We start from the raw sequence: 72,089 nt of genomic DNA, 5'->3' as shown, positions 1-72,089 counted from the left end.
TTACCCTCTGATCCAGCAATTGCACTACTAGGTATTTATCCAAAGCATACAAAAATGGTGATTTGAAGGGTTGCATGCACCCCAATATTTATAGCAGCACTATCAACAATAGCCAAACTATGGAAAGAGTCCAAATGTCCATCAACTGATGAATGGATAAAGAAAATGTGGTATATAAAGGCACCTGGGTGTTTCAGTTGGTTGGGCAGCTACCTTCAGCTCAGGTCATGATCCCAGGGAACTGGAGTAGAGCCCTGGTATCAGGTTCCCTGCTCAGCAGAGAACCTGTTTCTCCCTCTCCCTCTGCCTGCTGCTCTGCCTGCTTGTGTTCTCTATGTGTACCTCTCTGTCAAATAAGTAAATAAGGCTAAGAAAGAAAGAAAGTGTATATATATGTATATAGATATATATACATGTATCTATACACACACACACACACACACCCCAAGGACTATTACTGAACCATCAAAAAGAATGAAACCTTGCCATTTGCAACAATGTGGATGGAGCTAGAGGGTATTATGCTAAGTGAAATAAGTCAGTCAGAGAAAGACAAATACCACATGATTTCACTTACGTGGGATTTAAGAAACAAAATAGAAGAACATAGGAGGAGGGAAGGAAAATAAAATATGATAAAAACAGAGAGGGAAGCAAACTAAGAGACTCTCAACTACAGAGCATAAACAGAGAGCTGCTGGAGGGGAGATGGACGGGCTAAGTGGGTGATGGACATCAAGGAGGGCACTTGTCGGGATGAGAATCGGGTGTTATAGGTAGGTGATGAATCACTAAATTCTACTCCTGAAATCAATACTACACGATATGTTAACTAACTTGAATTTGATAGATAGATAGATAGATAAATAAATAAAATTTAAAGCTCATCAGCTCAGCTCTAACTATAAAACGTATTTTATCTTATTTATTCTACTAAGGCAGAAATACACATAAGAAAATGACTTGAAATACTGAAAAATAATAGAACTTTGGTTTTTAAATCTGAAAATCTTTGATGCTTCATAACATCTGGCAAATATAACCAAATGAATGAACGATTAAGAGGCCAAACAACTTTGCATATTTCCTATGTATTTAAATCAGATTTATTCTTGACCATTACATTAATTTTTAATCAAGTATTGAAATACCACGGTACATTGGCACAAAAAAATTGTACAGGTCAGATAAAAGGCTGAAAGATAATGCTGAAGATTGGTAAACTATGGCGGAAAAGGGGAAAAGTTGTCTTCTAAAAACAGATCAAAGAATGGCCCCATGGCTGACAATGGAGGACATGAATTTGTATGGACCTCCAATTTGCATGATTGTGTTCATTTTCCCCAGTAGCATTCACACACCCAGGTGCAGTAGTGGGAAAAGCAGATTACCACCAAGTTGCAGGTTGTTTCCGTATCCATTGATACTAATTCACAACATCATGGTTTCCTAGACGTCACATATAAAGGAGTACTATTTTAGGCAGGCATAGTGTGCTAGGCATTCGATCTCTGAACCAGTTCAGCATCGCTGGTGAAAACTCTGAAGCCACAGGGTAAAATATTAGTAAGTGGAAGTGTTAAAAGGCAAAGCTCAATGAGTCAAGCAGTGGAATCCAGAGCAACAAAAAGCAGGAAATACATTACAGAAATACTGGAAGGATTATCCCTTGATTCTATTATTTCTTAACACAGTTTTCAAGGGAGTTTCAGTCATATCAGGAAATAACTATGTGGCTTTGAATGAGTCACTTAAGTTCTCTGGAACTGTGTTTCCCCGCTGATAGAACAGTTCACTGCTGCTATATGAAATAACACAAGCCGAGTGCTTAGCACAGCACCTAGGAAATGATGATTGCTCAGTAAATGATACTTGTAATTACTATTTATTATTCATAATAAAAGGAGTTGGGTTAGATCTCTAACCCCTTTTCTATTTTACAATTCTGTGAAAACATATATTTTTTTAAAGATTTTATTTGTTTATTTGACAGAAATCACAAGTAGGCAGAGAGACAGGCAGAGAGAAGGGGAAGCAAGCTCCCTGCTGAGCGGAGAGCCCGATGTGGGTTCGACCCCAGGACCCTGAGATCGTGACCTGAGCTGAAGGCAGATGCTTTAATCCACTGAGCCATCCAGGCACCCTGAAAACATTTTTTTAGATAAATATCCCAGCTACTTAAGGGTGTGCTAAGATGGGGGTAAGGGGTTAATAATAGCAAACATGATGAGAGAAGGAAGAGAAATAAACTTGTTGTAACAGATCCTGTGAGCATGAGCCAGGGGGAGAGATGCAGAGAATGCAGCATCCTCTGCATATGAATGCTACATCTGGAGAGACTGGGAGTAAGGAGATCCCAGACTTGGGGAAAAAGTTAGATCAAGGGTCCAGCAGTGAACAGAATCCACTGACCAAGAACGGCCTCACCTTAGACAAGAGTACTAAAATACTTCATGCATTTATGGGCTTAAAATTCATGTAGTCCCCCTCCTTGTATAGAGGAAGAAACTGAAAGGTGCAGAAACTGACCAAAGTCACACCTAAGTGGCTTAGACAGTGACTTCGGGGATGGTCAGGGAACCAATGCTCCCCAAAGATTCTTTCTCCGAGCTTATATAAATGATAGTCAAGGTTTTGTCCCTTCAGAATCCAGAGTCTTCTGATAAAGTGACAAGTTAACTTTATCACTCCTCTTTTTATGAGTTAATTTTCCAGGTTCTTTTCCTAAGAGACTGGATTAGGCGGGCAGTGAGAGAGAAGGGAGAAATTGGTGAAAAGAAGGGAGCCCCCAGTGGATACTAAGTAACCTCTCCCTTTGCAGATTCATTTTCTTCAGGAATTGCTTTCATAACTTCGCTTTCCTTTCCTCCTCCTAAATATGGTGTTTTGGGCTATCAAAAGTGCCAAATCTGTAAAGAAAAAGGGGAGGCCTGGAAAACAGAAAGCTTGAATTATCCAGTCCAACTGATTATCTGGAATACAACTGCCTATGTTATCTGCTCCCCAATAGCACCCAACCCATTTCTATCACATGCTTCCTGAGAAACTAAAGGATAAGGGAATTACATAAGGTGATCAATCATTCAAAAAACTGTTTACCTAGGTGTTCCCCACGTGCAAGGCATCTGGGCTGAGCACGTGAAATCTACCAAATTGTGTAAGATCCAGCTCTTGCTCTACGTGATCTGCAGAAAAGGAAATAATACACGTTTTCAAATAATTAGCTTATACAAGAGAAGACGAGAGAGGGAAAGCACCATGATATTGGTAAGCCAACGGTCAGGACATTCAAGGACTGACAGAATTTCAAAAAGGTGAAGTAGAAGGAAAAGCATGCATATAGAGACAGCAGTAGGAAGAAGACAGATTTGGGGAATTCCAAGTAGTCCAGTGTGGCTGGATCCCAGGGGAAGATAAGGACACGACCTTAATACTGGAGCATGACCAGAGAGGTCTGTAAATTCAAAGACAAATATTTGGAACTGGATCCAATAGATCAGAGTAACCCATGGAAGAGTGGAGCAAAGTGGAATGATCAAAGCAGTGTTGACATCACCACAATGCAACAAACATGCTCTTTATCCAGTTTAAATAAAAGGAAGATGGCTTTTGAGAACCTAATACCATAAGCTATGTTATTTTTATCACTGTTCAAATACATTTAGAAGTTTATTGTATCTTATTAAAATAATAATGGTATAAAATCTTAACTAAAATGTTCCCAAACTGTTTACTTTGAACTTGAAGTTTTGTTCCTCTTGCATATACGCATCTGGCCTTAGCGGCCACTGGTACATACAAGGTTAGTAAAAGACTTTCTAAGCATAAGTCTCCAAGTCATGTTGGGAGGACACACCACTATTTAAAGAACATGAGGCTTAAGAAATTTAAAGTCGTTGTTTAAAAAACACCCTAAAAAATCTCACTATTTTTTAAAAGTTTGCAAAGATTTATTTATTTTAGAGTGGGAGAGAGAGAGAGTGTGTGTGTGTGAGAGAGAAGCAGACTCCCCACAGAGCACAGAGCCCAACATGGGGCGTGATCGCATGACCCCAAGATTACGCCCTGAGCCGGAATGAAGAGCTGGACACTTAATTGACTGAGCCACTGAGATGCCCCATATGTCACTATTAAAAAAAATAAAGTAAATCAGTAACAATTTCATTTTGTCGGAAAATTTTTTTAAAATTTCCCAAATAAAGTTTTAAAATTTTGTTATTATGTATGTCACAGTAAATTTTAGTTAGGAAGGAAAGATTTTCTATTAATTAGTTTCTTCCCCCTAATTTTAATGAACTAACAAAACCACAGCTTGACCTCATTAAAATCAGAAACCATGTCTTACTTGCTGCATAAATCAGAAATCTGATTTTGAAAGAACCAACATAAAAATTTCAACTGAAAAATGGGAAAGAACACAGATATGCTCAAGGAAGAATATTTAAGATAAAGAGCCATTAAGAACCTCCAACAAAAGGCAAAAATCCTGGAAAAAAAGAAAAAACAAACAAAAACTCATGGTCACATTCATGTCAGGACATAAAATCAGAGTTCTGGACAAACTCTGGTCATAGTCAATTCCTAAACATTCTCAGGTGTGCAAACCATAGGCTCCCATGTTTCCCTTCCCTTAAAAGTTCCTGAGGTCAATCCCTGGTCAGATAATACAGAAAGAGGTCTACCAGAGTAGTGTGTCCTCTGCAGAAGCTCATATTTGATTACCTGCTTGCATTCTACCATAAAACGTTTTTATAATATAGAGAGGAAAGCAGACCCCACAAATCATAACAGAGAGGTTGTTTTCTGAAAATGAGTTTTCTAGAATTTGCTATTAAATGAGATGTCCTCCCAACATGACTTGGAGACTTATGCTTAGAAAGTCTTTTACTAACCTTGTATCCATCAGTGGCTGCTAAGGCCAGATGGGTATGTACAAGAGGAACAAAACTTTATGTTCCAAGTAAACAGTTGCTACAGTTGTTCTAGGTTACAGCCACCTTAGCCCTTGTCTTTTGACAATTAGATTAGTTGAATCTAATCATCTCTCCTTCCTGCATTTCTTTCCCCCATCCTGTCAACAAGAAACTGTACAACACTCCCTTCCTTAGCTGTTTCTTCCTCAAGGACACAATTTACCATTTCTTCTTATCTCAAAGGGGATGAGTCCTGATGGAATTATCTAAGTATTTGAATTAGCATCTAGAAACACATTAATAATCTTCTCAGTTTAGTTCCATTCAGTCCTTCCTTATCTCCCAAAATAACAGTCCTGAAATTAGCCAGGTGTAGGGGTCCCACACCTAATGACTAGTCATTTCCCCAGAAACATCAGATGAAAAATATATCCCTTTACATAGAGCTGGATAATGTAACAGGCAGGTGATGTTATACATTGTTATGTAAGTGTGGTAAAAGTGGTAAAAATGAAGGGTTACAATTTCTAACCCCAATCCTGAGCTTTAAAACTCAGAGATACAGTGAAAAGTAATACTTAGTGCACATCCAGAATTTTACTGTTTTTAGGTTTAATACTTTTCCACATAGGATTGTCTGAAAGCAAAGGATTGTGCTGGCTTTTTAATGCAGTGAAATACAAAATAGTGAACATTCTTGATACAATCATGACCTCTCTTTGCTGTAATCTTCAGGAAACTATAGGTCTCTCTGTTGTTGAAATGACATTCTCTTCACCACAAAACTGTCCCAACTATTTGAGCCCTTATTAACAACTCCCTGGCATAACCACACAGTTGAAGTCAACATTCTACCCATAGGCATATGATTATGCAAGATCTTATGCTGGTGTCTAACTGTTTTACCTTGTTAAACAAAGTCTAACTCTCTCAAAAGCAAGATAACCATACTTTTTCTTCTTCTACCACTTGCTACTCTGTAATGTTACACAAGCCTAAAGAAAACTTCTTCAAGAAGCCAAGTGTTAAATATACAGTTGACCTTCAAACAAGGCAGGGGTTAGAGGTGCTGACCCCCCTGCATAGTTGAAAATCCGCATATAATTTTTGACACCCGAAAAGCTTTACTAATAGCCTACTGTTGACCAGAAGAATCACTGAAAACAAAGTGGATTATCACAAATTTTGCATGTTATATATATATAATATACTGTATTATAGTAAAGTAAGCTAGAGAAAAGAAAATGTTTTTAGAAAATCAAGAGAAAAAGAAAATATGTTTATAATACTATACTGTATTTATTAAAAAAAAACAAACCCTCCACATCTAAGTGAACCCACACTGTTCAAACCCATGTTGTTCAAGATTGAATGTTTTCTTTCTCTTTTTTTGTTTAAAAGATTTATTTATTTATTTTGGAGAGAGAGAGAGCGCACGTACAACTGGGAGGGGCAGGGGGAGAGGAAGAGAGAATCTCAAGAAGACCCCAGGCTGCATGCAGAACCCAACTCGGGGCTCAATCTCCTGACTCTGAGATCACCACCCTGAGATCATGACCTGAGTCGAAACCAAGAGTCAGACACGTAACCGACTGTGGCACCCAGGTGCCCCAAATGTGTTTTATATCTAATGCTCTTTCTGAAGTGTTGTTTCAGGACTAAACAACCTAGTGAATCCTAGTGTTGACAAGCAGAATGACTCAAGTTTTGAAAAACCTAAGCAGAAACATCATCACATTAAAAAAAAATAATAAAGAAGTGGGACGCCTAGGTGGTTCAGTCGGTTAAGCGTCTGCCTTCAGCTCAGGTCATGATCCCAGGGTCCTAGGATGAAGTCCTGCATCAGGCTCCTTGCTTGGGAGGGAGCCTACTTCTCTCTCCACTTCTGTCTGCCATTCTGCCTGCTTGTGTGTTTTTTCTCTCTCTCTCTCTCTCTCTAACAAATAAATAAATAAAATAAATAAAAAAGAAAGAGGAGAGGGTGCCTGGGTGGCACAGTTGGTTGAGCATCTGACTCTTGGATTTGGATCGGGGCATGATCTCATGCCCCTTGATGTGCTGTGCACTCAGCGTGGAATCTGCTTGAGATTTTCTCTTCCTCTGCCCCTCCTGCTTTTTAGCTCACGTGCTCTCTTTCTCAAATAAATAATCTTTTTAAAAAGGGGAGGGGGTTAGATACTCATCTGGAAAATGGTTTCCTTCTGTAACAAGGGCTTGCCACTAACCACCTTCCCTCTTAATCACACACACAAAGTAAAGGGGATGATGCCTGGATAATTCATGAACAATTTGCAGGAGCTAATTTATCTATTCTTTGTCCAAGCCTTTCCCTTTTCAATACAAAAAGAAAAATATATAAGAAGGAAGGGAGATAATATTTTGAAGTCTACCACCTAACAAGTACATCACCAGCAGTTTTACATGTGCTATATGATATTCTATTATCCATATTTTGCCAATGAGACAGTTGAGGCTCGGTGAGTTTGAATAACTTCCGTAAGGCCACGGTCTTGTTTTCTTCCCCCAACTACACTCAGCTACAGTTTGCCCCACAGTTCAGTCAGTCATTGAGAAAATATTTATTGAGCACTTATTACAAGCTAGTCATCACTCTAAACATTAGGAATAGAAATGCAAATGAAGCAGACCAATCCTTCTCACGGAATTTACATTCCAGGGATGAAAGACAGAAAACAACCCAACAAAATAATTTCAGAGTTGTAATAGTTTGCCAATATGATTTACTTACAGTGACAGTCAAATCTTTTTAAATAGCTTTAATGAGATTAGTTACATGAACCAAAGGAGGAGGGGGTAAAACCCATGACAACTGTAAACTGCAGCCCTGTTGTCAATTACTGAGCCCTCAATACATCTTCTAATAAATCAGAGAGAAGGGGGAACCTTGGGGACCCCTGGGTGGCTCAGTTGGTTAAGCAGCTGCCTTTGGCTCAAGTCATGATCCCAGCGTCCTGGGATTGAGTCCCACATCGGGCTCCTTGCTCGTCAGGGAGCCTGCTTCTCCCTCTGCCTCTGCCTGCCATTCTGTCTGCCTGTGCTCGCTCTCTCTCTCTCTCTCTCTGATAAATAAATAAAATCTTTAAAAAAAAAAAAAAAGAAGAAGGGGGAACCTTGGTGGCTCAGTGGATTAAGCATCCGACTCTTAATTCTGGCTCAGGTCATGATCTCAGGGCTGTGAGACTGAGCCCTGTGTCTGGCTAGACACTAAGCATAGGTCTGCTTAGGATTCTCTTTCCCTCTCCCTCTACCCCTCCCCCAAAAGGGGGGAAAAAGTAGCACTTTAATGCTGCTCAGAATTTCTTTACAAAGTGACCATGTGAGAAATCAGAACAGACAGCTCCACCTATGTTGTCTGTCAAACCGAAAATTCCATATTTTATCCATTTTTTACTAAGGTAATGCTTTATTTGAAAAGCTGATTTGTAAAACTCAAGGGAGCATTGTAACTTGATATATGTCCTTATGAGGATCGCAGAGTGGTTTCAACATCCACATCATAAAGTTTCCCAGGTTGCGTATAGTATCCATTGGGCAATGGCACCCAGCTCTCACTGAACATCCTGCAAGACCACAGGGGTGGGGGCAGTCAGGAAGTGCCTGGCCCCCCAGTGTGGCCATTGCCATTATCCTCCACAGTCCAAAAATAAACTTCCCAAACTCTTAAACTTGAAACATGTGCAAAATTCTAACAGTTTTGTTTAAAGCAACAAACGGTGTAACTTACCCTTCCTTCCCTCAACTATTTATACAAGACTATTTATAAGTCGACTAAATTAACTGTTAGCTAGCTATTTCTATAACTGCCTCCCATGATAGGTATAATGTGATGTGCAGTGTGGGTTGGCCCATGTCACTAAGACTGAGAATTTGTGTTTGTAAATTACTTGGAAACTCTTAAGGAAGGTTGGGGAGTGAATCCTCGTGCGCATAAGGTGGAGGGCTGTCTAGAAACTAAGCGGTAAGAGCAACACTTCATTCACAGGGCTACACCTTTCTGCCAAAGCACTCTGCAAATCTATTTTTGCTCAGAGACGCTACTACGTGGAGAGGAGGCTGCTTTAAGTACATCGGTGTACACTTTCCATTTCCTCCTATAACTGTCACACTCCAGCACCCAAGGTTCTCAAAAGAGAGCCTCAGCACCGTTCTAGAATCTTTCCCTCCCTTACTTCAGAAGGGAGCAACAGTCCTTCTCATCAGAGGAGCGACACTCACAAGCCAAAAGTTTGTAGGAAACTTTCAATTAGCTACCGACGCTTGCCCAAAATGTATCTTAACCCCACCGCCCTCCAAAATATAAAGAGCTAAACTCTGCCTGAGAACGAGGCCACCTTCTGTTGGGGAGAAATTCTCAATCTTCCCCCCCAAGAATCCCGCCACCACCCACCCAACACGGGGGTCCTAGGGGACTCACGCGTGTCGGAAAGGGACCGGTCTCCCCTATGACCCTGAGGGCGGGGAAAGGGGGTCTCCCAGGAAGCACACACCTGAGATTGATCCTCTCGCGCGAGGGGAGAGCAGGAGCGCACAGTTCCTCCGGGTGGGGCGGAGTCTCTGCCTCCCCCCGAACCAGACCCTCGGCCCAGATCCTCGCGGCGAGGCGCGCGTGGCTGTCACTCCCGGGCAGCCCGAGCCAGTGTAACCCGACGCGCCCCGCGCCGCCGCACCCCCGCCTCTCCGGCGACTTCCTCCTCCCGCTCCTGCTCCTCCTCCCTCCCCAGGGGTTGGCCCGGGCGGCGCGACCGCTGCATCCAGCCCGGATTCCTCGGGCCCAGGCTTCTCCGGCCCAGCGGGGAGACGCGGAAGTGGAGGCGGGAGCCGGGGCCGGGGTAGGGGGTGAAGCGTCGCGAACCAGCGGGTGGCGAGCGACCGAGGTCTCCGCCGCCCAATGAACGTGACCGGACGGGGACACGCGGCCATGGGTCCCACCGGGTGGGGCGGCGGCGCGCCGTTGCGCGGGCCCTCGCCCCTGGCTGCGGTTCCTGCCCTGCGCCCCGCCTTGTCGGCCGCCTGGCAGACAAGAAAGCCTGGGCTCGGCTAGGCCTGGGGAATATGGGGGAGGTGTCCGATTGCCTCTGCCCTCCCCACGCGGGCCGCCCTCGCCACCTGTCCCGGAGAGAGGAGACTCTTGAACGCCTGCATACGGGCAGGCTGGCTTACCTGATTTCTCGCCGCCCGCCCCCGAATCTGGCTTCCCCTCCTCAGCAGAAAGGCTTCCCTGGGCCTAGAAACGCTTCTAGGAAACCGGTGGACCCCTGGGACCCGGCCGAGCCCAAAGCCCTCTCTCGGGCTCTCCCCGCGCGCTCCTGTAGGCGCGCTCGGCCTCCTGACCTGCCCGCTGAATGTCAGCGCGGGAACCCGCAGGGAAGCCCAAGCCCAAGCACCAGAAGGTGGGATGCCGAGCATTGACTCCTCAGGTCCAGCCTCGTACAGGTGGGGGGAGGCGGAGAGCCCCGCTGCAGAGCAGCAGGCTTCCCAGATGCACCCCCTAAAACCGACCCTGCCCACTGAGCATGCCCAGCTCACTTGGAACTGCAAGTGGCTAGACAAGCCCAGATGGACCCAGGGAGGACGCAGATGGGGTTCAAATGGACCCCATTTCTTTAAGACCTTTCCTCCCACAACCTCTGGAAGTTTTGCAAATAAGGTTTCTACCTTGGTGTTGAAAAATACCCAGGGGAGGGTTGGAAAGGCCTTCCAAAGGAAGGCAGCCAAATTACTTTGAACCCAAATCACAATGGTGGGGTTTTTTCAGCCAATTACTTATTAAGTCAATTTCCTTAAATGGCCGCAAAATTGTAACTGACATAAAGGAATGTGTACCTTCATTGGGTCCCAAACTCAGTAATTTCAGGAAACCAGTCTATCCAGGTTCCCAACTTTGGGTACATATTAGAATGGAAAGGCGGGTATAAAATGATCGACCCCAGGTTCACTCTGTAGAGTCTCTCTGTAGATTGAACCTGGAGAGTCTTACATTTTAAAACTGGCTTTCAAAGGATAGCCAAGGGAGCCAGCAGCCAGCAGCATCACCTAAGAATTTAGAAATACAAATTCTCTGCTTCACTCCCAACTGTGTGATTCCTAAAATCTGGAGCTGTTGCCTTTTTGATTTAACAAGCCCTTCCAGTGATTCTCTTACACACTAAAGCTTGTGAACAACTGTTCACAAGAAAACTTCCCCCAGGTGTTTCTAATGAGAACCCCTGTAATAAACCAATGTTTTCAGATTTTTTTCAAATCCCAAACATTTATCTAAAAGAGCAACATTTTACATAGAAAATGAATAATCTGGTTGAATTGAGGTGCTAGTCCTGTATTTCCTTCCTGCTAATTCTCCCAGAACAGATCAGTTCTTGGAAAATGGACCACCTATTTACTTTTGTACTCTGGTGCTAGCACAGTGCCTATAACATAATAAAGATTTAATAAGTGTTTATTGATTTGAAATGAAAATTTAAGTGAATGATTTGTTCCAGACTCTATTATGTCTACTGTTTATTTTCCCCACAAGTCCTGGTCACCTTGGTAGCTAACAAGCCATTAGGAATTCAGTTTTTTTTTTTTTTTAAGATTTATTTATTTGACAGACAGAGTTCACAAGTAGGCAGAGAGGGAGGCAGAGAGAGAGGGAGAAAGCAGGCTCCCCGCTGAGCAGAGAGACCAATGTGGGGCTCGATCCCAGGACCCTGAGATCATGACCTGAGCCGAAGGCAGAGGCTTTAACCCACTGAGCCACCCAGGCGCCCCAGGAATTCAGTTCTTAATAACCTGTGACTATCCATAAGGGTCTAAACCCAAGCCAGCACCTATGGAATAGAACATGGGAGAAAGTAGAGAATTTTGAGGAGTTGAGAAAAGTCAGAAGTATCAGACATGATTTCATTTGCCAAAACTGGGGCCCAAATTAACCAAAGGAAAGAAGAAAGACACTAGACATCTGGTGGAATTTAGGAAAGGCAATGAAGGAAAAGGTACGTATGGAAGGGCTTAGGGGAAGAGAGATAAGAAAGTTAACCATGACGAGCCGACAGTTTACTCTGGATCTTCTTTTTCTAAGCAACTTACCTCTGTTTCCACTTCGCCAGATCTCTATCTGTCAAATAAATAAAATTTAAAAAAAAAAAAAAGTATTCCTTTTAGCTTTACACGTAATGCTTTAAAACTTAAAATACTAGTTATGAGTACCTAAAGTAGCTCCCTGCCTATTTCTGTCCCTTTGTCTTGCTTCCTGTGACAAGAATTCCACTGAAAATTTGGTTGCTACTTAGGTTATCTAATAGGAGTGTAACTTCCCATATGCTTAAGCAATTTCTTTCTTTCTTTTTTTTTAAAGCCATTTCTTTTTACTATTAAGATAGTTTGGGGGGAAGAGGGGAATAATCATTAATTTAGGAATTACTTTTCAGATTAAATATTACGTTAGATCCACAAACAATACATATGTAAAAAAAAAAAAAACTTCTGCACACAGACACTTGCTACAGCTTCTTTTTGCTCATGGAATTAAAACAAAAACAAACAGTTTGAGAACTAAAAAGGGAAAAAACTTAGTGAGGGTGTAGGAGGGCTAGCACTTACCAGAAGCAATTTAAAAACATGAAGTAATTATTTTAGCAGAAAGCAATCTACTAAAGACCAGTATCTCAGGAAAGTTAGACTCTTAAGTGTTTCTTCTTGTCCTCATAAGCGTGACTCAGCATTTGGAATGGAATTATGTTTACCGTCTTTCAGATTGAGGGTATCAAATAACTTTGGTGCCACCTAATTCTTTTTCTTGTGTGCCTAAGAAAACTTCAGGACTGCCCTGGGTTTTCAATCTCAGATGGCTACCTAAATCTGAAAAGCTTTCCCTTCTTCAATCATTTCTGTCTTACCAAAGCCTGAGTTTGCTCATCATTCATTTATCTTGCATTTGTAGCATGATCAGATGAATTTAGATTATTTCCTGTGCACTAGAAAAACAAAATGAGCCAGTCCTTCCTTTCCCAAGCCTGGAGAGTAGCCAACCTGCTGCTAGGACATCTTAAACACTATTGCTGGGGGTGCATTTTCCCCAACCTGGGGAGAACCTGGCATTGGTGATACTATCATACACCTTTTATTACCATCTACCATATGCCAAAGGTCAACTGTTTTAGTCCCTGCCCATTTCTAGAGAAATAATTTTCCCCCAAGTGTTCATTGGTCACCAACGTTCATAATAATACTTATGGAATATAAGGATTGAAAGGGGCCATAAATGTTATTAACTCCCACACTTTTGTTTTACAAACATTGAAACCAAGGCCCCAAGGTATTAAGTAATTTACCTAAAGTTACAGGATTAGCTAAACATACAACCAAAATGAAAATGCGCAACTACTTGGTATACAGAACAGTGTATGGGCTTCAAGTGCATCCTCTTCCAAGTTCTTTAACCTAAGTTCTCTAGTCTCTGAGAACCTGTTTCCTTATCAGTGAGGGCATTAATAGTGAACAGTCACACAGTGTTTACTCTGTGACAGGGCCTTCGCTTAACAAGGTCCACATAATCTTTAAACTCAGAATAAACTCAGAATAACTCTAAGTTTTTGGCTTCCTGATTTCATTTTGTTTTACTTTTACAAAAAATGAGGAAACTGACGCACAAAGTTTTTAAGTAACGTGCCCAAGATAACACAGCTAGCAAATGGCCACACTGGGATTGAATGGGATAGTAGCTGTAAAAGGCCTGACATATAGGTTGTCAACAGAAGTATCACCAATTTCATTTCCCTTCCCTAAGGTATAAATCAGAGGCATTCTGACGTTTGGTCCAAAATTGGGCCAAGACATCTTTATTCTGAGCTCTGATTGCTGTGTATGCTCACATATTTCTTCAGTTATATTATTTTAGTACAGGTCTTCCTCCGCTTATGATGGGGTAATGTCACAATAAACTCAGCATAGGTGGAAAAATATCGTAAGTTGAAAATATATTTAATATACCCAACTGACAAAACATAGCTTAGCTTAATCTACCTTAAAGGTGCTCAGAACACATATATTAGCCTACAGTTGGGCAAAATCATCCAACTCAAAGCTTATTTTATAATAAAATATTGAAAATCTCATGTAATGTATGGAATACTGTACTGAAAATGAAAGACAGAATGGTTAAATGGGTCCAGAATGGTGGGTAAGTCCATCGGTGGTTCATCCTGGAGACTGCCGGGTTGAATGGGAGCTGCGGCTCACTGCCACTGCCCAGCATCAAGAAGGAGGACTTGTACGACATACCACTAGTCCAAGAAAAAGTCCAAATTCAAAATTCAAAGTTTGGTTTCTAATGAATGTTTACCACTTTTGCACGATGGTGAAGTTAAAAAAATCATTAAGTCAAGCCATCCTAAATTGGGGATTATCTGTCCTTTACATAATTTAGGAAGTACTATTTGCACCTATAATCCTATTTGTTGTTAAAATAGTTACAAACATTAAGAAGATAACCAGACATTAAACAAAGACTACAAGTTTACCACTTACAAAGGGGAAAAAAAAAAAAAAAAACTGACACAGAGTTTCTAAAAGATTAACAATGCTGTGCACAAAATCTTAAAACAAATCCTCAAATAGGACCAGACCAGTGAGGTTGGGGCCTTGCAATTAGAGCAGCTCATTTAGTAGATCTCTGCCTCTCTGCCTACTTGTTACTTGAATTTTTAAAATAAGAATTAGAGACATCTAAAAATAGCCGACAGAAAATCTTCCCATGTCAGTGATTCTCAGAGTTAGGATCAAGAATGAGGTGAATATATGATCCTTGAAAAGATGAAATAAAAATACTAAGTATACTTTTAAATGGGTACTTTAAGTTTTATTTCTGCTTTATAAGAATCTGGGAAAGTATTTTTAAAATAAATTTTTAAAGCATCAATATAAAGTGGCACCATGAAACTTACTTAGATTTAAAGGCCTTGAGGGTAAAGGAAATGTGAACTCCTTCCTTAGGCAAGCATCCACTGTGTTCCTAGGACAGAGCAGCCCTGAAAACAAGCTTTTTCAAATGTTGATGATGTAAATTGAATAATGTTGACTCTGGAACACAGCCTTCTATTTAACGGCAGCAGAAAGGTTGTGGGTAAACAGAAATGTCCCAAGAAACTCATGCAGAGAACATGAATAAGTATGAGGTTCTGATGTGGGAGCTGAACCAAAATGGAATATTGGGTTCTTCAGAGTAAATGGTGATGATTCAGTGACAGGAGGCTGAGCCAAGGGTAAGCAGCCTGAGAAACCAGAGATTTGCTCAGTTCCACATCTGAATACCTGTTACATAACCTGGAGATGGCCTGAAGCTCAGCAGTAACTGATTCAAATAAACTCGACCACGGTTGTAATGCTATAATGTGAATTTCAAAAAATGAATAAATCTAAACAGCAATAATAGAACAACAGTAACAGTAGTCAGGGCTTATGTTTGTGCATGATTAGCTTTAAAATGAGAATGTCGTGTATTAATTCTGCAGCCTGAAACACGTGGGCATTGACCTAATTTCTGCCAAGCCAAGAGGAAGGGACTTTACACACAAGGTTTCCAGCCAGAGAGTAACAGGTGCTGTTCCCTCAGCAAATACCTTGGCCTCAAAAGTGAATCTCCTTTCCTCCTCTATCGCCAAAAGCATCACACAAAGTTGAAAAGTGAGTATTAGGAAAATAGAGAATCTTTGCTCTGTTATCATTGGGTTGCATACTGAGGTTTATTTTTTAAAATAGCTCTTCCAGGAGGCATAAAACATGAAAGAATGTTTCAACATAACTTCCATCAAGGGGAAATTTGACTGTTTAATGGAAAGTCTATTATTTTAAAATTCTCTAGACCGCACTATAAATAGATAATCCCCTTCCCTTTCTGATGAACTTTTAACCCTGGTCAGGTTTCTAAGAACGGAGACAAACCTGACATGTGATAAGAAGCTAGATAGAAACTGTTGTGAGGATATGTCCATTTTTTCCCCTAGTAAATTTAGATTGCGTGTGTTCTCAAAATATCTTTCAACAGTCAAATGTGAAGGAAGACAATTTTTCCTGAGTATGTGTTCTTCACGGTCAACCCAGTAGTCTTGTGGCTTTGAGACAGAGCAAAAGTCCTGTTCTCGCAAGGATGGTCTTCCTCCAGTGAGCTCAAAGTACTCCAAGGTGAAACTCTAGCTTCTCCATCACTGTGCTTACCCCGAACACAATTTGTGTGTTTGCTCCTTAGCCAGATGAAAAGCAAGAGTTCCCAGGCTTACCGAGCTAAAGCAAACACATGAGAGCTATCCTCCGGTAGGCTGAATGGGGGCCTCCCTGGAACCTGCGAAAGGTACAGGGTGGGAGTGGGGGCTTGCAGATTAAATTAAGGATCTTGAGATGGAGACATTATTCTGAATTATCAGGGTGGATCCCACTCACAATTGGAAGTATCCTTGTAAGAGAGAAGTAATGGGGAGATTTTACACAGACAGAAGAGTAAAAGACATTGAGATCATGGATGCAGATTGGAGTAGAGCAGACCCAGCCAAGAAATGCCAATAGCCATCAGAAGCTGGAAGAAGCAAGGAATTCATTCTCCCTTAGATCCTTTGAAGAAAGTGAAGCCCTGCTGACCACTGATTTTAGTCCAGTAATATTGACTTTGAACTTCTGGCCTCCAGATCCCCGGGAGAACATATTCCTATTGTTTAAAGCAACAAGCCTATGGTAATTTCTTATAGTAGCCGTGGGAAACGAATACAGCGTCCTTCATTTATTTCCCTTCGGCACTAATGCCAGTCTCTCCTTGTGGAGCCAGCCCTTCAATACACCACTGATATTTACAAGGTATTTTTCATTCAAGATGCCAAAGCAATTGACAACCATGTAAATGGGCTCAATTTTCTACCCTGGGGTATATCCAACCAGGACCAGAGCCTTCTAAAATTTAAGAGATGCCTGGACCACTTTATTTTGTATTTTTTTTGAGCTGTCTAGTAAGTAAAGACACACCCAAACCAGTTTTTAAAAAATTAGAGTGTAATTTGAATGTTACAGTTAGCCAGCTAATGCTCAGCAGAAGGAATACTCAGTAATGGTCCATAGCGCTTCATTTAGAGATAAGAACAAAATTTTAAACGTGGGTGTCTGTGGTAGACAGTCTGCTGCAGCACCCAGATCTTCCTTCAAGCAGAGCTTAGTATGCCAGCTGCAGGAAGCATCTTTGGCCAGCTTCTTCAGAATTTGCCCCTGCTGCAAAGAACTTCCTCATTCAAGGTCATTCCTTTCCTGGGCCAGCGCTTACCCCGTGACTGAGTGAAGCAAGGATATCAAGACTCAGCTGGGTAACTAACTGATAACTCTGATGGGCTGCAGGCACCCCAGAATTTCCAAGGGGTCAGGGAGGGCCGGCTGGCTGGGGAAGGGGAGGGGGGGTGACTGAGGCTTTGTGGAGCTTGTATCGACAATGCTACTTCTCCCTCTGCCCAATCCCGCTTCTGCATTCTTCTTTTCACAAGTATCCCTAGTAGTGACCGAGGAGCCCCTGCAATCTGTGCTACCTATCTAAAGGCATAAGTCTTCTCTAAACCACGGGGAGTCCTGGAGCATGCATGGTGGAGTTCGTCCTTGCACCCTATTTCCTTTCAGTTTTGTTGGTTTTTTTGTATTGTTTTGTTTTTGTTTTTTTTTAGTTTTTGTAACTTTAGTCAATCGATGGATATTTGTTGAGCTCCTTGAGCAACCTGTTTGGCCCATATGCGGAGGTGTTAGACCTCGGCAAGCTTCCTGGATAACAGGCTGCTGCTGCTTGTCCAAGTGTACCACATTCTCTCCAGCCTTCTTGGCACCAGGCACCAGTCTACTGTTCCAGGGGAAGCAGAGCTGTGCTCTCCCTACAGCCCTGAATGTAGCAGGTGATACACTTCCGGTCGAGGTATACAGATGCCTCCCAGGCAAGATAAACTGAGTTTGGCCTAGATATAAGATGAATAAGGACTGGTGGAAGTCTTGGAGAGAGCGCACTACTTCCAAAGAGGTCAGCCCATTACCTTAACTTGAACTTCAGATTAAAGAGAGATACTAGGAAGAAAGATACTACATGCCTCAAGGTGTGATGCAATATGAAGACCACATCGTGACCTTTGAATTATTTTTGTCCCAAATGTTTTACTGGGATTAATCAAGTCTTTAGATAGGAGTTCCAGCCCATAAGACAACTGACCCCTTCAACAAGATGATGTCATCGAAGAAAAAAGAGGAGATGGGAGAGAGCCTGATCTAGTGTAAAAGTGACTATAATGTGACGCCACCAAATACAATGTATGTGTTTCAATTGAATCCTGGCATGAAAAGAAAATGAGTGTAAAAGACACTTTGGGAGTAGGAAAGAAATTTGAATATGGACTGAGTAAAAACTATATAAGAGAATTATGACTGAATATATATATATATAACTATATATATTTTAGTATTATTTAGTATTGTATATATATATTATAATATATAAATAAATAAACTATATATAAATATAAATAAAATGCTTATTTTATTTATATTTATATATAATAAATAAATAAGTTATGTATATAGTTTTAATATTTAGTATATAGTATATAGTATATAGAATACATATATAAATATATATATATACATAAAACTATAGAAGAGAATTATGACTGAATTTTTTTCCAGTATGATAATAATATTGGAGTTGTGGGACACCTGGGTGGGTCAGTCGGTTAAGCATCTGCTCAGGTCATGATCCCAGGTCTTGATCCTGGAGTCCCAGGATCAAGCCAGTCTTCTGTGTCAGGTTCCCTGCTCAGTAGGGAGTCTGCTTCTTCCTCTCCTTCTGTTCCTCCCCCAACTCATGTTCTCCATCGCGCACGTGTGCTTCCCCTCTCAAATAAATAAATAAATAAATAATCTTTGGAAAAAATTTAATTGTGTAGGAAACTGTCATTTTTGGAAATGTATGCCAAATTATTTAGGATGAAGGAATAGATCCACTTTAAGATGGTTCAGTAATAATACAGATGTTTAGATATAGGGGTCAAATTCTGTAATAAATATGGCAACATCTTAACAATTGTTGAACACCACGGTAGTAATTGAATAGATTTATTTTTATTTTTTAGTAGGCCTTGAGATTTTCATAATCAAAATCTTTAGAAAAAATAAAAGTATCAGTCTTTATGCAGCTCTTTTTCCATTACTGTCAAGTGGGAATGAGGTTCATTGTTATAAGATAAGGTACTCTGAATTTTCAAAACAAACTGGAAATCTGGAATTTCTATGTAAACTGATTTTGTCACTTAAGAAATTATTAGCAACCATAACAAAAAAACAAATAAAAAACACCTCTGTGCGGGTCTGTTACAATGCATTTGGATGGGGCGCCTGGGTGGCTCAGTGGGTTAAGCCTCTGCCTTTGGCTCAGGTCATGATCCCAGGGTCCTGGGATCAAGCCTGGCATCGAGCCCCACATCGAGCCCCACATCGAGCCCCGTATCGAGCTCATCGAGCCTCTCATCGAGCCCTCTGCTCAGCAGGGAGCATGATTTCCCCTCTCTGTACCTGCCTCTTTGCCTACTTCTGATCTCTCTCTCTGTCAAATAAATAAATAAAAGTAAAAAAAAAAAAAAAGCATTTGGATACTGAAGTTGACCTCTCAGCCTCTAATTAATCATCTTAGGGTTAGATCCTTCATACCTTAACCCTTTTCCTTACACCTTAGCTCTCTGACCCTCCACCCTTGATTTTCTTCTTTCTCCAAGAGCTATGTGGCTAACTTAGTTCTTTTCTCACTCTTGCTCTTCTTTTCTTCCCGACTGGCCTCTGCCACTTTGCAGTTTCACTGAGCAGTTGGTGGATAATGTGAGAATTAATCAAGCTATGGGCTTCTCTGGAGTATCAGATGATTTAGCAAACTAGAACTGTTTAATAATTATCCTAGGGCACTAAACATTATCCTAATGATCTAAAATAGTTATTAAACCTTCCCACTTAAGATTATTAAATTGCAACATCTGTCTTCAGGAAGCATTTCTATTGCGTGTAATATTTGCGAAACATTTACAACTGCTTTTAGTTGTATCTCATCCCCTGTGATAGGTTTATAGTTTTTTCCTTATTTAATGGCTGAAAACACTAGGCATGGAGTCCTACAGGTAACTCCTTTATATGAGGAGGACCTAGGCCTAGGCAAGCTTCCTGGATGACAGGCTGCTGCTTATCCAACTGCGCCACGTTCTCTCCAGCCCTTGTTTGCTTTATTAGCTAATTACCGGCTGCATATTCATCCCAGGTTCCAAGTATATTAAGGGCTATTTACTAGCTAAAATCAATACCCTTTCGATTAGACACCTGGCGTGGCTTTTGGTAACTAAGCATTATTTGGGCTTCACTGCTTTTACTCCATCAGGGAGATGAAAAAGTGCTTTGTTTTGATTTTTTACACTTAGTGGCTACTGCTCTTAGCAGTAGGAGATTAAGGGCAGTGGAGACTCACTCTGCCATGGCAGGGACTAGAACGAACATAATAATTACTGAACAAGAAAGGAAACAAAGAAAAATAAAATGACTAACAATGATTTTACTATTTTAAAGTTCTTTCTCAATTAAATAAATGTCTTCAGATATGTGTCTGGTTCCCCAGGCATTTTATTAACTTTAAAAGTAAAAAGACAAATAAAATACATTCTCCAACTTGGTCAAGTCGGAAAGAACAACACCAAAACAGTAATTATTATTATTGAAGAGGGAATAGATCAAAAAGGAGTAGAACTGGGTTTTGACATAACACATGGCAAAGGGAATGATTCATTCTTTCCAGAAAGAAACAGGCCAGAGAGCCTTTGTTGGTGATGGCGGTGAAACCATCCAACCAGAGGTATTACAAAATACCTCTGTAATGTAGGTATTTTATTACAGAAATAACAAATTATTATGTCCATTTTGGAACCATGAAAATATAGACACAAAGAAAAAAAAATCACTATCATCCATCATTCAGACCACAATTACCCACCGTTGATAGCTTGCTATGAACATTTAAAGAAGGTTTTCTTCAATTTATATGGACAAGTTTTTAAAATAATAAAAACCAAAACATAAGGGAAGACATTGGTTGAATCAAATCATTCAAAACACAGGTCTTGCAATGTTACCTTCATGACTCCAGAAAATCTGCTTAATCTCTCTGAGCATCAGTTTTTTCCTCTATAATATATGGGTCATGGTATCTATCTTAGAGGATTATTATAAAAATGATTTAAAAGATGTATATTTCTTAGAACAATCCCTGGTGTATATAAAGTACTCCACATATTCATTCAACCAACAAATATTTATGTAGAGTTTCCATGTTAACCAATTAGACCAGATCAGTGAACTAAATATGGTATTTATCTTAAATATGATCACTACTATTAACATAATGTTCTGTAAATCCTCTTTCATTTAACAAAATATCAAGAGCATCTTTCTTTGGCAATAAACATGAATCTATCATCATTCTTACCAGTGACATAGCATTTCAATGGGAAAATATATTATAATTTATTGAGACAATTGTCCAAAGGACAAAGATGGCTTTCAGTCTGTATTATGATCATTGTTTTGACGATCCTTTAATCCTTTCCAATTGATTCTTAAGAATATATCTTTTTTTTTAAGATTTTATTTTTTTATTTGTCAGAGAGATATCACAAATAGGCAAAGAAGCAGGCAGAGGGGGAGAGGGAAGCAGGTTCCCTTCTGAGCAGAGAGCCGGATGTGGGGCCCAATCCCAGGACCCTGAGATCATGACCTGAGCCGAAGGCAGAGGCTCAACCCACTGAGTCCCCCAGGTGCCCCTTAAGAATATATCTTTTAAATAGAATTATTGAATCAAAGATGATGAACTTTTTTTTTTTTTTCCTAAGTAGGCTCCACAACCAGCATGGAGCCCAACACAGGGCTTGAACTCACAGTCTGAGATTAAGACCAGAGCCATGACCAAGAGCCAGATGCTCAGGTGACTATGCCACGTAGATGAACTAAAGATGATGAGCATTTTTAAAACTTTTTAACATCTGTTACTAGCTTGCCCAAGGAAAGCTTTCAGGTATATGGAAAGGATAGCAGGGCTGGGTAGTAAAGGGTAAGCAGAAAAGAGGTGGGAAGAGAAGTGATAGAAAGACATCAACAGGAAGGAGTTCATTAACTTCAAGTGGTTTCAAGGTCATACTCTAAAGCAAGTTATCTTTTGGACTAAATAGATTATAAGTACAGCTAGTTTTAAAAGAGAACTTTGCAGTTAATCTAAGGTAAGTGACATAAAAGATAAGGTTTTCTTTTTCTTTCAATTCTCAAGAATAAGGAATCAGAGCGTCTTCTGAAATATTAACATGCACATTTTCATGTTCCACAACATCAGACAAATTTCCAAGAGGGTACACCACTGTTACCTCTTAGTTCACTCTTTCCATACCTACTTACTCCTCTCTCTGCTCCCAGGAAAAGCACAGAACTATGCAAACTCATGGTGGTGGTGGTTGTTTTAATTGAATGTATGTAAAAATAACCTGGAGCACTTGTTTTAAAATGCTTGTTCCTAGGAGTAAAGGGTATCTCCATAGATTTTGTCTCTGTAAAAACAGGCTGAGGATGAAAAACCTGCATTCTAAATAGCACCACTACTCCCAGCTAATTCCAATATAGGCAATCCTCAACAACATTATGATGAACAACTTTGCTGTATATCCTTGCTGCTTAAAGGGTGTTTCCTATATAAAGAGCAAAAGCATCATGGAGTTTCTGATTAGAAATGCAGAATCTCAGACCTCACCCCAAACCTACCATACAAAATCTGAATGTTAACAAACTTCCTGGACAATTTGCATGTATGCACACTAAATTTTGATAAACCCTGTTCTTTAGCTTAACTGTCAATAAATAATCTGGTGTATCCAACACAGGAAAAATTTCCCATAAAAAGGAGAAGCCCCATCCACTTGTGTTTTGGGGAGACCTAAAATCCAGATAATACTGGATATTGAGAAAATGCAGCATATAGCCTTGATCCTTCCAGCATGACTTGAGTGATCTGAGAGGGAAAAAAATCCCAAAAGGATAAACCTGTGGTGTAGAAGACTCCTTCACTAACATTCCAGGAAATATAATGAGGAAAAATGAGATCTAAACGATCTATCAACAGTACTCTAGTTATCCCCTTCAGCTTATATATCAATTCCCAACTCTTTTCGAGGTATAAATGACTTTATGGGAGGTTGCAGCAAGAAATATTTAAACAGCCCAAAGTATGATCAATAAATGCTAAATGAAATAAAATTGGTTTGGTTTTATTTCTCTTGTCAGTTTCTATTGACCAACCTTTTAAATTGTAAAATTATGCAGCTGAAACTAAAAACAAATAGGGAAAATGATGGAACTTTTATTTAGCACTGCCAGTTGATATTTTAAGAGCTGCAAAATTGGTAGAAATATATCTTATTGAGTTACAACTTTTATTGGGTCTGTCTCTACCGGAATCTGGCTGGAGATAACCATATTGTAATTAAACATGAACATTTATTAGAATCTCAAAGGTTTCATCAGTTAAATAATTATTTCAGATAGTTTTAGTGGGGTTTGAAATAAACCCACGGGGGGGGGTGGAAATCTAAGTTGGATCAAGTAACACTTGCATCCCATGAGTCCTTGTGTTTCAAATCCACTTACAGAAAAGTTTCAAAGTTTGTTATATCTTAAAAATGCAACACATAAAATGTAACTTCAGTTGTCCTCATCCTCTAAATTTATTTTAAATAAGGGAAAGTTTGATTTTTATTAACAACAACAAAAAGAGACAGAATTAACCACAGAGCACTTAAAAGCTTTGACTGGTACTCAAAATTACTTGTCTTGATGCTCATTTCACTACGAAACTGCTTAGATAAAATTCAAGAAGATGGTAGAGGAATAATCTCCCTTTCTCATGATGCAAATTTAAGCAAGTTCTCCTATCTCTTTGAACTTGCTCTTGTTGATGATATGGAGAGTAAGGATTTTAAAAGACAAAAGAGGTCAAGATAAAAAGCAAAACAAAAGGGGAAAATGGGAAGTGAGAGATCCAGATCAGACCAAACAGTTAGGAGGGTTTATGTCACTCACGTGGGCAAATTTGAAGCTAACAGTTAACAACAAGATCTGCAATGCTGATCCTCTTCTCCTTAAAACTGGAAAGAAATGTGCAATACTGATCCTTTTCTCCTTAAAACTAGAAAAACGTGCTATCTCTTCATGAAACTAAGCTTCAGTATCAGCGGAAATACTTCACAGTCCATTTGGCTGGTCAGAGAGGAATCTCTGTAGAAATCTCTTGGTTGCCACTTTATGATTCATAGCATAATATCTCTCACACTTGTAATATCTGTACATGTCCCTCACTATTTTACTTTGTGACTAATGTGACACTTCTCCTCAGCTTACTGTTTAATCTAACTTCCTTTTAATCTTACTTTTAACTTACTTTTTAATCAACTTACCTTTTAATCTAAACTTTTCCTAAAAAATAATTTCCATGAGTTACACATTAATATAAACAAATTTAAAAAATAAAAATAAAAAATGCCCCTCTACCACCCAAAAGCATCTTGTGAACAAACAACATTTGGAAAATCCTGACATAATAAGTGTTCAATAAATATTTGATAAATTCAGGAATAAATCTTATTTTTAACAGCTTCTTTAGGAAAGTGAATACACAAGATACAAGTGAAAATAATCCTTGCTGATTCACTAATATTTTGTCCCAAAGCATCAGATCAACCATAATTTTTATCTTCTGGCATATGTTTGATTTTATGCATTCAAAATCTCAGAGATCTAATTACAGGTTATTAATCAAATAATATTTTGTGACTTCTCAGTGATCCTTTTTAATTGATCATTCACCTCACAAAGAATGCGATCAAAGAAAAAACCAGAAAGTGTCCCCAAAAGCCAGATTTTTCTGAGTAAAACTGACTAATTCACCCTTTAATGACTACCTACTATGTGGAAGGCATTATGCTAGTTTTTAAAAATGTTCCTGAACTGAAACATGCAAGACTAAATCCTGAACTCAAATTGCTTAAAAGTTCATGAGGAAGTCAGGCAATTAAACAAATAAATGTAATTCAGGTGGTAAACGTTACAAGAGAGGTACCTATCAGTGAACCAGTAATACAAAGTAGTGACCAACAGTGTCTGAGGGCAGCAAGGGTGAGGTGTCAGTGAAGACAGGTAGTAGCTAAGCCTCCAGGATCTAGCATCCTAACAGGCACTCAAGAATCATTTTAAAAGCTGATGAATAGGGGCGCCTGGGTGGCTCAGTTGGTTGGACGACTGCCTTCGGCTCAGGTCATGATCCTGGAGTCCCGCATCGGGCTCCCAGCTCTTTGGGGAGTCTACTTCTCCCTCTGACTTTCTCCTCGCTCATGTTCTCTCTCACTGTCTCTCTCTCAAATAAACAAATAAAATCTTAAAAAAAAAAAAAGCTGATAAATAAGTGAAGGAATAGTCAGATGTTAACCACTTAGATAAACAGGCAAAAATCAATCCGGATCTACCCTGTCCAGTATGTCAGGAAAATGAACTTGAACTTTAGGACAAATTGATATAAAACATGGGAACCCTCTGAAATATCCCACTTAATTTAAAACCATGAGTTCTGACACATTCATTTAAGTAATATTTTTCATGCTTCCCTATGATTTCAAAGAATGAGCAATTCCCATTCTTATACAAGTGAGGTTTTGGGGAGGCATATCCAATGGGGTAGAAGACCTATGACCCACTCTCAGCTCTGCAGTAAGCAACATGCCAACCATTCTTTTTTTTTTTTCTTTTTTTTTTCCCCCAGTGTTCCAAGATTCATTCTTTACTTACCACATGCAGTGCTCCATGCAATATGTGCCCTCCTTAACACCCACCACCAGGCTCACCTAAACCCAAACCCTCGGTTTGTTTCTCAGAGTCCACAGTCTCTCATGATTCGTCTCCCCCTCTGATTTCCCCCAATTCACTTTTCCTTTCCTTCTCCTAATGTCCTCCATGTTATTCTTTATGCTCCACAAGTAAGTGAAATCATATGGTAATGGACTCTCTCTGCTTGACTTATTTCAATCAGCATACTCTCCTCCCGTCCAGTCCATGTTGGTTCAAAAGTTCTAATGGAGGCATAATATTCCATTGTATGTATGGACCATATCTTCTTCATCCATTAGTCTGTTGAAGGCATCTTTAGGTCAACTATTCTTAGTCAAGCCACAGTTTCTCCAGGCCTAGATTTTTCTCAGCTTCGGTGGTACCTGATTTTGAGTTCTAGTTGCAAAATATATTCAGATTCTCAGCATCTTCACTTCACATTTTGGTCGCAGCTCCCATCATCTTTTGCTTGGATTACTGAAATGTTGTAACTTGACTCATTGCTTCTTTTCATGTCCCCATTCACTGTATTCTCAAATCAGCTGCCAGACTACTGTTAAGTAATATCAGGCCATTCCTGTGCTTAAAACTTCTAATGGCCTCCCGTATCATTTAGAGAAAAAACCAAAGTCCTTACTTACCATGGCTTCCACCTACCACTTATTTCCCTAACCCATCACTTTTGCTTCCTTCATTCCAGTCCAACCATTGGACCTCCTTTCTGTTAGGAAAGAAAAGAGGAAGGAAGGAAGGAAGGAAGGAAGGAAGGAAGGAAGGAAGGCAGGCAGGCAAGCATCTTCTACTGCAGGGAAAGAGTCTGGAAACTTTGTGCTTCATATTCTGTCTGCAAGAATACCTTTCCTCTTCACAGGTCTTCTCTTGAATGTTGTTTCCTCGGGGAGGCCTTCCATCACCATCTTCTTCACAATTTCAGTCCCTTGCCAACATGTTCCCTGGTTTATTTTTCTCCACAGCACTTATCACTGTTTAGAGCACTACACATTTTTTCTCATTTACTGTATCTTTTATTGAGCTCCCCATATAAGAACGCTAGTGCCACAAGGGTGGAACTTTGTCTCTTCCATGCACAGATGTAACCTTAGTGATTCAAAGAGTGTCTGGCACGTAAAAGCTCTCAAAAAATGTTTAATGAATGAATAATTGATGAAAAGTAAAGAGTTTGGATTAGACTTCCTCCTTGCTCAACTTTTCCACAGTTGAATAACAGCACGTGTCATTACAGTATCTAAAAGACGCAGGAAATAGAAGCACATACCACCATAACAACATCATTCCTAAACCTAGCTAAATGTTATGTAATACTTTTATGTCCTTATTTAACATTATATATTAAAGACCTATTGATCCCCCCTGGGACTGTCATTATTTAGAATATATATGGGATAATTGATAACATTCCCCATTTTCTAAATACAAATGGCATTGAAATCGCAATCATTTAAAAAGTACTCATTAAAGTAACACACATACAAAGTAACCTTTGGAAAAGTTTTCAGATCTCATCCACTCTGAATGTAAAAAGTTGATTTCTTTTCTAATAAAGTTCACCAATAATATGATGCCGCTAAAGCCTCTGAAATGTCACAGAGCTACAGAGCTAGAAAGTAACTGGAGATCATTTGGTTCATACTTTTCCCAGAAAGCATGTGAATATCTCAGCTGTTCAGGGATCACATACGTCTTGGGATAGAAACACATTCAGACATATAGGTATAAGGAGCATCTGAGCAGTTGCAGACAACAGACCTAATTCTTTATATTTTAACATGAATGTTTAACCTCTCATTGATTCTCTATCCTTGTGCTTCAGCATCAGTTATTACAGAACTAGTGAGTTTAACTTTTGGTTTATATGAAATTTGAAGAATGAGGTCCATGTGTCAGTAGTAAATTGTATGTCACTTATGCTCAACAACTATTAGTCTGCTTTAAAACACAGTTCGACCATAAGAGACTCTCAATCTCACAAAACAAACTGAGGCTTGCTGGGGGGAAGGGGGGAGGGAGAGGGGGGTGGGGCTATGGGCGTGGGAGGGTATGTGCTATGGTGAGTGCTGTGAAGTGTGTAAACCTGGCGATTCACAGACCTGTACCCCTGGGGCTAATAATACATTATATGTTGATAAAAAATTAAAAAAATAAAATTAGACACCAATTCGAAACAGTTTTATTTAGAACGCTAAGAATCGATTGATGGCATATGTTCACTGTGTTTGTCTTACAATTTTTAAATTGGAGTAAGAGCAAGAATGACACCAAGACCCTATCTTTCAATTATAAGGAAAAAACAAGCTTTGTCTCCAAGTGATTTATGCATTTGCATCAAAACTTTGAAATTTCATACTGCAAATTATTTAAGCAGAAGTGGTTGAATTTTTGAGGCGATCTAAATCCAACTGAATACTTTTTGCTGATCGCGTTAAAGTTTATAAATCACTTTATCTACATTCTTCACACTCCTATGGAAGAAAATTTAAAAACTTAGAATGGAAAAGAAAAAAAAAAACTGCTTGAGTCCCAGTTCTGCCTTTGTTAAAAATATAACCTTTTTTTTTTTTCTAACCCTCCATTTCTTTACTAGTAAAACAAGGGTATGTTATCGATCTCACGGAGTTGTTGCAAAGCAAAATGCCTTGAAAGTTCTTTGTGACCACAAATATACTATAAATATGATAGGCCATTATGGTTATTAATTTTGACATCACACTTACCAAAGCAGCCTCAAAAAGTACAAGTACATTTACGAAATATTGATGAAGTACCAAACCGCCATTTTTGTAAACTCAGCAAAAATATATGTGGTCTACTATGTAGTTTCTTTTTCAGTTTTCTATTATTTGGGCTCATAATCATGTTGCTTGTCTTTATACTGGTTAGACACAGGTCTTACAGTATTGTTTCTTATTTATTAATTGCTAACATTTATTGAGCTAAACTTCTTGTGTGCCAGACACTGTGGAAGAGATTTAATATGCTTTTAGCCCATATAATTCTCAGAACACATGTGAGATAAGTACAATTACATGCCCCCTTTATCAAGGAAGCAACTAAGAAAGAGCTAGAAATGCCCTGCTGAAGTTCACAGACCTAGAGAGGGAGACGGGATTTAAACCTTGGTAGCCTGTCCAAGTCCTGTACTCTTAACCATGAAACCCTGCCACAAGTGTTTCAGACAGTTGTCTGAACTACTCTCTAAAGCTGACTGATAAAACCTATGCCTTTATTACTCAGCACTGCTAGTGGATGCCTCCTTTGATTCCCAGTGTTCTCAAGAGACTCAGGCAAGCACCTTCACTCAGGATGGTAAGCTGAGGAAAGCAAGCTACTTACTATCTGAGTGGGCTTGGTTTGCCTGGGCAGGCAAAGTATTCCTTAAGCTTATGAAAGATGCTATAGGAAGAATTCTCACCAATGCTTCAAGCATTATAAATGCTATTTTTAGAATGTGTATTGTTTCTATAATTTAAGATCATGGAATCAGAATATGGAAATTACACTTGGAATCCTTGCCCTTCTGAGGAACAACTTCAGGTTTAATGGCCCTTAAAGTCATAGAAGAAGACATCTTATTGGCTTGATATCTTCCCGTTATTTGACGCTAAAGGAAAAATTGCTAGAAATGTCCATGGTTGCATTCTTTAATATACAGAACTTAGTATGACTGAAAATTTGTAGGAGTCAAACATCAAGTAAATTCGTTATGGCTGTGTTATAGACCAAGTTGTCAAGAATATAGCTCTGGATTCAGGATCCCAACCTTAACCACTTATTTTTGAAAAGATCTTAAGTAAGTTACTTAAACCCTAGTTTCCCCTTCTGCTAACTAGAAGTGTTCCAGTTTATGAGAATTATTTAGTTGTTGGTTCAAGCTGAATGAAGACTAGTTTCTTAAAAGTACTATATGTATTTTTGCTTCTCTTCTCCAACCCTATTATTTTCCTTCCACTACATAAAATTAGTCTTAGAAGTGGAAAGAAAATCACATTAAATTGGAAATAATTTGTGTTAGACTTTCAGTTAATTGACCAAATGGAATATTCCTTTCTCTGGTGTAATATCCTTTTTTGGGTAAATATTGTATCTGTATAATAGGGAAAGGGGAAGAGTGAAGAGGTCTCCAAGTAACTAATAGCAATATTAACCATTTAAGCATAAACTCAAGATAAGATGGTCATGCATGTTAAGGAGCAAAACAAAGATAAATGGCATATGATTTTGCAATATAACCTCTTGCAGTAAATCAGTGTAAATAAAAAAGAAAGACAAATGTGTTACAGGTTCTTAGTGTTCAACCAAAGTTAAATCTGTCCGTTTCTATTAAGACCTCTTGCTCAGAGGGATCTGGGTAGTTCAGTTGGTTAAGCATCTGCCTTCGGCTCAGATCATGATCCCAGAGTCCTGGTAACCCACCCCACTTTGGCGGGTGGGAGGTGGATGGGGGGGAGGGTCCCCTGCTCAGCAGGGGGTCTGCTTCTCCCTCTTCCTCTGTCCCTCCCACTGCTCATGCTCATACTTGCACTCTCTTTCTGTATCTCAAATAAATAAATAAATAAAATCTTTAAAAAAAAAGATTGCTTGCTCAGTTCCATGATGTCACAGCTAGGACAACATAATCCTGGATATAAAAAGCTCAAGGCATTTACAAAGAACTCAAAAACAAAACAAACAAAAAATTCACACATACTTAAAAAAAAAAAACTAAGAGGGAACACAAAGTTGTACAAAACATTGCCTTAGTCCTATTCTCTAGGCCAATGGCATCCAATCTGGGGCCTTAGAAACTGAGCTGAACTGAGCCTCAGGAGCACTGGGTTAAAGGAAATAAATACCCAAAAAGGGAAGTAGCAGGAAGCGAGGACATTGGGAAAAAAATCTCTAAGAGCAACTCTGAGGACCACAGGGAAAAGGAAACAATAGAACACACACACAGAGAAGCCAGAATTTGGGAGCAGAGGATCTATGGATTGCCAGCACTAGACGGGTGTGGGCCCTGGAGGCTCGTTCAAACACAGGAGCATTAGATCTTTCTGTGATCCCTTACTCTATAAGTTATTATGAAGACTTTCTAGTTGTGAATAAACAAAGATTTTTTAGAAGAGAATTCACCTCTGGTTAGAAGGCTTTTTGCTTGCCCTCTCACATAACTTAGCACGTTGTGTTCCGATGTAGCCTAGAAACAACAGTCTGACCATCGACGGATTTCAGTAATATCTGGTACAGGCAGCAAAAATAAGAAGCAGAAGGGCTATAACCAACTGCAACTTTATCAATGTTATTAATACATCGAAGGAAAAAAAAATTTGTCCCTGGGAAGAGTTGGGGATACTTGTGTTGGACTAGAGAAGCATATTTTAGCTAAGTGCTCCTCATCCAGGGAGACCAGTACTAATGTTACATCTATTTAATAAATGTTAAAACTAAGGCAGAAAACTAAGGCAGTGAATCACATTGCCAGTGAATGACAGGGTGCGTTTACCTCACCATAATACCAGTCCAATAATCCCTTCTTTCACACAGTCCTCTCCCTACAATTACATACATTATTGTCCTTATAATAAGGTGGAAATAGCATACATGCTTCTTCGTGGTGAGCCCTTCTGCCCCTTACCCCCACCTCCACCACACCAGGATACATCAGGAAGGTCTTGAGGTAAGCTCATTGGATACTAGAGGGCCATTGCTCCCATGCCTTTCAGTTGACAAAACTAAAGGAAAACCTTTTTATTTTTTTTTTAACATTTTATTTATTCATTTGACAGACAGAGATCACAAGTAGGCAGAGAGGCAGGCAGAGAGAGAGAGAGGGGAAACAGGATCCATGCTGAGCAGAGAGCCCGATGTGGGGCTCGATCCCAGGACCCTGGGATCCAACCCGAGCCTAAGGCAGAGGCTTTAACCCACTGAGCCACCCAGGAACCCCAGGAAAGCCTTTTTAAATCATGATTTTTTTAAAGTGATATCTCCAGTTGAAATTTGGTAACAGAGTTTTTTTTCATACTTCCTCAATCTATATTTTTATCTCCCTCTCCAAAGTGAAAAACTTAAGACCACAGAACATCAATATATTACTCATTCACACTATTATATGATACATATAAAAGAGTTCCAGAATCAATTCATCTATAACCCTATTTTTTCTTTTTTTTTTTTTTTAAATCAATACCACCATTAATGACACATCTACCATGTAAAAGTCAACATTTATTTTGCTACTTATTTCCTCAGAATACTTGTTACAAAGAATATATAGGCAAAGTACTGTGGTCAAATGTTATTTGAGTTCATTCTTTCGTATATGTGTGGTTATGTTTTATATACAGTTATGTTCCCTGGTTTCTGTTTACATTCAAATTTTAGGGTTGGCTTTCCTCATTATTTCTTATTAAATACTGTTATTTGAATATGTTTATATGGTTCAAAATACAAAGCTATATAAAAAGGAACACTCAAGGATGTCATAGTCATCTGCCTCATTCTCACACATCCCTGTAGATTTCTCCTTCACCTTTCCTTTTGGGGGAAAAATTGCAATGCATATGTACGTGTGAGCATGTGTGAGCGTGTGTGCACAGCTGAAGAGACATGTTGAACCTGAGTTACATTTATAAGTGGACACAGCACATTTAAGAACAAATCAGAATGGGTTGCCTGGGTGGCTCAGTGGGTTAAGCCACTGCCTTCGGCTCAGGTCATGATCTCAGGGTCCTGGGATCGAGTCCCGCATCGGGCTCTCTGCTCAGCAGGGGGCCTGCTTCCTTCCCTTCCCCTCTCTCTGCCTGCCTCTCTGCCTACTGTGATCTCTCTCTGTCAAATAAATAAATAAGATCTTTAAAATAAAAAAAAAGAACAAATCAGAAAATTTGCAAAGTGAAGCTCATCGATAAAGCATTTGACAAAACAAATGTATTGATATTACAATGATATTTATGTGATTAAAAAGTGAAAATAAAAATATTTCATTTAATTATATTTAATATTTCTAACCACTAAATTAATAATGGAAATAGAACTAGAAACATTTAGTAGGAATTAATCTAAAAACTTGTTCTAAGGGAAACCTATTCTTAAAAAAAGTGTTTGTCAGGGTGCCTGGGTGGCTCAGCCAGTTAAGCATCTAACTCTGAATTTTGGCTCAGGTTATAATCTCAGGATTTTGAGATTGAAGCCCATGTCAGCTCCTGCTAGGCATGGAGCTACTTAAGATTCTCTCTCTCCCTCTCCCTTTGCAACACCCATCCCCACCCTGCTAGAGATCTCTCTCTCTCTCTCTCTCTCTCTCTCTCAAAAAAAAAAAAAAAAAAAAAAGTATAATCTGTGAGTCTTCCTAAAGAAGTTACCTGTAATTTCTTTAGGGAACTAGTATTTTCTTAGGTTAAATTAACTCAATACTTTTACTAAGCTTCCTTAAGTTAAATCTCTGGTAACCAAGACACTATTTCTGCAGAAGAGTTTATTCGTGGAATTCAGTTTTCTTTCTTATTTACTCGTGTTGAGTAGTTTCTTAACTTTTCTGTTATCTGATCACTGGTCTAGCTTTGTGTTGCTTAAACCATAGGAGTCTGTCTAAGGCAAGAATTCATGTTAAGAATGAAGTTACTGTTATTAATAAACACATATATTGGTTTTTCCCAAGTTAAAAAATGAATAGTGTAGTGTTTTAACTGCTGAGTTTCTTCTTCCTGATAACCTGATGTTTTCATTTGTTAGGGCTGCAGCAACAAAGTACCACAAATTGTGTGGCTTGAACTAAAGAAATGTACTGTCTCAGAGTTCTGGAGGTTTGAAGTTCTGGATCAAGGCATTGGGAGGCTTGGTCTTTATAAGGGCTGTGAGGGAGAGTCTGCTTTCTGCCTCTTTCCTAGCTTCTGGAGGTTTGCTAACAAGCTTTGGTGTTCCTTGGCTTGTAGACGCATTGCCCCATCCTTGCCTTCCTCTTCACATGGACTTCTTTCTTCGTGTGTGTGTGTGTGTGTGTGTGTGTGTGTCCAGCTCTCCCCTTTTTATAATGACCCAGTCTTACTGAATTAGCGCCCTATCCGTAACAGCATCCCAGACATCTTCAAAGACCCTAGTTCATGAAATAAATAAACAAAAGAGTCACATGCATAGGTACCAAGGGTTAGAACTTCCACAGATGAATTTTGGGGAAAACAATTCAATACAACCACATCTGGTATACAAATTATACCAACAGTCACTCATTTTCTATTGTAATTTTGGAGTGATTTTGCAATGTTTGAGGATGATATGATCAGTGTTATTTTCCCAGGATATGAGAAAGAGAAAGGGAGTTGGGGGAGAAAAGAGAGAGAGAGAGAGAGAGAGGAAGAGAGATTGTTTTTTAAATATTTCTAGACCTCAGTTGAAGTTTTCTACTAAAAAAAAAGATTATTGTTCATAAATAATTGATGATTCTTCATAGATTACTTTGCATATGAAATTCCCAATGTCAATCAGAAAATCTGAAAAATGACTTTAAATCCAATATTGTGTTAGGGACTGCTGAAACACATTCATACAAACAAACAAAATAACTACATAAAAGTTTCCCTGACCAAAAATGCAATGTATTAAGAAAGTATGAGTAACAGTAAAAAATAGAAAGAGTGGATATTTGAGACAAATTTTGATAGGGACTAGAAATAGTGTAGGAGCTCAGGAAAGGAAAACACTAATAAGGTTTATTAATATACAAATACTCTGAAAAATCAATAAGAAAATGAGAAACATTCTAGTAAACAGGGTTCATCAATAAGGGATTGATTAAATTATGCTAAGTCTCTCTCTAAGTCTCTCTCTGTCATTATTATAGCAAGGGCAGATCTGTCTGTGCTGAAATGGGTGTAGAGAGAGATAGGTTAAACAGAAATTATGAATGTCTGAAAATTTCAAGAACTAATTCCAGAAGCAAGGAAGAAAAATATACTAGAATGGAAGAAGGATTTAACTTTTGATTTTATACTTTTCTGTACTGTTTGCATCTTTATAATATGTATGCTTTACTTTTTATCATTTTTTTTTGAATTGGAAGAACTCATTTGTCTAAAATTGAGTTAATCATACTTCTCTGTTCATGACATACTAGTATCATTGGGACTATACCTCTTTGTTTTATTATATATTTATTCACTCTACTCCCTTACCCCTATCCTGTTCCCTCTGCCTCCCTATAAACCATCACCAGACTGTGCTTAACATACATCACCTTGAGGGACCCTGAATGGCTCAGTCTGTTAAGTGTCTGTTACTGGTTTGGGTCACAATCCTGGAATTGAACCCTGCATTAGGATGCTTCTCCCCCTGTCCCTCACCCCACTCATTCTCTCTCTCTCTCAAATAAATAAATAAAGCCTTAAAAAAAATACATCTCTGTGTTTATAAGGGACCTTACAAAACACATATTGTTTTGATGTCACAATTTCAAACGTATTGTAAATTACATTGTCATATCTCATTTTGTAGCTGATATGATTCACTAGGTGCTACGTTTATGAGAGCATCCATGTTACTCCGTGACACATATCAGCCATTCTTTCCACAAGCTGCATATGAGTCATGGTGTGGGCCATTACCAGTTACCTGTCCACTCTCCTAGGGAACACTTAGGTTGCTTCCACAATTAACAGTGCAATGAAGATCCTGGTCTAAGTCCTTTTAGGGACTTCTATGAGAAATTATTTGACCTACATAAGAATTTACATATACAAGTATTTCCAAATGGAAATACTAGTCCATGGTTTATATGCAAACCTTATGTGCCCAAATGGTACCAGTTTCTCTCTGAAATGGCTGCCCCCACCCATATGCCCACCAGTGGTGCACAGGGTCAAATGTCCTTGTGTGTTTGCCCACACTGAGCATTATATGACTTTATAATATCACCTAGTCTAGGGGGCCTAAAAGGATATCTCCTTTTAAACTTTTTATTTGATTCATTTTAAGTAAGCTGCACACCCAGCAAGGGGCTTGAACTCACAGCCCTGAGGTCAAGAGTCACATGATCTACCAACAGAGCCAGCCAGGCACCCCAGATATCTTCTTTTTTAACTTGAGTTTCTTTGTTAACATTTTAAAGGTAATTAAAAAATGTCTTCTCCACCCAAACATATGGCTCTATCATCTAGTGCCCTTTTACTCTCCCATGACGTCTCTTAGAATCCAGCTGTGTGTTTCCACCTAGTCAGACGTGTATATCTTGTCTAAAACCTCAAGCTCAGCATCTTTCAAAGCAATATGAAAAGTTCATGGATTATTAATCCTGAGAAGAATCTTGGCGACCTAGAACAATAACTTCATTTCCCACCCAAGGAAACTGAGGCCCAGACAAAATAAAATGACTCTCCTGTTAAAGTGATTTGAGGGAAAGAGCCAGAACTGATAAACAGCAAGATGCAGGATGGAAGAGGCAGAGCTTTGGAGTCAGAGAGAAAAAGGAAAATACACGAAGGTTAGAACACTTCAGTAAGGATCCCCAAATGGATCTCAAGCTGAAACTACCCTTGAAAAGATGCAGAGAAAATAAGGGAAATGTCCAGAGTGGAGAAAGCCACCTGAAGAAAGCCACCATTGTTAGGTATGAACATGCTGTGTTTTGTGCATAACAGAGGGCAGCAAGAATATATGGCTGCATGGCACCTGGGTGCCTCAGTCCTTAGGCATCTGCCTTTGGCTCAGGTCAGGACCCTGGGGTCCTGGAATCAAGCCCCAGATCAGGCTCTCTGCTCAGCAGGAAGCCTGCTTCTCCTTCATAAATACATACAAACACACATACCTACATATGGCTACAATAGCTAAAATGGGCATGGGAGTTGGGGAGCTGGAGAATCTAGCTAGGACTGGCTACATAATTCTTAGTGCCAGATGAAAATTCAGGTCTGCCTGTTTGAAAATTAAAAATTATAACACAGCTATAGCTAAGCTAAGTACAAGACCCTGTACAAATGCACAGGTTGCACATCCAGTGAGGTTTGCCCTGAGTCTAGCAACATTTAAAAAATGTGGTTGGAATTAGGAGCCACTGAAGTGTGTGAGCAAAATGAAAACAATGTTTAAATGTTGATAAAATGAAAGCAATGTTTAAAAAAAATATACATCTTTCTTAGGAATAATGCTACAATATGTATCAATTTTTTAAATTATATTAACATACAATATATTATTTGTTTCAGGGGTACAGGTCTGTAAATCATCAGTCTTACACAATTCACAGCACTCATTGTAGCACATACCCTCCGTGATGTCCATCACCCAACCACCCTATCCCTACCTCCCCCACTCCCCAGCAACCCTCGGTTTGTTTCCTGAGATTAAGAATCTCTTATGGTTTGTCTCCCTTCCTGTTCCCATCTTGTTTCACTTTTTTCCCTTCCTCCCCCCCATGACTCCCCACCCCACCTCTCAAATTTTGTATCAATATTTAAAATGCTCTCACCCTTTGACATAACAGTTGCACTTCTAGGAAATTATCCAGTAGATATTTAATAAGTGAACCAAATAGCATTTGTTCAAAGATTTTCACTGCACTGTTGTTTCTACTACCAAACATCAGAAGCAGAATAAATGTCCTTCAGCTGAAGAACTGGTTAAGGTAAGGACAGGACCTTCATGCAACGCACATTTTCAGCGTGTTCCTACATCTTAGTCTTTGAGCTGGATTCTTCACTTCCATTGCCTTGATTCTAAATCTTTAGGGAACTTGGCCTTCGGGCACTATTTGTGATTGTGAGATGGAATAAATAATGTTTTAATTCCTAATCAGTAAAGGGCAGTTGGATATGAACATAGAACCATTAAAAAGAAAGAGGTAACTCCACTTGGATAGAAGAAACAAATTCTGATATCTATCTTTTTAAAAAAGAGAGAGAAAGAAAAGGCAATGAGCACAGCGGTATGTATGGTGTTGACCACTTGTGCATAAAAGCCGTATGCAATATTTGTATCTACATATGGTATCTGTGGATGAAAATGCAAGAAAGTGATGGCAGTGGGTGGCCTCTAATAAACAGATTCCAGGAAATGAGGGTAACGGGTGGAAGGTCGGATGAAGACAAGCGTTTTAGTGCATCGTCTGATACTTTTTTTGAATTTTGCACCATACGCATGGGCTCCTTATGAAAAAATGTATGTCTCTTTTAAAAGACCAAATGACTTGAGAGGAATAAGACGGAAGGGAGGAGAAGGCCATTTCTGCCATTAGGTGGCAGGTGTCCAAGTGGCCCAGCTCGAGAGTATTTGAATAAACGCTGCAGCAGAAATGAGGGAATGTCGAGACCCACATAGCCTCTACCCTGAAGACGCTGTAAGAACTTGACACTAATTCAATCTTGAACTGGCAATAAAGGAACGACTGACTTTTCCAAAATTAAGGAAATGAGAAACGGAAGGAAGGAAGGAAGGGGAGTAGGCGAGGGAGGGGGGGATTCAACTAGGGGCAACGGGCAATGGCGACGGGCAATGGCAATGGGCAATGGCAACGGGCAATGGCAATGGGCAATGGCAACGGGCAATGGCAACAGAAAGGAGAGGTTTCCCAGGTGACCCAGGAAGTGAGCTGATAAGGATCAGCGCCAGGCCCAAGGGATGGGCCTGAGGAGGAAGAGTGAGATTTGATGCTGTTTTAAAAGGGGAAACTCAGACTCGTGGACTAATTGGATATGCTGGAGGAGTAGGGAGGAGCACATCCTGAGCAGGCTGCATTTGCAATGACAGCTTTCCAGGAAATATTGCTGCATTCTCAACATCTGCATGCATCTGAGAATTACACCTGGATTCTTCATTTCCATGCCTTGATTTTAATCCTTAGGAAAGTAGGCCTTGGGGTACTACTTGTGATTCTAAAATGGAATAAGTAATGATTTAATTCCCAGCCAGTAAAGGGCAATCCAAATGACTGGTTCCACCATTTCCCCAGGGCTAGTTTGTAACCTGGGACAGAAATAAGCTGTGTGTATTAAATCAATACAATCGCTCACAAGTTAAAAAAATAAAAAAATAAAAAAGATAAAAAAGCATTGCTTTGGTGGTTATGTATTCTATGAACTGTTTCTGTTTCTTAATGGCTTGTTTTCTTCAGATGATATAAGCGTGGCCATATCTCCATGGTGAGCCAAAGCCAACCAGGGACTAGGGTGCCCTGAGCAACTGTTCCAAGGTGCTATGATGCATATTACAAGTCCCCGCTTGCCCCACTGGGCTGTCACAATGACAGGTTTCCTAAGAGAAATGATTGTGTAACATTCCACGGCACTCCCCGTTTCCTCCTCTCTGCCAGCCCCAGGAGGGGCCGCTCAGCAGAGCACGGATGCTCAGCAGACTAGGGAAAGTGCTGGCGTATGCCACCCAGAAGACACCGCTGGCCGTCTTGTGATTGTTCCACGCTTGGCCGGACCAGCAATGAAATCACTCCCTCCACAGCACCTCTGATGTGAAACAGGATTAGTACACAGCATAGCTCTGAAACACAACAACGCATGTGTTCGTCAGGATGTGTTACTCAGCCTTAACGAGAGGAAGTTCTGCCTGCCTGAAGAAGATTTCCGCAGATTCCATGACAACCCACTCCCCTGTTTCTCTACCTTTGACTCCCAACTCTTACCACTTCTCAGGGGTCTGCCCTCAGCTGTCCTCTGTCTGTGATTTCCTCCACTTCTAGATACTTAATCTTTCATGGCTGTGCTATCGGCTCCCAACTCCACTTCAGTAGCCTTGGCTTTCTCTAGATCTAGATGTCCAGGAGGCATCTCCCGCTACTTACCTCAGAGTCTATGTTGCCCAAAGTGAACACTTGACTCCACCCTTTTCCTTCCAGTCATTTTTCTTCCTGACTTTCCTACCCGATTCTATTATTTTCCCAGTCACTTAAGCTAGATTCCTTTCCCCCTTCCTTCTGCCTTGCCATGAACTTCATGCTAGAGCCTTCCACCTGGTTCAGGACCTTGGTGCATCTCCACTCCCATTTGTAAGCACCTTCTGAGTGCATTTCCCGACTTTCAGTCTCTCTCACTCCTACTTCTCAGGCACATTGTTGCCAGATGATCCGGTCAAATACATTGTTTCTTGTGCTGCTCAAAAAATTTTCAGTGGCTTTCCCTGCTACAAAGTATCCTTATTCCAACAAACAAGGGATACTTCCTACAAACTTTTTCATGGTTTTTATTGTCTTCTTGTAATTCTACCACAGATTCATTTCTTTAAATTTTCTTAAACTTTCAGGTTATATCACATTTATGGATAATGAGTTCTCTAAATTTATTGTTTGGGGTAAAATTATTTCTCAATTTTTGTTGTTTAGATGTGAGCAATATAAATATAATACTACTCAAACTACATAGAAAAAGACAACTTATTTTCTAAGGACAACTTACGGACTCACATAAACACAAAGCCCAGAATTTGTTCTAACTAGGTATGGTTGCTTCTAGGGACTCGGTGTCATATTGGGGATGTGTATCTCGCTCTATTTCTTGGACGAGCAGGAAATCTAGCTCTATACTTCACCCATTTGAACACCTGGGCAGAAAGATAGTCTTTGCTTGTAGCTCTGATAAGAAAGTTCTGGTAAGTTCTTGGAAAGTTGTCTTACCTACAGCCACATGTCCATCTCCAAATTAAACACAGTGAAAAGGGAAAATATTTGGCTAGCTCTGTTTCACATATCCACCACTGTGACAGAGAAATAGAGATGAAGGAGAAAGTTAACCTCACTCAAATCTCAAGGTATCAATTCTCTACAGAACAGAAGATGCACCAGACTTCTATCAGACATAAGTGACCTACTAAACAGACACAGACACATACCTGGAATGCTTTTGGCTGTGTATAACAAATTGCCCAACTTAAAGGGGCTTAAACAACAAGGATCTTTAATTGTCTTACCTAACCAAAAGTCTGGATGGAGAAAATCCTAAGATGGTACAGTGTCTCTATCTTTCTTTTGAATCATCTTCAGTCTCTCTTCATGTCATAAAATGGTTGGGCAGCTCCAAGCATTACAAATCATATGGCAATGTTACCAGCAGGGAAAAAATGGCAAAAGAGACCTTCCATACTATCTTTCTCAGAAGCCCTGAACTGTCCATGCTTCCCTGTCTTTGGCCGGAAGTGTCACAAACCCATCCTAGACCAATCTTTGGAAACGATAAAGGGATAACTAACTGGCTTAGTGCCCCACATGTAGTCCTGGTGCTAGGTAGACTCGTGGACTTTTCAGTAAGAAAAAAATGTAGATAGGCCATTAAAATTGTTTGCCATTAGGCCCTACTTCTTATTTGATCCCTTCTATCTGTTTAAACTTTTGGTAGTGTTTCTTGTGCTGAGGGAATTTAGACTTTTTAAATTTTGAATCACAACATTTTGGAGTTTGAAGCAACTTAGGTCATTTAGTTCAGGGCTTTTCAAAGGTTTTTTTGTTCTTATTGTTGTTTGGTTGGGTTTGTTTGTTTTGTTTTGTTTTGTTTTGATTTCAGACTTGTAATTCAAATGCAAATAAATGGGAGAGTTTAAAAATGGCCTGGTGGGAGTGAGGGGCCTGGGCAAAAAAGGTGGGGGCCCCACCAGCCAATGGCCCTGAGGCTCTTCTGGGAAGTTAAAGCCCTTCAGAATGTAATTTGAAAACCACATCTCTCTTCAGTTCTCTCATTTAGAGAACTGAGGCTCTGAGAGGTAAAATGCTTTGACCTTGTTCTTCCACAGGTTACTTAGGATTGCAGCTTCAATTTACTGATTCCCTAATCCCTTCATATCTTTTATGCCTTAATAATTTCATAATGTATTTGTCTTCAAATTTTGCCCTGTATCCACACACTTAAAAGGCCTTAAAAATAAATCTTAATGTACAAGTTTTTACATTATTTTTTAGCCTTTTATGATTTGTTCTAACTCCACTCTACTATTTTTCATATATAGTGTCCTGAGCTGATGTAGTATTTTTGGTGCAACAGGGCTGTGACTGAGCACCAAAGATTGCTTGATACTACATGTGCTCCAGTGTTGCCTCTAAGAGCCTCAATTCCCTCAATTGTTAAGGGGAGGTAATTATAATACCTACCTCGCTGGGTTCAAATCCATGTGTAATGTCCTTACATAGCCAAGCATATATTCACTGCTACCATGTTTACTATTATTTTCTCATATCCCCTTCCCCCCACAACCCCCAAATCTTCCTTAGCTATCAAAGATCCTTCAAATTGTTGGGAATTTTCCCCCTCACAGATAAAGGACCAATGATGTCTAAATTCAGAAACTTCTATCTTGTATTTACCTTCATTTCCATAAATGCCTTTCCTTCACTTTAGTTTCTCTCCCTCATATATCTTTGCTGCAGGGTTTGCAGTTTTACTTTCTGTGGGCACTAAGAATAAAGGCTCAGATTCATACTATTAGAGTTGAAAGAGGTCCCATGATCAAGTCATTCACAATGAAGGAAGAGGCAGTTTAGAGAATTTAGGTCATTTGGCTAGAATCACAAATGCTTCAACTTTCCCTGTTCAGATCACATAGTTCTAATTTACCTTTATAATTTGGATCAGGGTCCCAGTTCCTGTCACAGCTCCCTCATCCTTATCTCCTGTTCTTGACAAAGATCGTCATGTATTTATCCCAATAGCTAAAAGATAATTAGGGAGGGGCTGATGTAAATTGTCTAAATGTCTACATACAGCCAGGTAATTGTGTAATCCTGTACATACATAACAAGATTTTCATTTGCCTGCCTCACCAAGGTCAGCTTCAGAACAATCACTTCATAAGTTCAACAGCAGTTAATATAATAGGATTTTTTTGTAAATGTTAATGTTTTCCCAATATTTTATTATAATTACAAATATGATTGCTTTCTTTAATATCAAATACAAAAACATATAATTACAAGGGGAATCATTACACACACGGAAATATCTCTTCTATTAAAATGTGGAAAGAAACTTATCCCGTGAGCATTGGTGGTTCAGTGGTAGAATTCTCGCCTGCCACGCGGGAGGCCCGGGTTCGATTCCCGGCCAATGCAACCGTGTTACCTTTTTCCTTTTTTTTCCTTTACTTTCCACCCATGTGTGTTAGGTTCCCCAAGCAAGTTAAGTAACGATATCAAAAGTTGATTTTATGCACATGAAAAATGAAGTACCGAGGGTAATTTCCGGTTTCACTTTTACTTACAAGAAGAAAGATTGTTTCTCTGAGCTTAGCCTCACTTTAAGACTGTTTCCGAGAGCCCTTGAATATGTAAGCAAAACGTATGTATGCTAGCGTTCTAGAAGAGGAAAAGAAAAGTAATCTCGGCTGTTTGGAGATGCCGGGGATTGAACCCGGGACCTCACACATGCGAAGCGCGCGCTCTACCACTGAGCTACATCCCCCAGCCGAGGAACCCTTTTCTGGTAAAGGGATTCATTCGGTCCCTTTAGCGCTGGTCAGACCAGTGAGGTTTCAGGCGTCTGTTTCGGTGCGCGCCTCCGCGCACGTTCCTACCCTTCGACTCTCGTCTCAGGCTGCTTCCTTGGTGCTTCGGGACCCCATGCCGCCCGCCGTCTGGGACGCCGGCGGGACGCGCTCCCCAGCACGCCCGCCGGGGCCGGGAGCTCGCAGCGGGAGGCGGGGGTGGGGGTGGGGGCGCCCAACCCGGCGAGGAGGCGGGACCGTCGCCCGGAGAGTGCCCCAGGGCTGGGCGCCGCCGCCGCTTTACGGCGCAGGCGCAGGGGTGGCGTGGGCGCCACCCGCGTTCCCCGCGGACTGGCGGTCGCGATCCACCGCCCAACGCGCCCGCGGCCCCGCGCGGGGAGCGTCGCCCCGGTGCTGGCGGAGACCTGCTCCCGAAGTAGAGGCTGGGGACCTTCTGTGCGCACTCGGAAACCTGGTTTACCTGTCCCTCCATCCCCGCCCCGCAGTAAACTCGCCTCCCAGGTAAACGACCTGTTCACGCCAGCTCCCCGCGAGCCGGGGTCTGCGGGAGTTCGTACGGCCACCTCCGGGAGGTGTGAACGATTCTGCAACACGCTCTTCTTCTCCGTGGGGACCAAACAAAACATGACACCGCCCCCCTCTCTGTTGCTTAATTATCTATAAGTGATGATAAAGTTGAGGCGGGGAACCTGCTCAGGACGGATTTTTCTCTCTGATATTTACACCTTGGACTCCTCTGACTGATGGATATGTTAAGACAGTAAAGTAAGTCACTGAACACCTCCTTTAATGTCCTCTGAACCCTCCCTAACAGCTAATCGCGCCCCCAGCCCTGAATGAAGAAATGTATCCTGAGTCCTGTTGCCTCGGAAATTGCTTCTCTGCAGTTGTTTGGGCTACATAATACTTGCATTCTAGGGGGATGATGTGTGTTTGACCCTTCCCGGTGCGGTTTAAACTGACACCACCCCCAGGCAAGCGAAGCCTCTGTGTAGAAGCCTCCGGCTCCTGATGGAAGCGGGGGGAGAGATCTAGTGTCTGGGGAGCTGGGTCGCTCTCATGTCCAGTCGACCTGACCGGTACGGCAGACCCCAACAGGTTAGGTAGCACAGGGAGGGCCTAGAATTTCTACTCACTTCAGTTGCAGGAAAGGACCTCTTGTAAATGAAATGGTCAGCAGGCCAAAAAAGCAGAGCAGAGAGCAGAAGTTGCAAAATAATTCTGAGTAACCCACAAGCTTCATAATCAACTCTTGGATTAAAAATAAATAAGTTACTGTGTTTTCTTACAGTAATTTAAACAAATAATGGCTCATAATCAGATTTTGTTTTTAACTAGAACAAGCCACATGCTGATCTAATACAATAATACAGAATGTCCAAAAAAAAAAAAAAAAAAAGGAAAAACCCACAAAAAAACACAAAAACAAACCACGTCAGTGGACAGCCATTAGGAGTTCTGCTCCAAGCTAGAACATTTCCAAACCAACCCCTAGATTCCATCCTGAGGCACTAGAAGATGAACATGTTCAGTTGACTCTGAATTGGGAAACAGGGATAAAACCATTTCTCCACCCCCAAGGTTTTCACCAGGGCAAATTACAACGGTAGCATTTAGTTAATTGTAAAGGAAGTACATTGGCCTCTAGTGACCTCACGTTGCCATCCTCTTTGGTACCCTTCCCTCAAGTTAGGGCTTATTTCTCCATCACCTCAGGAAACTCCCTTTCTGGGATAATTCCCTTCTTTCTCAGGCAATTGTGAGATCTCAGAGCTAAGCCCAGAGAAGTCTCTTCATAAATGCCCACTCCTATTCCTTCATTCCAAGGCCTAACCAAGTGCATTTGATAAAGAAAACGAAGCTCTAAAGCCAACAGAGGATATCACGTTGATTTACTGGCTTGGCTTAACCCAAAAGAAAGGCTCCAACTCCCTGGGCTTGTTCAGCCACTGTGGTTGGTGGAAAGGGTGACTAGGAGGCACACTTTTGGATTAGGGGGACTTTTCAGGAAAACTTGGATCACATCTATTCTTTATGCAAATAAAACTGCGTCAACTTTGTTCACAGAAGAAGGGAGGCTAGCCAAAATGTCCAAAATTATAGAGTATTAAAAAACACAGTTCTACCTTCTACCCTCCCATTTCTCTTGATTGGAGACAAATTTCTCCTTCTCAGTCTCCCTCTTTCTCTGCCCCCCCCCCCATCAAACGCAACGATTGACCAAAAGGCCCCACTTTGAAGCAGGTGATATTTATCTCTGGCTGTGCTTACACCTTCCCTTCATATTCTTGCTTCAGCTGTTTGCACTCTGGCCAGCAGGTACAGAGCACGTTTCCCTCAGAGCTGACTATGAGCTAAGATGTTTATTTCCAGTCCAAGCAGCAGTTCTTACTCCTGACTGCACATTAGAATTACTGGCAGAGCCTTTGACAAATGCTAATGCTTGCTAGAGCCCAACCCCAAGCCAGTTAAATTAGAGTCTCCAGTAGTGGGCCCAAGCATTAGTGTCTTTTTAAAATCTCAGATGATTCCGACATGCAGCCAAACCTGGGGGCTGCTGCTTGAGAACTGTTCGCATGTCAACAAGAGGTGTCCAGTGATAGTATTTAACTAAACCTACTCTTTTTTTTTTTTTTAAGATTTTATTTATTTATTTGACAGAGAGAGATCACAAGTAGGCAGAGAGGCAGGCAGAGAGAGAGGAGGAAGCAGGCTCCCTGCTGAGCAGAGAGCCCGATGCGGGACTCGATCCCAGGACCCTGAGATCATGACCTGAGCCGAAGGCAGTGGCTTAACCCACTGAGCCACCCAGGCACCCTAAACCTACTCTTTTAATCACTTTGCCATATATATGTATACCAAATCACCATGTTGTATGCCTTAAATGAATATAATGTTATATATCAATTATATCTCAATAAAACTGGAGGAAAAAAAACAAGGGAGGTCTATTACTAGCCCAGTGATTCTTGACCTTGGCTGCATATTGGAAGTACTTGACAAGCTTTAGGAAAAAAAAAAAAATTCTGATGCTTGAATCCCATTTTCAAATATACTGATTTAACAATTCTGACCCATTCTTGGCGTGAGATTTTTACAAGGCTTCCCAGGTGGCCCTATATGCAGCCAAAGCAGAGGACCACAGCATCAGGGGGCACCCTTTCTCAGGTTCTCCACCCTGCGGTATGAGCAGCCAAGCCCATCATAAGTCTGAAGCAGAGGACTCCAGAGCCCCCCACACTTGGAAATTGGCATTGCCAGAGGATGAAAAGAAGCTGACTCATTCCAACTTTTCTTCCCTATTTTCCTTCATCTAAAATAAAACTGGTGAAAGCAGGTGTTCAAGTGCTAAAAACAAGCATTTCTTAACCTCATATATCCAATCTCCTCTTCGTGAGGTGTCTCTGCTGCTTTGCTAGCCATTAGAAAAGCTCGAGAGGGGAATAGGAAAGGGGTGGAGAATAATCTGCACTTGGCACCTGGGAATACCCAGTGCTTGTGTTTTCCCGGATGAAAAAAAGATCGGATTGCTTTACTCAAAACCTAAAGGAATAGGCCGTGCTTTGAGATATATTATGTTACTCCTCAGGATCATAACTATTAGTAATTCTTCATTACCAGAGTTAATTATCATTAATAACAACCTGAGGGCCAAAAAAGCTACTGGTTACATTTAATTCAGAGAAAGTTAATAAACATTACTCTTTTCAATAAGTATCCCAAAGTGAAAAATTTTAGTGATCATAATTTGCATTTGGAATTAGAAGTATTTATTGAACAGTAAGTTAGAGCCTACTTAGAAAGATGCAAATTCTATAATTTAGATTCTGGTTACAAATAGATGGAAACAGAAGGAGGTACATATTTAAGATGACATTTAGAGAAGAGATGTTAGAAAAAGCCCATACTTCTGGAAACTATCAATGGTCAGTCAGTTTAAGAAAGGGTGTTTTAAGCCTGGAAGGAGAAAAAAATATCTATGTGGGGTCTGAGAGACTTTTCCAAATTCAGATGATCTATTCATAATTGGGCTTGTAGTCTTATACTACTGGCCTATTCACAAAAGCTGGAAATAGGATACATATTTTCTTATGGTGTTCTCAGAGGTCTTATTTTGACAACTAGCAAACGAGATAGGTATTGTATATTATTCTATATGAATTCTCCAAAGCAGTAGCAGTCACTAAGTTCTCAATAGGCATATAACACATGCTGGCTTATCAACTCAAGTGGGTAACTTTAAAAAAATGGTGTCTAAGGGTAAAGGGGTGTAAAGGACTCTTCTAGGGTAATGGAGATATTCTAAAAGATTCTAAAATTGGATTATGATCATGGTTACACAACTGAGTAAAATTACCAAAATTAGGTAATTGTACAGTTAAAATGTGTGAATTTTATGATATGTAAATCATGCCTCAATACAGTTTTAAAAAGGGGAGGTCCCTAAGGGAGCGGAATGTGTTAACAGTGGAATGGGATGAATGTGCCAGAGGGATATTACGCTGCAGACCGCATAACGCGTCTGGAAAGGGAAAAGGTGGTACCCGAAAGAGGGAAAATTGTGTATCTAGAAGGAAAGAAGCAAATAGTTGTCACATCCGTAGGGTGTCTACTGTCTCTAGTAACTGTTAACAAGAACCGGGAGCACAAGCTACGTGCTGGGAACTAAACTAAGCACAGGCAAACACAAATAAGCATTGCCATGCAACTGATGAATGCTATAAAGGAGTTTTGCGTGGAGTATTGAAGGAAGAAACAGGAACATTTTAATTTGCCCACGCTCACATAGGTACAGATGTTGAAAGCAGAAGTCAAACCAAGCTTATCTCACCCTTCAGTCTGTATTCCTAGGCTGAATAAATGTCTTCTACGCATGTGCCACAGACGGCTGTTCTCCTTCCTATATAAATCTTCTGGCTTTTAGCTGGACATATGAACACCAGAAGCAATGACATTCCCTACCCTCCTGGGCAGCAGGTGAAGGAACAGGCGCATCTTCCTCCTCTTAAGACACGTGCCAGAAGGTGTAAACAAACACCATTTTCCCTCCAATCCTATTGGTAGAATTACTCTCATGACTAAATCCTCAATCTAGCTAAGTGAGGGTTGGAGAAAAGGGAAAGTTTTTCCTTTCCCTACTGGCCAGAGTGCCAAGAGCTGAAGCAAGAATGTGGAAGGGAAGGTGTAAGCACAGCCAGAGATCAATATCACCTGCTTCAAAGTGGGGGCTTGTGGTCAAACATGACGTTTCATGTCCATACCTGGGTAGAGCAGCTTGGGTCCCAAACAGCTGTCTAGTCCCTTTGTGCTCTCTGCAGAGAGCATCTAGACTTCTGTAAGAGAGGCATAAGCTTTCTTCATGTTTAAGCCACTTTATTTGTAGTCTCTCTTTCTCAGAATAGAACTTAAATTCTAATTAATAGAAATAATGGTTCTTTCTAGAACATAGGTAAGGATATAGACTTATGTGGCCCCTAAGTCTTTGATGAGAAGCAGTATTGCCAACCTCTAACACTAGGCTGGGGTTTCCTGGCCCTGACAATAAGCTCAGGATTAGACAAGTGGAATGGTGGCCAGCAATTATCTTTTTCATTAATTCTAGGTATAGAAAGGACACAGAACTTTCCTGCTTACTTATGATCAAAAGGGAAAGGGAGATAAAGGCAATCACACCAAAATGAGATACTCTTTCTCAGTAGGTCCTCTGTATTTTAACCATACTTAAAGGATTAGAGCCAAACTAAGAAAAGCCTTAACTTTCTCTCTGGATTGAGACATTTAGCTCCCAAAGATCGTACTTCATGCTGCTCCCGTCCTATTCCAAACTTTTGTTATTATGTTATCAACTCCTTAAGAAGGGAGGAACAGGTTAAAATGTTAACTGGTATCAAAAATACTCATATTTCTTGCCCCTCTTGACTAACAATGCAGATGCCAACTACGGCATTGCCCTTATCCTCACTTGGGAAACTGAAAGTTCTTGGCTGATGTACAAAAAAAGCAGAAAAGATAATAAGAATGCCTCTACCCTTAACAGCATTTAGAGAAATGTTATGTGGACCCCCAGGAAAAACTCCATAGCTCTGCAAGAAAAATTATATATATACACATATATATGTATATACATTTTTGTATATAAAATGATAATATGTAATATATAATACATTTATACTTTAAGAATTCTCTATGTGTTTATAAATGTGAAATATTTCTGACATTAACCCACTAAGTGTTGACTGAGTTAGGGAGATATTGGAAATAAGGATTATGAGAGAAGGAGGTGCTCTGATTTAAACAATTATGTGCATGATAGTGTCATTCAATAAAAGAGAATACATTGGAAGGAGAGCAAGCTTTATAGGCGGTCATTAATTCTATCTTTATTTTGGTCAATTTGAGGTATAGTCATCTCTCCAAAGACAGACCCTGAGCAGATATTTAGATGCTGGATTTGGAGATGACAAGTTTGGCATTGAAATACATACTTAAGAAACACCGGTATAGAGAAAATAAAGTCAGAGACTGGATGGGACTAATTAGAGCACAGAATGAGACAAAGGGGACTGAAGATCTACTTTCAGGTACTCTAATATGTAAAGACTGAGAAAGGAAAATGAAAAGGAATAACCAGGGAGACAGGAGGAAAAGCAGAGGAATAAGGTCTTAGGGATCCCACTGGGAAAGGAATGTTTTGAAAGGGAATTTCAAATACTTAAATATTTAAAATACCATCCCCCGTGAAATCAGGTATTCTATCTAAGATTTAAAATGTCCATTAGAGGGACGCCTGGGTGTCTTAGTTGGTTAGGTGTTTGCCTTTAGCTCAAGTCATGATCCCAGGGTCCTGGAACTGAGTCCAGCATTAGGCTCTTTACTCAGCAGGGACCCTGCTTCTTCCTCTGCCTACCACTCCCCCTGCTTGTGTACTCTCTCTCTCTCTCTCTCTGACATATAAAATAATAAATAAAATCTTTTTAAAAAGTGTCCATTAGATTTAGTGACATGGAAGTCATTGGTTGACATTAATAACAGTTACTTCACTACAAAACTGAATGTTAATTCTTTTAATAAATGCTGTATAATTCACATTTTCTCTCTGTGGAAAGTTTCCCTGTCTTCTAGCAAAAGAGCTGTTTCATGCCCTTTACCCTTTAATACCAACCTTAAATAAACTATTTTTTCTGAAGCAAATTCATCTGGAAATTAGTGAGGTCCAAAGAATCAAGAAAGGACAAGAGAGGGATGCCTGGGTGGTTCAGTCAGTTAAGCAGCTGCCTTTCCCTCACGTCGTGATCCCAGAGTCTTGGGGTAGAGTCTCACATCGGGCTCCTTGTCTGGTGGGGAGCCTGCTTTTCCCTCTGCCTGCGGCTCCCCCTGCTTGTGTGCTCGCTCGCTCGCTCTCTCTCTCTCTGACAAAGAAATAAAATCTTTAAAAAAAGAAAGGACATGAGACGTAAGTACTTAAATCATAGGAGAATTTACAAATAGGAAAGGCTCTCCTTTTTCTTTTCTGATACTAAAGAACATTACACCTATTCATTTACTCAATCTTTTATTCAATGCAATTATACTGATCACCAACCATATACTACAACTGTGTTCAAAGTTAAGGATAAAAAAGTGACAAAGTTACTGTTCTGACTGTACTTTGGGTCAAGGGAGGAGGCCACCAAATATGAAGTATCAATAGTGTAATAAAGGATATGGTGGAAGAAACTACAAGTTTCATATGAACACACAGAAAGAAGCCTTCACCCAGTTCTAGGAGATGAAGGAAGGTTTTTGGGGAGGCATGAAGTATGAGCAGCAGTTAGCCTATTGGAGATGAGTAGGGATAGAAGGATGAGGAGCATTCTAATCAAAAGAAACAGAATATGCAATAGCCTAGAAGTCAAGAAGATCATAATGGCTTTGAGGAACAAAACTTAAATTTTGCGAGGAGGGTACATGCTGTACTGTAGAGCATGAAAAGGAAGAGCTGAAGATGGAAAGTAGGCAAGGGCCTTGTAAATTTCACAAACCCTCAGAGATCTGTGGAAACCATGCAGAGTTCTACACAGGAAAACAATATGAGATTTTATTTTTAGAAAAATTATTCTGGCTGTAGTATATAAAACATAGGGGCAGGGGCCCCAATAAGAAGCAAGAAAACCACTGGAAGCTTCCTCCTGACATCAGCAAAGAAATTATAAACTCAGGCAAGAGATGATGATCAAGTGCTTCAATGTCTAATATGGTGGCCATTAGCAATATATGTCTACTGAAATGTGGCTAATCTAAAGTGAGAAGGTAAAATATCTCAGTAATCATTTTTATCATGACTACATGTTGAAATGATAATATTTTTAATATATTGGATTTAAATGAAATACATTATTAAAATTAATTTCTTTGTTTCTTTTTACTCTTGTGGGTACTAGAAAATTGAAAATTTTACACATTGGACTCATTATATTTCTATTGGACAAACTGATTTAGAGCACTTGCATGGGAAATGGATAAAATTGAATAAACAAAGAGATACTGAGGTAGGACTTGCATATCAGTTGGATATAGAGGATAAGGAAAAGGGAGGAAACAATGATTCCAAAACTTCTGATTTGAGCAACTAAATTAAAAAATGGTATATTGAAGAACACCTAGGGATATGAAAGCCCTTTTTGTTTTGTTTTTAAGATAGAAGAAGATTCCAGGGAAGGATGGAGTCTGGGATATAGTTAATTTGATAGATTTAGAGACAGTAAGTTGACATTCCCATGAAAAATGCTTCAATTTTCTCTGTGAAGAAGAAGGTTCATCTACTTGGTCTCAGGACCAAGATATTATCTTTAAAGTTTTGATGAAAATGGGAAAACTCTAGAGGAGCTGGAAGGATTCCAGGCAGCACTGAGACCAAAATGAAGTTGGAGAGAGGACTGCGGAGAGCTGCTCGTCTTCGGCAGGCCCAGAGAAAGGGGAATGACAGATTGCCTGAGGAGAGGTTCCGTTAGGAATTTTCGACAAAACGACAGTGGAGCCAGGAAGTATGGGAATTGATAAGGGTAGGACTGAAGAAATAAACATAAAATCTCAGGTTTTCCTGAAAGGAAGTAAAGAGAAGAATGGGTTGACCAGATGCTTGCAGAATTCCTTGATGTCAAAGTGAGAGGGCTGTGGTCAGTGGTATCTGGGAAATAAATATTTCAAATATTTCAGAGGGTGATGACATTGCCCTGGGAGTGGATACCTAAAATGGAGTGGAGGTGAAGTTTAATACAGATATGATCAAGGAATTGAGAGGTTTTAGATATTCACAGGGACATTAATTCACCTCAGGAAAACAGTGGGGTCTGGGTGAAGCAGGCAGTGAGCCAGAAGCATGTCTTTAAGGAACGAGGGGGTGGGTGGGTTGGTGACAGGAGGGAAATAGATTTATAGCATAGCAATTATCCAATACATGTTAGTTTCTCTTAACAGTTTATATACAAATTAATAAATGATCCTATTTTGTACTTTCACATTAAAATAATGTTCCATCCTTCTCTCCACAAACACATGGAGATACGATATATGTCTCCTCTCTCTCCTTCTCCACACACACAGACACACACACTCACATATGCTACTCACAGCTGATATACATTATTCCAGTTTTTAGACAAAATTGACAAAGAATAGGGGGGAAATGTGATAAATTGTGCATTTCATTTTGTGCTTCAGATAGAAAAAAAGATGTACATTTTTTTAAAGCATCATTAACAATAGCAACTTCATAAATGTGCTCAAATATTAGCTTCTAAAGGTTAGAGGCAGGCCATGCTCGTACATGCTGAAGAAGCATTTTTTTAAGACAGATTTTTATAGTGAAAAGAGAGCTTAAGTAGGAGTCAGAAAACACAATATCCAAGAAGCTTGATCAGTTATCAGGTGTTTGGGGCAAGACATTTAACCTCCCTGAATATCCACTTACCCATCTGTAGAAGATGGGTGATGTTCACAGCTCCTACACCTCAGTGGGATCTTTGAGAGGATTAAGTAAGAAAGCATACAGGAAATTCCTTTGTGGCCTGTTAAATGTTCATAAAAATTATCTGAGGGGACATGGGACCTAGCTCTGGTAAAAATTTATCATGGTTCCAACAATACTAATAATATTCTCATTGAAAGAGGGAAATTAAGGTTTGGGTCAAATTTGTGATTTCTGAAGGAAGGTTACTTTTTTATTGATAATTGGTTATTCTGAACTTTGGTGGGATTTCTTTTCTTGTTTAGATTAGGTACCAAAGTACATCATCTCTTAGATTTCCTTAAAAAAGGGTGGACCTTGTATCATCTCACGGGAGTCACCTGAAATGTTTGTTTAAATGACAGCTGCCTGGACTCAGCATCTAAAGATTCTGCCCTTTGGGCTGAACCTCAAGAGCCTATATCTGAGCTGATGCTACACACACCACATTTTTAAAATTTGTTTTATTTGTTGAGCTGTAATTCCCATATCATATATCCACCCATTGCAAGGGCACCCATTGCAAGGGCACCACTCATTGGTTTTATATATTCACCATAAAATGAGATCTGTTGGGTTAGGTAAAAGTTTCATGGACGTGGAGACAGCTCTGTGGCTAATGTATAAAGAATCTCTCCCCCAACCCCAAGTATAAAGATAGCTGAAAGACAAAATCATTGCACTCCACCAGACTGCTCAGCTTTCTGAGAGCTGATGGATTTCTGCTAACCATATTTCTCCTATTTTACAAAAGAGTTAGGGGACACTATAGAGAAAATGCAAATGCTGCCTAACTAAAGGAGAGTGGAATTTTCCACCTCCCCGAAAATCTGGCAAGCCCTGGCCTTCTCTTTCCAGCCCATGTATCAGAAAGTGTTTGTAAGGGAAAAGAATCATGATCCGGTGAAGGTTCCCCAGCTCCTCTTAAGGCCTACTTTCTGATCTATAAGTCTTTTTCTCTTCTTAAGAATTCAGGATCAATGCAACTTCCTAATATCTTTAGACAGAGCATGTCTCTAAAAGCTTATTGACATTTTCAGTTTGTCAGCTTCCAGAACTCCATTGTTGACTCAGTTCCACCTCTGTTTAATTAGAGGGGAAAGACTTTTAAACAAAAACACTTCATTGTTTCTGTAAATGGTAACATAAACGGTAAGGTGTGAACCAGAAACACCCAGGGCTTTAGAAGGAGTCACAGTCCTATTCAGGCTGATGTTTTAGATATTTTGCAAAGTGCTTTTCTTACTCCGTGGGGAATAAAATGTTTTGGAGAAGCATATTGGGAAAGCTAGGTAAGCTGCTTTTCTAGTTTTCACAGAGACGGTTTCTTATTTAGTGTACAGTGTGGTAAATTTCTTGAGAATCATACTCACTTAAGAGTATTAAATATATATATAATCTATTTTATCTATTATTATCTAATATTTTATTTGTAATGTTTATATGTATTATTATATGCATTATATAATCTCTTCCCTTCTAATGGAATTACTAGTCACTCTAAGGAGGTCATATCAACAACTAAGTTTGATCATGAGGACAAAAACAATAACAAAAAAACTCATAAACTCTTTCAGAGGGTTTAGACCAATAGCTCCTTTTTACAGATGAAAATCTAAGGTTCGGAGGTTTGTAACTTTCAGTTAGAACACAATTCTCTGCTTCCCTTAGAGTAGGTGGTCACACCTTTATAGCACATTATCTTGAATTAACAGTAAGAACTCAATTAAATATGATTTTCAGGGTGAAGCCCTAAAAGCTGTAATGAAGTAAGTTCTAGTCTCTGTTAATAGTTGAGTATTATATTTTCAAAATTATGACATTAAAATGAAAGCAGAGTTATGTTTTAGACTTGGTTATTTTCCATGATGTCGAGATACAACCAGACAGCAAGTTATGCTTTAAAGTTGGTTGTTTCCCTCTGCTGTACACAAAGATTGTCAATTCAGTAGAAAGCTCAGCTCAAACCAACTATGAATGGTTTCCAAATTCCAGAGACCTCTGTCTGGGAACATTTTTCAAACCGCCGGTAGTATTGCCACATATAGATCCCATCCAGGTTTAAAGCCTAGGCCCCCACAACATCAACCTTGTTTATAAGTCTTAAAGTCGCCCCTAGTTCCAGGAAATACTTTGTCATCATGCACTTGACAATTTTTGGTTGCCATCAACCGCGTCACAAACTTAACACTCAGTTTTCCCAGTCAATCTTTCCAGGGACCCAACTCACCTCTCTGTTTGGGTTTCCATGCTGACATTTAGAAAAACAACAGTCACTCGACTCATAAAGCCCTTTCTCATGTTCGTACTAATTTTAATATTGACTTTCTCCTAAAAGCTCCAAAATATTTTAAGGTTTTTTTTTTCCTTTTTTTGCAAGATTGAGCTTCCAACTTGTGTTTTTTTAAGTGCTTCCAAATTTTTTCTTAACATATGTTGCACGAAGTCTGTCCTATTAACAGAACCCACTCCTCTTCCACATAGCATAAAAATCCAAGATTTAGCCTTTCAGAGAGCATTTCTAGGTTGTACCATTAATTTGAGCTTTGAGTTTCACTCAAATCAATTTGTTTAGATTAGGTTCTCTCAAGTCACTTTATAATCATCAAAGATTCTGAGTTCAAATCCATTTCTGGAACACCCAATTTAATATATCTGGATGAGGACACATTTCTTTATATGTGAGGGAAGTGAAAAGAAATTGTTTTTAATGAACATAGCAGTATAACATTTGATCCTAACATTTTTGAACAGCTCTCTCTTTGCTTTCCCCCTTCCACTCTGGAAACTCTGTTTAAAATTATAGGATTGCATCAATATGTGTATCAAATTAAGAATTTTAGAGAGGTATAATTGTGTGTGATTAAGCACTTTGATGCTAGAATCAGATTGCCTGGGACTGGATCTTAGTTCTGCATCCTACCTGTGCAACCTTGAGAACATTATTATCCTTTCTGCACCTCAATTGTTTTTTTTTTAAGATTTTACTTATTTATTTGAGAGAGAGAGCACAAGCAGGGGAAGAAGCAGAGGGAGAGGGAGAAACAGGCTCCCGGCTGAGCACGGAGCCCGATGCTGGGCTCACACAGAAGGCACTTAACTCACTGAGCACCCCTGCACCTCAAGTTTTAAATAGGAATAACAAAAGCTAAATGGAGACTGAGTAGTAAATATATGCAAAGCACTTAGAACCATGCCTGTCACATAGAAGTAATATATGTTAGCTATTTATATATAAGTGCATTTGGCTGAATAAAATTTATAGATCAGTTACCAGAAATGTAGATGCCATAGAGTTTGGAGGCTATACACATGAGATCCCCAGCATATATAAGTAGGATAATTCAGAGAGGAATTTGAGAGAGATTCCTTATTTTTTACTTACTATTTTGAACTTTTGCTTTATTTTATTGTATGTGTGTGTGTTTTAAGATTTTTATTTATTTAGAGAGAGAACACAAGCAGGGGAAGTGGCAGAGGTAGAGGGAGCCTGAAGTGGGGCTTGATCCCAGGACCCCCGGATTATGACCTGAGCCAAAGGCAGACACTCAACCAACTGAGACATCCAGGTGCTCCTATTTTATTGCTTTATTTATTTATTGCCTTGAAGACTTTTACATATTGCCTTTCATTTCATCTTGCATCATAAAGAAGTAATCCTGTAGCAGGAGGTGTTCAAAGATCCTTCTGTGGCTGTTATTTGTGATTGGATTCAGTTCTGATACACATTTCATCATGAGGCTAAGATTTGATGGAAAATTTCCAAATGATTTAGATTACTCTGAGTGATCACAATCCTGGAATTTCTCCATGACAAAGGTGCAGAAAAGAACAGAGAAGTCTACTGAGGAGCAGTTTGAGAGAGGGCAGGAGGGTTGCTTGCTCCCACCCATCAGGAAGGCAGTTCATAAACACTAACCAGATCTCTCACAGGCTTGGGGCAAGGCCAGAAGCTGAAACAAATATTTAGAGTGCAATTTAGGATGATTGATTCTTTATTTACTTTGTTTTGGTTAGGTAAAGTCAATGACCCAGGCATTGCAAAGATGTTTCTGCTTACAAGTTTGGTTGATGGTTGTTGAAATACTCAAGCTACTTATAGGACTTCACTTGTTCTTAAAGGAATTGTCAAAGACTGAGATCAAACAATTTCCCATTGGCGAATGGAGATCAAGCAGATTTGAATCTTCAAGTGGGAAAACATACAGTGCAATTTACTATCTATCTATCTATCTATCTATCTATCTATCTATCTATCTATCTATCTATCTTCAGTCACTCATTCTGAGAATATAGAGAGAATGGTGAGGTTCCTAAAACTTCAATGCCTCAATAGCAGTGAAGACTTTCTTAGAATATATGAATCCAAATCTGTGATGTTCTTTGCAGAGAATTTAGCAATTCATTGTTTGCTTTCTTGTGTTATTCTCCAGTCCTGCCACCCAGGTAAATCTCACCTTCCTGAGCAGGTTTCAGGACCTGCATTATATTAAGCTGTGATTCGACTATACTATAGCTTCGCAGCAGCTATCCTAGCCCTGACCTCAAACTCTCAAGATGTTGTCAAATATGCTGTTGGCAGTACCATGGTGACACGGGCAATGGGCCTCTCAAGGTAAATACTGTGTGTACACTTGGATACAATCTATGCCTCTAGATAAGAAGTTCCCAACTAAGGCCAGAGGTCAGACTATCTGCTTTGGGAGGCCAGAGGAATATGTAGCATTAGGAAGAAGGCCATTGTGACTCCTAGCTTAAATGCACGCGCTGCTACCAATGCACACAACCCACAGTTCATCCACACTCAGTCTTTCAAGCTAATTTTGGGGTTTGGCCCTGTGAATATAAAAATGAATGACATTTAGCCCTATCTTTAAAGGACTGTATAGCTTGTAAAAATAACACCCTGAAACAACAGGATTAGGAAGAAAAAAAGGAGTGCTTGTGATTTGAATAGAGGACGTCTCCAAAGTGAAAAAAAGGTGAAAAGTGGAAACGATAATTACATCGATGAAATATATTTTTTTGCCTATAAAATGGCCAAGTGGGATTTTAACAATATCCACTCTCTGTAATAAAAACTAAACTCCACACATGTCAGCTCCTACAAAAAGGGTAAACACTAGCCTTTACAGCTTTGACATTCTGAAATAAGAAGGATAAAGTAGTTACATAGACTTAAACAATTTTAAACTAAGAAATTTTCACATAATTAAGTGATTCAGCTTTTAACCAGCCTTTAATTTGTAATCCCACTTGTGAATCCATAGAGAATCTCATTTAAAAATTAAGACAGCTTTTAATTATGACAGATCATTAAACAGGACAATTTGTATTTGATACGAAGAACCCTTGATTATAACATTGTTCCCTATTTTAGTCTAATCTCAGAAATGTGTCAATATGTATGTTAAAGTAACTTGCACTGTTTATTATTTTTAGACTATTAGTAGGATATAGACCAAATTTGTTTACATTTATGATTTCAAGATAAAAAAAAATTCCCAGAAGCATATAGGCAGGCGCTATAGAAAGGAACAAAATATCAGCTTCATGAAATGCCCCCATAACACCACCTTCCCTACACAATGGGGAAACATCTGAAGAGGTTTAAAGAAAAAATAACTAAAAATATTTTTTTTACTTGTACAAGCTATCTTTCAGGCATGCGGGGTTTCTTAAGTATGCCTCATCTCAGAAAATATCATGCCTTGTAGTTATAATCTCAAGAATTCAGAGATGATTCAGAATTAAGATTTCAAAAATCTTTATTTTTGTAGTAGTGATATGAAAGAAATTGCACAGTTTTTCTTACCTCATCTGGGCTCATTAATCCAGTTGAAAATGTGATATCAGATGAATTCTGCAGTTTTGGAGTAATCTGAATCTGTAGTATTTCCCTAGTCTATTCTTTCCTGTTTTCTTGTTTTTACTTCTCTTTTCCTATTAGCCAAATACAAATGTTTATGTACAAATATGTACCTTTCAATTTATACAGAACCCCTGTCCATGTTTAATGACAACTTAAATAATATCTATTCTTCTCTAGTTTTAACACTTGTTCAAAATGATAAACAGCTTCTCAGTAATGATTCCATTTGTTTATCTCTGGTCATCCAAAATCTCACTAAAATAAAAATAAAGGAATGAAATAAGATATAAGCCCATGGGAGGAAAAATAATGTGAGAAGAAATTATTGAAGAGAGGTCAATAAATTTGGAAGAAGGAAAACAGACAGATGAATCCTAAGGAGGCTTGGGAATATACTAGGTAGCTAAAAAGGTGGGAGTGGTGGCTAGGATTGAAAATGGAAAGATTGGGGCGCCTGGGTGGCTCAGTCGGTTAAGCCGCTACCTTTGGCTCAGGTCATGATCCCAGGGTCCAGGGATCGAGTCCTGCATGGGGCTCCATGCTCAGCGGGGAGTCTGCTTCTCCTTCCGCCTGCTCCCCCTGTTCCCCCTGCTCTGTCTGCTGCTCCCCCTTGCTGGTGCTCTCTCTCTCTCTCTCTCTCTGACAAATAAATAAATCTTTGAAAAAAAAAAAAAGGAAAGATTATCTGAAATTCAGAGGGAGAAAAAAAAAAAAAAAGGAAGAAAGAAATCCAAACCCCAGCTGTGAGCTCCCACGTCCTCTTATCCTTTCGTACAAAGCCACTCAGCTACCCACACGGCCCTACCACCACCACTCCTCCCATCTAGGGAGCTATCACCCTCCCAGGCAGGTTTTATACTTCTGGGTGGATTTCTATCTTTGGCAAGAGTCAGAGATTCATTTTCCAGATTAATTAAATCACAGAGAACCCACACTCCATGAAACAATGTACATCAGAGAAGGGGAAGTGAGCCCTTACAGAAAACAGGGAGAATGTGTGAAATTCCTATAAAATATCAAAACATCTCAGCCCTGTTCCTTTCTCTGCTTCCAGAAGAAATCATCAAACAGGAAACTGGAATGTGTAGTAGGCAGAACAGTGACCTCCTAAAGATGTCTATGTCCTAATCCTCCAAACATCTGAACACATACAGGCCTAGGGGATATTAAGGTTGCAGATGGAATTAAGGTTACTAATCAGTTGACCTTAACAGAAGATTATCCTAGATTATCTGAGTGGCCCCAAGTAGTCACCATAGGGTGTTCTAAATGTGGGAGAGGCAGAAGTGTCAGAGTCAGAGTCAGAGTGATGGACTATAAGAAAGATTTGACCAGCCACTGCTGGTTTTGAAAATGAAAGAAAGCCATGAGCAAAGGAATATGGTCAGCTGCTAGAAAGGAGAAAAGGCAGGAGAATTGATTCTCCTGTAGACCCTCTGGAAAGAAACCCAGATCTACTCACACCTTGATTTTAGCCCAGCAAGGCCCAATTTGGTCTTCTTAACTACACACTATGAGATAAACCAGTGTTGGTTCGATCTGCAGTAGGTGAGCTTGTGGTCATTTCTGTTTATTTATTTTTAAAGATTTTATTTATTCATTTGAGAGACAGAAAGAGTACACGTTGGGGGCGGCGGGGAGGCAGGCTCCCCACTGAGCCAGGAGTCTGACTGGGGCTCAAAGTGGGCCTCAACCATGGGGCTTGATCCCAGGCCCCGGGATCCTGGCTTGAGCCAAAGACAGACATTAAACTGACTGTGCCACCCAGTCTCCCTCATTTTTTACAGCGCTTTTAGAAAACTGGTACAAAAGACCTGGCCAAAATAAAAGGCCAAATACTGAGATTTTTGTATAACTAAGTCCTTCTCCTTTCATCCTACAGTAGTAAAACCTCAAGTCAACAACCATTCCCCTCATAGACACGTGCACAGGGCCTCCAATGAGCAAGCAGAGCTTCTAAAGACAAACGACCAGCTATCCCTAGAATGTGATGCAATTTCCGAAATGTAAAATAGAAATATTTTTTTAAATATAAAATTTAGAAGAAACAGATATGTGGAGGACTGAAAAAATTGTGTTAGAAAAACCTAAATGTTTTTATTTTTATTTTTTAAAAGATTTTATGTATTTATTTGACAGAGAGAGAGATCACAAGTAGACAGAGAGGAAGGCAGAGAGAAAGGGGGAAGCAGGCTCCCCGCGGAACAGAGAGCCCGATGTAGGGCTTCATCCCAGGACCCTGAGATCATGACCGGAGCTGAAGGCAGAGGCTTTAACCCACTGAGCCACACAGGCGTCCCACAAAAACCTATAATTTATATAATCAAGAAGCTAAGAGAGAGAATGTATCCATAAACCAAGAAAAGTAAGTTAATGAAGAAAAAGAAGTAGAAAAGGAAAAGAATTAAAGTTCATAGAAATTTAAAAACATGTCAGCAGACAATTGTTAATAGAATTTTTAGAATCTGAAGCTGGAGAAATCATCCAGAAAAAAACAGTATCAAAGGACAATGGAATATTACTCAGCCATAGAAAAGAATGAAATCTTGCCATTTCCAGTAACATGGAGGGATCTAGAGGATATGCTAAGCTAAATAAGTCAGTCAGAGAAAGACAAATACTGTATGATTTCATTCATATGTGGAATTTAAGAAACAAAACGAAGAAAAAAGGAGACCAAAAAACCAGACTCTTAACTATAGCGAACAATCTGAGTGTGGCAAGAAGGGAGGTGGTTGGATGGGAGGACAGGTGAAACAGGTGATGGGGATTAAGAGTACACTGATCCTGGGCGCCTGGGTGGCTCAGTGGGTTAAAGCTTCTGCCTTCAGTTCAGGTCATGATCCCGAGGTCCTGGGATAAAGCCCCGCATCGGGCTCTCTGCTCAGCGGGGAGCCTGCTTCCTCCTCTCTCTCTTTGCCTGCCTCTTTGCCTACTTGTGATCTCTCTGCCAAATAAATAAATAAATAAAATATTTTTAAAAATCAGTTAAAAAAAGAGTACACCGATCCTGATGAGCACCAAGTAAATGGGTAGAGTTCTTCAGTCATTATGCTGTACACCTGAAATTAATATAATGCTGTATGTTAGTTACACAGGAATTTTTTTTAAATAGTATAAAGGACAAAAAGACTAGTGATAGGAAAGGGAAAATAAGAAAATCAAGCATGTAACACAGGAGGTTCACAATTCTTCTTTTAGTAAGAATTCCAGATAGAGAATGAGACAGAGAGAGCATGCACACAAATTGGTAAGAGGAAACATTAAAGAAATGATATTTTAAAAATACCATTACTAGTGAACATGTTCCCAGTGATTTATTGGTACAACGAATGAAAAGAGGCAGGAATCAAAGGATGGAATGGTAAGATTTCAGAACACCTGCCTTAGGGATGAGTACTGGCAGAGAGAAAGCAGAGATCACACTCAAGGAAGGGTAAGGGCAAATTCAAGATGCCAGGAGAGTAAGGAGATGAACCAGGAGGAAACGTTTAGCCTTGAATTATTTACCTATTCGAACTATCGATCAAATGGGAGTAAATACTTTATCAGGCAAGAAAGTTCTCAGAAAAGAGTCCTCCATGTGTGATTTGCTAAACAAAAATGGAGGCAGGGAAAGAGGGGAAATCTTAGATTCAGAAAATAGTCAACACGAAGGAATGGCCCCGGGAATTAACTGGTATGCAGAGTACTGAGAAAACAGTCCATCTGTTATTGGAGCCGGAGGGCAGAGGGGTGAGGGGATAGCACCAAAAAACAAGCTAGCAAGGAGAACTTGATACGTTTGGCTCTACTGATATGTTTCTCACTTCAGTAGGATAGTTTAACTTTTAAAAATTAATATGATGATTTCTGGGAGGTAAATAATGCTAGAAGTACAGCAAGTGAAACAAACATAACAACAACAAAACCAGATTATAAATTACCCAGGAAACTGAAGTTATAGACGCAAAGGAAATATAGCATAATAAGTTACATATTCATCTATAAACAATATTTATATAGACAAGGCAATATAAACAATTTATGTTGACTTAACCAAAAAATTGATATAATAATATTTGGAGGATGGGGGCCATGGGAGACCACTAAGTCCTCACCTGTTAGCTCTGGGAGGTAGTAAGTGATGTCTAAAACCAGTAACTATAAATGGCACTAAACGCATCAGGAAATAGATGGTAGAGTCTATGAGACACAGTTCAAAGAACCAGAAGTCATTACTGCTGGGAAGATGGATGGGAGGGGTGGGTCCCATAGAAGAGGTGGAGCAGAAAGCTTGTGGGTTTGTATTTGTATTGTATTTGCATATACTATTTTGATTTAAAAAATTAAAATAAAAAAATGGCTGAACTATTTACAAAGTTGTGAGCCACACTGAGAGAATTATCATACATAAGCCCCTTTCCTCCTTTCCATAAAATAGAACTACATATAGCAATAGTGGTCATTTTAATTGCTAGAAAGCTTGAGTTATGAGTTTCCACATCTTTAAAACTCATATTGATTACCTGAGTCATTTTTTTAAAATTGGGAAATAGTAATAAACCATCCAGTGGTAAATATTATCTGTCATCTAAGACAAATGAGCATTTCTTTGTTAATTATGCTTAAAACACAAGTATAAATGGCTCTACCTCAACTACATAAAACAAATATTTGGTGCACACTGAAAAATAGAGATGGTATCACATAAGATTCCTTCATTCCTTTTTCTTTTTCCTTTTTCTTCATTCCTTTCCTGCTTTGTTTTATAGACGTCTCTATTTTCCCATTTTAAAAACTTGATTAGATATTTCTCTTATAATCAAGAAACATATATATATATATTAGTTTAAAACTCAATTTAAAATAAAATATTAACATAAAAATCTGTGCATACCGTATAATATGCACACACATAAGAGAAAGACAACACAATGACACTCAATTTTAATGATGGTTATCTTCTTTTGAAGGAGAAGGACCTGTTTTTTCCTTTCTAATTTTCCCTATTTTTCAAGTATCAGTAGCAACATTTTGGTACATCTAAATATTAAGTAAAGTAAAGAATATTTTCCTTACAGTGCTAGCAGCTTCTTTCCTTTGAACCCAAGCACTTTACAGCAGGCAAGAACCATGTGTGAAGGGGGCTGCCACATGCAGTCGGCCAACAACAGCAAGTATATTGAGACTAAGGCTACGAGGGGGATTGTGGGAATCCTTTTAACTTTAATTCTTCTGCGCACTGTGTGGCAGCTGGCTTTGATAGGACTTACAGCATCTCCAGCATCAGGAATTGGTCCTGGGGTGTCAAGTTGATGAGGATGATCCCATTTCCATTAGCACCAGCACTAGTTCAGGAACAGACTAACTCAGGGCTGAGCTAACAATGTGTGGCATTCCCTAGCCCCAGTCATGGCTCGGGGGTGGTCCAATCTCCTCAGGCCTGGAATTCTGTTCCCAGTTTCAGGAAGAGCATTCTCTCTCACCATTTGGATCCTGGCAGCCACCCTGAGATGCTTGCCCAGAGGCAAAACCAAAACACGGAAGAAGGCAGAACAGAAATGATCACAGAAAAGTAAAACCAAAGTCCTGATGCCCACCACAAGATCTAAAAGATCTATGATTTTTCATTTACCTGGAACGATAAATCAGCTTTATTGTTTAAGCAGGGGGAGTCAAACTTTGCAAACCTAAGTATGTCACCTGATGCCATAGGAAAATTTTCAGTGTTTGTGTGCCAAGCATGTTCTATACGTTCTCTTATTTAATCTGCCCAAAACCATGCTGTCACATTTTATCACTCTGATTTTTAAGTCAGGAAACTAGTGATGTTGGTAAATTACCCAAGGATACAACTGAGCAACAGTTTTGCTAATTTTTACTTTGCTAAGAACATTTTTAAAAAGTAGCATGATTGTACACAACTATTCCATAAAAGGAAGAATATTCCAGTGAAAAATTAAGATGGCCATGGTCTGAGAACTAAAGATAGTCCCTTTCAAGACAGCACTGTTGCATCATTATATGGATATTTCCACGATGGACGGGTGAAAGCTCCATGGGTGGGCACTGGGCCAGAGGCATAAGTCATATTCTGATTCAACAGGTCTCGAGTAAGGTCTGGAAAAGGGTTTCCAGGATTCCTTCAGGTAATTCTGAAGCATAACCACCTTGAGCTACTATTCTAGGAGACATAAGATATGCTTTAACTGGAACAGGACCCTGTTACCTACTTTCCCCAGAGAGAGAGAGAGATCACAAGGAGGCAAAGAGGCAGGCAGAGAGAGAGGGAAGAACCAGGCTCCCTGCCGAGCAGAAAGCCTGATGCGGGACTTGATCCCAGGACCCTGAGATCATGACCTGAGCCGAAGGCAGCGGCTTAACCCACTGAGCCACCCAGGCGCCCTCTCAGTTTCTAATAGTTAAACATGTTTTCTCTTTTTCTTGATGCCTCTGTGATTACCTGGTTCCATTTTGACTCATTTTCTTATTCAGAACTACCCAGCAAAGAACAAAAGGCTTGTTTTAGGTGCCATTACCCATAAACTTACAGAAAGGAAACACTGGCATGAATATTCCTAAAGACTGCACACCTTAGATGTTTACCTTGGAAGGTACAGAGTAATTCAATTCAATTCAAAATAATGTATGTTTGCATCCTTCATCAATAATTTTATCTGAATATATATATATACTTTTTTTTTATCTGAATATATTTTATTACTTGGGGCAACAGAATTCCATGGCACTTTGAAAATAGACTCAATATTTCTATGGTCTAATAATAATGATGATAATATGATCCAGGTCACTAAAAAAACTATTCAGGGGTGCCTGGGTGGCTCAGTGGATTAAGCCGCTGCCTTCAGCTCGGGTCATGATCTCAGTGTCCTGGGATTGAGCCCCACATCAGGCTCTCTGTTCAGCGGGGACCCTGCTTCCCCTTCTCTCTCTACCTAACTCTCTGCCTACTTGTGATCTCTCTCTGTCAAATAAATAAATAAAATCTTTAAAAAAAAAACCACTATTCAATAGTTGACACTTTCTATGTTCTTTTTTTCCACCCAGTTTCCAAGATCAAAGACTTACTGTGTTAAATAGACTCTTAACTATGGAGAACAACCTGATAGTTACCAGAGGGGGTGGGTGGAATAGGTGATGAATTAAAGAGTACACATGTTGTGTTAAGCACCCAGCAATGTATAAAATTGTTGAATCACTCTATTGTACACCTGAAATGAATATAATACTCTATATTAACTATCCTGGAATTAAAATTAAAACTTAAAAAAAAAATTAAAAAAAAAAAAAACACAACCAAAAAACCCCGAAGACTTACTATGTTACTTGGTAGAACTCAGCTATTGCTCACTTTCCCTTTCTCTTATTCTCTCTCCAGCTCTTTCTTACCACTCCTCCCCGCTCTGCACTTTGTCTCTGCTATTGACATTTCTGGCATCCATCCCTCACTCTGTTAACCTTCCCCACAGTGATAAGATCTGATTATATTGGTTTATAATCACCCACCAGCTTCTGATCCCTTGGTCTAATTCATAGTGATCAAAGTAATGGGATGGGTTTCATGCTAAGCATTCAACTATTTTTTCCCCAAAGATTTTAGTAAGGGTAATACAGCTGGAAAAGCCCCTGAGGCTCCATAACCATTGAATACAATTTGGTTTGACAAATATTTAAAATATCTCCAAGCAAGATTTAGCTAGGCAAAGAAAGAGAGAGAGAGAGAGAGAGAGAGAGAAACATGATCCCCTAAGTAATGACTGCTCTCACTTTTCTTCTTCAAAATAAAGAGATAACAGTGTTGTCCATGAAGTTTGGATTTCCTTAGCCACGGATGGAGGGAAAACCCAGACAGATTTATTTGCTACTTTAGCAATTTCAGAACGAATGCCTGAAGGTGTGAGAACTTGCCTCCTTGCTTCCACACTGCCTTCATGACATGAGTCCTGCCAAGCTCTATAGTCTCTCCTCTCTGATTCTACATGCATAGAATGTTCAGCTATATCTAATTATTTTCAGTTCTTTTTCCATACGTTTGCAGAACCTGCTTTCTCATTCTTTTCAACCGTTTCAAACTTTATTTACTTGGCCAAATTCTACCTGAATTCAAGATTCAACCTAAGCATGATTTCTTTCCTAAGCATAAATGGTCTTGGTGGCCCTCTATGGGAGACACTATTCCTTACCCAGACAAAAGCCATTCCCGTTTTTATTCTTTCAAATCAAACCCCAAATTTGTTCAGAAATCAGGCAACAATCCCTAGTTATTGGGAAAGGTGGCTCTAGCAGTTGGTCTAAGTGCTGTCAGGGGACCAGTTTATAACCAATAAAATGTAAAGAGAAGTGTATTGAATGGTTTTCTCTCCTTGACTGGTATAAAAGGAGACACTTCACATGCACACAACACATCCTGCTTCCTGCATTTAAACACTTTTTAGCGGGGACAAGTGTGCCAGACACACTTGTATTATAGCCATCATTTGACTTTGAAGGCAAGGCCAGTAGAATTGTGGAGCTGGCAGCCTTAATGTCATTAAGACACTGAGCTCAAATTTGTTGAAACAACAGCTAGTTGATTCTTTTGTTGCCTGCCACTGAAAGCATCCCTTACTGTTACCTCCTCTGGATGCATAAATGCAATCACTGGAGTGTCCCAGTCATCTCTGAATCAATTCTGCCTAAGAGTGAAAACATCTTTACTCTTAAGCTGTCCTATGTTATTGACAACAGGAAAGAACCCGTAATTGGGTGTATTTTGATACATATTTACTATGCTGATAAAAATAAGGCAGCTACGCTGGCAAAAAGATCTCGTGTGATCATTGAGTGGTAGAGTTTAGTATAAACCCATATTGACCAGAAATTGTCTTTGCAGTATGCCTGCATACAGAAATACAAAAAAGAAAAATTTTAGCTGTGTAGAAATGAAAAATGATTTCTGGTCTAATGATTTTCAAAGTCTCCCAATAAGACCAAACCTCACATTATGGGAGCCAAAATCATCCATCATCAGCTATATATGTTTCTTGGTCTATATTATTTCTGTCCCAGACACTGGAATTCTGGACTTCTCCCAGAGAAGAGAACTGTCATCCTGTCACATGATTGCAATTGGCAAGTCTTACCAAGAAAGTTTGGCAGATTCTTAGAACAGGACTAACATATGTTTTATATATGTGTGGGTAGGTGTATATATAGCCATCCATCTACATACATATATGTATACTTATTTATTTATAAGCCTTACTTAAAGTTAGAAAAATTAATTTAGATGCATATGGATAAGTCACACAAATTAGCAGTAGTTTAAAAGGAATTAGTATAACCCTAAAAGAAATCGTTCTGATTTTTTTAAAGTAAAAATGCCAATGCAAATCTCAAAAGTAGAACATCATATTAATAACTTTTATCTTTAGGTTATTGCTCATTTATATCACTGATTCATTCATCTATTCAACAAGTGTTTATGAAACCAACTACAAAGACATGTAAGATACAAAGACAAAGCCCTTGCCCTTGAGAATCTGGGTGGGCCTCATCCAATCCACCAAGGGCCTGAATAGAACAAAAAAGATAAGGCAGGGAGAATTTGCTCAATCTGCCTATTTTGGAGTTGAGACATCAGTCTTCTTCCTTCAAACTCAGACTGGAACTTATATCATTGGCTTTTCTGGTTCTCAGGCCTCCAAGCATGGGCTGGAACTTATCATTCACTTTCTGGGTCTCCCACCTGCTGATCAGAGTTCAGACTCCTACAGTTACATAAGCCAACTCCTTATAATAATTCTATAGGTCAATTGATTGATTATGTTCTATTGGTCTGTTTCTCTGGAAAATCGTGACTAAATACAACTACCCATTTGAGATATACAGCCAGAATTTAAAGTGATCCTGGCCAGCATAGTTACTGTGTCTCCATCACAATTCAGTTGTTTTGGTGCACAGGGTCTATCAGGTGTGACCAGGATTGAAGCTCAGCCCGGTGAGAGAGGGCAGCAGAGATAAGGGGATGATAATGAAGGGTCAGGAGATCCAGAAACTGAGAGTTGAAGGTATTAGATGTATCATCCATGTGGTTTTAAAGTCAGTAAGAGGGAAGTCTGTGAGAATAATAAAAAGACAATATGCCATATGCTAAAGTTATCATATAAGAAGACAACGAAATTCTCTAGATGACAACAACAAGGAGAGGTAGTAGGTAACAAAATCTGATGATACCAACTTCAAAGAGCTGGGTGTTTGGAATGATTTTTACAAGGCACATTCAGGTTTTACCTACGGTATGATAGCAAAGGCAACACTCAGAAATGAAATTGAAGATGCAGACAAGTTCGCTGGTGATGCACTGTTAGCTCCAGGTGTCAGAGTGGAAGGGTTTGAGGTGACAGTAAAAGTAATAGATAAGTGGACATACAAATGTATAGGGTAGAGATTAGCAACCTTTTTCTACAAAAGGCCCCAAAACAAGAGGTTTCTGCACAGCAAAGGAAATAATCGACACAACTGAAAGGGAAACTACTGAGTGGAAGAAAATAATTGCAAATGACATATCTGATAAAGGGTTAGTATCCAAAATACATAAAGAACTGATACAACTCAACACCCAAAAAACAAATAATCCAATTAAAAATGAGCAGAAAAAATGAACAGATATTTCTCCAAAGAAGACATACAGATGGCCAACAGACACATGAAAAGATGCTCATCATCCCTCATCATCAGGGAAAATACAAATCTAACCTATAATGAGATATCACCTCACACCTGTCAGAATGGCTAAAATCAACAACACAACAAACAACAGATGGTGGTAAGGATGTAGAAGAAGAGGAACCCTCATGCACTGTTGGTGGGAATGCAAACTGGTATAGCCACTGTGGAAGACAATATGGAGTCCCACAAAAAGTTAAAAATAGAACTACCCATGATCCAGTAATTGCATTACTGGGTGTTTACCAAAAAAAAAAAAAAACAACAAAAAAAAAAACCAACAACAACAACAACAACAAAAACTAATTCAAAGGGATACATGCAATGCACCTCTATGTTTATTGCAGCATTGTTTATAATAGCCAAACTATGAGAACAACCCAAGTGTCCATCGACAAATGAATGGATAAAGAAGATGTGGTATAGATATACACAATGCGCTATTATTCATCCATAAGAAAACAATGAAATGTTGCCATTTGCAACAACATGGATGAATCTAGAGGTATAATGCTAAGTGAAGTAGGTCCCTCAGAGAAAGACAAATACCATGTGATTTCAACTCATATGTGGAATTTAGGAAACAAAACAAAGGAGCAAAGGAAAAGAAAAGGAGAGAGTCGAACCAAGAAACAGACTCTATTACAGAGAACAAACTGATGGTTACCAGAGGAGAGTTGTGTTGGAGGCCAAGAGGAATCCGTGAAGGACGGATAAGATTTAAAGAGTACACTCACCATGATGAAATAAAATAATTTTAAAAAATAAAACAACTACGTAAGAACAATAAATAAATAAATAAATAAGAAAAAAGAAAATGACAACAAAAAAGACCATATAGCAAACATTTTAAGCTTTGCAGGCCAGAAGGCCTTTACCATAACTAGTCGACTTGGCCTTCTTAATGTGAGAGCAGCCATAGAGAATATGTAAGGAAATGGATGTGGTTTTGTTCCTATAAGACTGTATTTACAAAAACAGGCCGTGGGCTGGAATTGGCCCATGGGTAATAAAAAGAGCAGGTAACAAAGTGAGCCTGAGCTTCTGATTGTGAGCTAGGTAGGAAACAGAAATGTGGGCCAAAATGGATGTTTGATCTCTTTAAAGAAGAGGAGGACAGCCAGTTTAAGATGAAAGACGTGAGGCGATCAGGTATCTGCTTGCTCCTTAGCTCCCGGATGTGGCAGTGAGGAACGTGGGAAGACCCTGACATGGAACTGCTGTGATGGGGCAAGGAGCATTCGTTTTGGTGAGTGCATCTGCTTTTGGATGGTAAATGGCTCTCGCCTGGAGTGGGAGGCCTCGGAGGGCCACTTCACCAGGAAGCTCGGTGTTGTTCCCTCGAGTGACTTCACTCTGATTCAAGGGGAAAAAGCAAGATAAGGCTTCGCAGAGGTGGAAACACATTGACTGTGTTTCTAAAGAATGAAGATGCAAGTGTGGCCACATATGGGGAGGGGCAAAGTTCAATTACTCCACTCACATCTATATCCCAGAACTCAGTCCCTGCATGGGTTTAGTTACTTTAATATCTAAAAATGATCCAATAGCTTCTAAACAATCAGTCTCTAGATTTTGTTAAACTTCAAATTATCTAGCTGAGGACTTGGTATTTTGCATTAGACTCATTTAGAGTCACTCATCTGTCACTCATTTTGACAGTATTTTGAACTCAGTCTATAGAAACAATTAAAAAAAGACCCCTGGGTTGAGTTCTGCAGATACTAAGTAAACTCTATACCTGGAGATGGCCTCTCGGATGCTCATTTTAATGATTCTTGAACAACAGGTGTTCATCCCCATTTCTGAAAGTTTTTTTTTTAACTCCCAGCCCTTATTAGACCCTACAGAACTGAACAAAATATCATTGATGCTGCTGTTGTCTTGTTGATACTATTTAAACAGTTTCCCCAAATGTTTAAATTATTCCTTGATAACAAACCAGGGCACTTTACAGGGAGAGAATAACTCTTTAAGACCTCTGGAGTATAATCTGGTGTGTTTTGCTAGTAATCTGGAAGTATCTAATGTGCCTCTTGATCATAAATGCGGCCCTAGGATACTGGTTTATTGCTTATAGTTGTGAGGTTTCCGTTATGCTGATGACAGAAGGGATGGGCCTGTCTTTTAAGAGAATGCTTCATTTGATCCTACTGAAGACAAACACAAAAAACCATTTGATTCAATTAAAATACATAAGTGTGAAAAAGTCTTCTTTATGTAAGCCATTTCTGCTTGATAGTAT

The 72,089-nt window shown here is 39.6% G+C and overlaps 2 protein-coding genes, 1 long non-coding RNA gene and 2 other non-coding genes across 7 annotated transcripts in view; 2 read left to right on the top strand and 3 right to left on the bottom strand.

The window, feature by feature from the left end:
- GPD2 (glycerol-3-phosphate dehydrogenase 2) overlaps window positions 1-10,194 on the bottom strand; it is a 142,385-nt gene extending 132,191 nt beyond the window's left edge. For 2 of the 3 annotated variants that reach the window (XM_032355626.1, XM_032355629.1), the window contains exon 1: window positions 9,422-9,527. The gene's annotated coding sequence lies outside the window, so the exon portion shown is untranslated. Of the gene's footprint in view, window positions 1-9,421; window positions 9,528-10,094 lie in introns of those variants that run through there. The other variant, XM_032355628.1, reaches the window with a different exon arrangement.
- Window positions 10,195-40,108: 29,914 nt separating this feature from the next.
- On the top strand, window positions 40,109-61,749 carry LOC116597639. The gene is made up of 3 exons (XR_004288708.1): window positions 40,109-40,119; window positions 51,983-51,993; window positions 61,641-61,749. It is a non-coding gene; the product is annotated as an uncharacterized LOC116597639 (long non-coding RNA).
- Window positions 42,737-44,292, bottom strand: LOC116597638. The gene is made up of 2 exons (XM_032355624.1): window positions 43,347-44,292; window positions 42,737-43,128 (listed from the first exon to the last, which is right to left on the bottom strand). Exons 1-2 carry the CDS (start codon window positions 43,901-43,903, stop codon window positions 43,071-43,073), a joined length of 615 nt encoding a protein of 204 aa, XP_032211515.1. The 5' UTR covers window positions 43,904-44,292; the 3' UTR covers window positions 42,737-43,070.
- TRNAG-GCC lies at window positions 42,815-42,885 on the top strand. Its single transcript has one exon. It is a non-coding gene; the product is annotated as a tRNA-Gly (tRNA).
- Window positions 43,163-43,234, bottom strand: TRNAA-CGC. Its single transcript has one exon. It is a non-coding gene; the product is annotated as a tRNA-Ala (tRNA).
- Window positions 61,750-72,089: the final 10,340 nt, after the last annotated feature.

The sequence above is a fragment of the Mustela erminea genome, chromosome 8 (assembly GCF_009829155.1).
Source record: "Mustela erminea isolate mMusErm1 chromosome 8, mMusErm1.Pri, whole genome shotgun sequence".
Lineage (NCBI taxonomy): Eukaryota > Metazoa > Chordata > Mammalia > Carnivora > Mustelidae > Mustela > Mustela erminea.
Note: the sequence above shows the minus strand (reverse complement) of the source record. Positions and strands in the feature narration are given on the sequence as shown.

Bases quoted from the DNA above. Each gene is read 5' to 3' on its own strand.
- LOC116597638 (XM_032355624.1), bottom strand. From the start codon at position 43,903: ATGTTTTGTTTGGTCCCCACGGAGAAGAAGAGCGTGTTGCAGAATCGT. The intron at 43,129-43,346 runs GTAGGAACGTGC...TTCCTCTTCTAG, and splicing joins CCTGAGACGAGAGTCGAAGG to AACGCTAGCATACATACGTT.